At 40.9% G+C, this 72089-nt stretch overlaps 3 protein-coding genes across 3 annotated transcripts; 2 read left to right on the forward strand and 1 right to left on the reverse strand.

Annotated features, from left to right (window-relative positions):
• The first annotated feature begins 16779 nt into the window (after window positions 1–16779).
• On the forward strand, window positions 16780–41233 carry LOC103050008 (uncharacterized). Its single transcript, XM_015890287.3, has 12 exons — window positions 16780–16930; window positions 25295–29833; window positions 30125–30235; window positions 30850–30968; window positions 31280–31338; window positions 31982–32136; window positions 32805–32873; window positions 35570–35735; window positions 37360–37521; window positions 38809–38915; window positions 39136–39197; window positions 40684–41233. Exons 1-12 carry the CDS (start codon window positions 16879–16881, stop codon window positions 40720–40722), a joined length of 5640 nt encoding a protein of 1879 aa, XP_015745773.3. The 5' UTR covers window positions 16780–16878; the 3' UTR covers window positions 40723–41233.
• Window positions 41234–47916: 6683 nt separating this feature from the next.
• On the forward strand, window positions 47917–50851 carry LOC148215428 (uncharacterized protein F54H12.2-like). Its single transcript, XM_088143277.1, has 3 exons — window positions 47917–47980; window positions 48466–49368; window positions 50844–50851. The coding sequence occupies exons 1-3, from the start codon at window positions 47917–47919 to the stop codon at window positions 50849–50851; spliced, it is 975 nt and encodes a 324-aa protein (XP_087999403.1).
• Window positions 50852–50911: 60 nt separating this feature from the next.
• On the reverse strand, window positions 50912–57620 carry LOC148215429 (uncharacterized). The gene is made up of 4 exons (XM_088143278.1): window positions 57522–57620; window positions 54655–55286; window positions 51509–51530; window positions 50912–50992 (listed from the first exon to the last, which is right to left on the reverse strand). Exons 1-4 carry the CDS (start codon window positions 57618–57620, stop codon window positions 50912–50914), a joined length of 834 nt encoding a protein of 277 aa, XP_087999404.1.
• Window positions 57621–72089: the final 14469 nt, after the last annotated feature.

Here is a 72089-nt window from a genome sequence, read left to right on the forward strand (position 1 = left end):
GGTGGAAGCCTAATGAGGAGAATCTATAGCAGCAAATTTGAGACATCGACTGGTTGGTAGTGATGGAGGAGGAAATCCTGGAATATGGAGCTGTTGGCAGAATAGAAGAGGAGACAAAGAAGCTGTTGAGACCTGTGGCCCGGTTGCCCCTGGTGTCCAATAAGGAACAGCGATGGGGACAAGTGTGGAAGCTGACCCGAGAGTTGGGGAGATACCAGGAGGTGTCGTTCTTGGGGAAAGATCCGGAGGAGTGATGGTCCCTGGCTGTGGGCAGAGCAGAGTCCATGTGGGTTGATGCACTGGAGGGTTCCATGGGCCAGGTGCAAGCTGATGTCACCACCATTAAAGGCGAACTGCGGGTGTTGGGAGAGTTGGTGAGGAGATCGCTGACAATCTACGATCAAGATCCCGGCACTGGGAGTGCCCTTCCCATTGACGTGTATGGAGTGTGTGGGGAGCACATAGAAGAAGAGGGGCTGCTTGATGACGGCCCCCTCCGGTCCAACCAACTCGACCCCAGGCAGACCCACTCAAATGCTGGGGTCTTATGGTGAATTACAGCAGTGACCTGAAAAAGCTGGCGAGTTTCCTTGCACACATAACCATCTGCATGGAGAACTATGGCCAGCTGTTCCCAAATGATGCACAGAGAGTGGCGTATGTGTCTTGCGCTCTAGTGGGCCAAGAAGCAGAGTGGCTGATAGAGGTGCATGAAGCCTGAGCGCCGGAGCTCATCAACCTGAACCGATTCATGCAGGCTTTATGGAGGCGGTTTGAGGATCTGGGTGCCGGGTTAAAAGCGAGATCAACCCTGGAAACCCTAAAACAAGGCAACCACTTGGTATCCGATTATGCACTGGAGTTCCGAAGCCTCGCAGGGAAGCTCCGGGACTGGCCTGAGCAATTCAAGGTGCGCTGTTTCCAAAAGGGGTTGAGACCTGATCTGTGGCAGCTGGCGTATTCCAGGGCGAACCTGAGAATGATAGAGGAGTGGATCACACACACGACGGTGGTGGAAGCAGACTGGATGGCAGTGAACCCTCATTCCCAGAAGGTCGCCAGGACCTTAGCTGCATTACTTCATAGACCAAGTGGCAAGTGGAGGGAAAGTGGTCCCAAGCAGCAAGCTGGGGAGTGTGCTTGCTTCAAGTGTGGGGAACTGGGGCATTTTGCTGTGGGCTGTCCAGAAGCTAGTGCGTCCTGAGAACCTGCTAAAAGCAAGCCACTGGGAAAAACTCCAAAGGGTCTCAAGACTGAGAAGAAGGGAACTGCAGCTGCAGGAGCAGATGATGAATTCCAACACCCAGTGGTGTTCAAAGAGGGCTCCTCAGAGGAGGAATTTCAGCTGGCGGGAAACGCCACCACCTGTCATAAAGCACACCCAGGGGCAGGTGGGAGAAAAGTGGCGTGATGAGTCAGAACCTGAATTGGAGGAAGATGAGGATGGGGTGAGTGTCCTGACAGTTGGGGTGAAGTTAAGGGCTCTTGGAACTGCCCGCAAGTGTGATGGACTGGAATTGTGGAGGCCAGAATCGGGGAGTGAAGAATGTTCTTTCATCTCCTGAAGCACGGAGAAGAGATAAGAGGATGAGGCTGGCACCTCCCTGAGGAATGCAGGCTATGTTTACTGACTGACCCTGGGAACTGGTTCCAGTCTGGGAAGATTCTTGATAGAGGTTGTAGCTAATAAACCTTGCTGGATTGAATCTGCATGGTCTCCTGGAGTTCCCTGGGCTAAACCTGACATCAATCTTCCCAGACTCGAACCAGTTCCCAGGGTCAGTCAGTAAACATAGCCTGCATTCCTCAGGGAGGTGCCAGCCTCATCCTCTTATCTCTTCCCCACACTTTGGGAGATGAAAGAGCATTCTTCACTCCCTGATTCTGGCCTCCACAATTCCAGTCCATCACAGCAAGGCACACTTAACAGCATTGATAGACTTGGGGTGCACCCAGTGCCTAATTAATTCAGTTCTTGTAAATGGGTTTGGACTGAGGGTGCAGAAACTGAAAACCCCTATTTTATTTAACCAACTGGATGGGTCACCTACAGGTGGGGGTGCAGTACAATACTGCACCAAAAAGTTTGAACTGAGAGTGGGGACTCATTGACAGACTTTGAAATGCCTGGTGGCTCTGATTGCAGCTCATCCTTTGATCTTGGGACTGTCTTGGCTTAAGCGGTGGAACCCCAAAGGGGACTGGGGAATGGGGCGCCTGGTGTTTAAAGGTGGGGTTTATACGGCTCCATGGAGAGCGAGGAGGATGCTCAATTAGCAGCGATAGGAGTTGAGAACTCAAAGGCGCCCCCGCCTGGCCCTGCGGAGTCTAGGAAAGCAATCCCAGAGTAGTACAGAGACTTGGAGGCAATATTTAGTGAAACGGAGTCAGACCAGCTACCCCTCCATTGACCAACGGACTGTGCCATTGAAATTGAACCTGGGGTGAAATTCCCTAGACAGAAGACTATTCAATGACTCCAAAGGAACTGGAGACGCTGAGGCAATTCCTGGATAAAAATCTGGTGAGAGGGTTCATACAGCCGATGAAATCTTCAATGGCAGCTCCAGTGTTGTTTCAGGAGAAAAAAGATGGTTCGTTAAGACTCTGCACGGATTATAGGGGTCTAAATGCCATCTGCAAAGAGAACAAGTACCCCCTCCCTCTAATGAAGGACTTGTTGGCTAAATTGTGGAAGGGGAAAAATTTTACAAAATTGGATCTAAGAGATGCTTATTTCAGAGTGTGGATCAGGGAGGGGGATGAGTGGAAGACGGCATTCAGCTGCCCCCTAGGGCGCTTTCAATACCAGGTCATGCCCTTCGGGTTGTTGGGAACCCTGGGGTTGTTTATGCAATTGATAAATAAGGTGTTGCATGAATTTTTGTACCGGGTTTTTTTGGTATATTTAAATGATATCCTGATTTATTCTGAGATAATGGACGAGCATGTTGATTTAGTAAGAAAGGTATTACAGAAACCATTGGACACTCAGTTGTATGCCAAGCTTTCTAAATGTGAATTCCACAAAAGCCAGATTGACTATTTGGGGTACTGGGTCTCCCACAAGGGGATTGAAATGGACCCAGCCAAGGTTCAGGATGTGATCGGATGGGAGGCACCAAAGAACCGCTGGCAATTACAGAGCTTCCTGGGGTTTGCAAACTTTTACCAGCAATTTATCCCTAATTTTGCACAGGTGACTTTGCCCCTTACCGATCTATTAAAAACAAAAGGGAAAGACAAAGCAAAAGCGCAGAAACCCAGGGCGCCGCTAACTTGGACTGATGAATGCTAAGTGGTGTTTGAACTATTGAAAAAGTTATTCACAGCGGAGCTGATTCTTAAACATCCCAACCTGGGGAAGCCTTTTGTGATTCAAGCAGATGCTTCAGACGTGGCCATAGGAGCAGTTTTGTTACAAAAGACAGAAGAGGGCGCTTTAAAGGTGTGTGCTTACATTTCCAGGAAATTTACAAAGACTGAAAGACGCTGGCTAGTTTGGGAGAAGGAAGCCTTTGCTGTGCGATGGGCGCTTCTAACCTGGAGGCATTTGTTAGAAGGATCGCCGGCCCCATTTGAAGTTTAGACTGACCACAAAAACTTAGAGGCTCTAAAGGCGCCTAGGAAATTATCCCCAAAATAAGTGAGATGGGCTCAGTTTTTTAGCTGATTCAACTTCATGCTGAAATATATTCCAGGAGGCAAGAATTTCCTGGCAGATGCACTCTCCCGATTGCCTCAGCATAATAGCCAGCAAGAGGAAGTGATAGCCCCTGTCATCTCTGAGCAACAGACAGGGTTAGTGGCCATCACAAGATCCCAGTCCCAACAACAGAGAAGTGAACCTGAGGGAAATTTGCTAAGTCAATTAAACCGAGTCTTGGAGACAGATGAATGGTTCCAGAAAAATAAGGAATCTTTAACTTTTGAAAAAAAGGCTTGGTGGCTTGGAGACAAGTTATATGTACCTGATGGAGCAAGGAAGGAAATTTTAGAATGGGGACACGATGGCAAGGCAGCAGGTCATTTTGGGTTTGTGAAAATGTTGCATCTGTTGTGCAGGCAATTTTGGTGGCCATCTATGAGAAAGGACATAGCAGAATATGTCGCCACCTGCCCCACATGTGCTATGGTGAAAAAACGTGGGTGCAAGTCAATGGGGTTGTTGCAGCTGGTAGTGAACCCTGATCAACCCTGAAAGCAAATTGCCATGGACTTTATTGTTGATTTGCCCAAAAATAACAAGAAAACAGTAATCTGGGTAGTCACAGACTTGTTTTCCAAACAAGCGCATTTTGTGCCTTGCTCCTTGATTCCATCAGCAGGGAAGTTGGCTAAAATATTTATACAACATATCTATCGGCTCCATGGTGTCCCCAATCGAATAATCAGTGATAGAGGTGTCCAGTTCACCTCAAAATTCTGGAGTGTGTTTGTGAAGCTAAATGGGTCCACCAAGGCGCTGAGTTTGAGTCATCATCCAGAGACGGATGGATCTTGTGAACGTCTGAACAAAGTCTTAGAGCAATATTTAAGGTGCTTCATCAGTTACCAGCAAGATAATTAGACTGAACTGTTGCCTTTTGCAGAAGTGGCCTACAACAACTCTGTACACCACAGCATGGGTTTCTCCCCATTTACAGTGGCTACAGGACAGGATTTTGTGTCAATTCCAGAACTGCCTCAAAAACCTACTCAAGTGGCTTCAGCTGATGAATGGATGCAGCAAATGACAGAACTCTGGCCAATAATAAACACTGCCCTGCAAGAGGCAAGAGAGGATTACAAAAAATATGCAGATCGCACGTGTTCCCCTGAACAACCATGGAAAGTAGGAGACAAGATGTACTTATCTAGAAAACACCTCAGATCCACACAACCATCAAGAAAATTGGCACCTAAATATTTAGGACCCTACATAGAAAAAGTCATCAATAAAGTTTCTTTCCATTTGACATTGCCTAAGAATCTCAGAAAAGTGCATCCAGTGTTCCACTGCAATCTTTTGAAACAATGCAAAGAATCCACTAAGTGGCATCCTCCCTTACCAAAACCTGAACCTATCATGATAGAAGGAAAACAACACTTTGAAGTAAATGAAATTCTGGATGTTAGAAAGCACAAAGGAAAGCTATAGTATTTAGTGCATTAGAAACATTTCCACAAATCTTACTATGAGTGGGTAGATGAAAAACATGTCAAAGCTCCCAAATTAATTAAGCACTTTCATAGACTTTATCCAAACCTAACTGAGTTATGTATGTAAATCAATATAATGCATTACAAATGTGTGGTTTTTTCCTCTATGTTCTTTATCTTCCAGATATTCTACTCTAAGATACCAGCCTAGTCCTTTTTTCCAGAGGGCCAGCATGTCAGTAGCCTCGCAATTACTTAATCATGGCTGCTAGTTTGATTACTTTCGTTCTGCCATTTTAAGAAGGGGGGGGAGTAACAGACCGAGAAAATACCGTTAAGACAGATGCTGCGTTATCTGTTCCCAGGAATGCCAAAGTCATACCAGCAAGAGACCAGGAGGAATGGAACGAAAAGACTATGGGATGGAAAGGGGGGGAGTAAGGGAAAAAGGGTTAAGAAAAGGTTGCCACACGCAGGCTTTTTAGTTTCAGCAATGCGTTTGAGACTGTACACTTCTTTTCAATAAATGAACTTTGCTTTGGACTTGTTTGAGTTTCAAGGGAATAATCTTTATTGGGAATTGAGTATTGCAGGTTCTCACAACCATAAGAAAAAAAGCCCAATCCACATTGGGGTACTATATTTATTAGGCTGATTTAATGTCACAGAGTTGTGATGGGCTATTTTCTAGGACAGAGATTTTTGAACTTTTTCAGGCGGTAGAACCTGTGAGTTTTTTTAAAAAGAAAAGTTCCTTGAACCCCTGATTAAGAGGCAAAACTCTAGAGATAGAAAATTGGTTGAGTTTGACTGAACTCTTTTCTTTTAGTCTCAGCCTCTCACAGAATCCCATCAAGTTTTCACTGAATCCTAGGATTCTTAAATCATCAGCCTTAAACTGTTTAGCATTTTAAAGGTCAATATAAACCCTTGAAATTGTGCTCCGTAAGCAATTAGCAGCCATTGCAGTTCTTTCAGTAGAGGAGTGATATAATCTACAATGTCACACTGGTTAGTAGACCAACTGCACATTGGAAAATTGAACACAGAACTGTGGTCAAGACAAGATGTAACCAGGCATGGGTAACCATCACCAGTTCAGGAACAGATGGAGCTGGCTTCCTGGGTGGAAAGGAACTCCTTGCCACACAAAGTAGAAGGATGGGAATTTGACACCATTTGCAAAACTAGTAACAGCTAAGGATCAGGGAGTATTCTGCAAACCAGCTCATTGTTGAATATAGGCAAAAGTAGTGTATTGATTGGTTTCCTGGAAATTGGATGGTGAGGGGCAATAGAGATAGTTGTCCTCAGCATAGGGATGACCCCCCACTCCAACATTCTAGATGACCTCCCAGTAGATTCATACAGATGTTAAACAGCAAAGGGAATAAGATAAGATAGAACCCTGTGGACATCAGTGGTCTAGGTATCTAACAGTAGTCTCCCAATAAGACTAATTGCGCCCTTAGCACCTAGTCCTGCAAGACAGTCCAGAAGAATACTATGGTTTGCAGTATCTAAAGTTGTCAAGACATTTAGGAGAATTAGCAGGGCCACATTCCCTCCATCATCTAGTATCTGACATAGGTCATCCACCAGTGACCAAAGGAGTTCAGTACTATATCCTTGCCAAAAGCCTGAGTAGATCCAGAAAATTAGTATAATTCAGATGCTTCTGGAGCTTCAAGGCCACCATCTTCTAGATCACCTTACCTAGAAATGGAACTGACCTATCATTGTATAGATCTCCCAGTTCAAGTGAGGGTTTCTTCACCTGGCTCTGTCAGTTTGAATATCTAAGTCCCACATGCTCTACTTTGGGTCAGCTGGAGTTTTATCACAGCTGAAAGCAGAAAGTACTGGCAGGGAGAAACCACAATATGCCAAATCATTATTGATTTGTCTCCTTGTGATAGATCTAAACCTATCTAGGGAGGTGAGATAGACCAAGGAGATTTCCCAAAAGATTTGCTTCAGCCAGAATTTAAGCCAATAAAGGTCTTATTCAAGCCCCACAAGAGATGCAGCCTAGTTCTAATTCTATTAAAACATTAGAAGTTGAGTGAGGGACACTTGTTATAGTTCCTATGAATTTTGATTGAACAACTTCTACACTTGGGATCTCTTTATATAAATATTTACATAACAAAAATAATATGCATATGCTGAGGGGTACATATTTAGGATACATATGACAATTTAATATTGTGAAACTGAAAAATTATGCAGGAAAATCACCACTTGGGATATGATTTGGAATGAATTCCTAACTTAGAAATGCTGATGGCCTGATGTATATAAATATTACCCAGCATAATAATATAGACAGAAGTAATGGATTAGCATATAAAATTAAACTGGATTTTCTTCCACCGTGAATGCCTGGCTGAAACTACTTAAGTACCTATCTTTCACCTGCCTGCCTGCCTGCCTTTGCAAACATAACTGCAAACAAAATGTTTATTCTGGAGGAAGCCAAGCAGTGCAGTCCTAAATTTCTCTATTAATTCCCCCACAACTCAATGGGGCTTATTCCTAGGTAGATGCCACCTTGATTATTAAGCTGATCTCTTGAGGACACAGATATGCATAGACACAAATATGGTCTGCAAATGGGAAAGTAAAAGCAGGGGGCTCATCATGGTCACTCCTGCAGAGTTAGAAATGTTTGTTGGAATTTGAGGGTGGGCAAGGAGCTGGGTTTGGGGCAAGTGCATGTGGCAAAGGAAAGGTAGCCCTTGCTTCCTGTGCTGAGTGCTTGCAAATGCTGGTGACATACAACAAGTAAGAGTGGAAGAACAGTGTCAAGGTGGAAACAGCTGAATGTGTGTTTTTGTTGTTTTTTCTCTGACGAAACAGGTCAGTTTTGCCATTTCTGTGAATTCTGATATTTTCACAATCTATTCTTCCACTGTGGGTAGATAGCTAAATGTGTTGAGGCTTTCTTCCTCCCCTTGGTCCCTCATGGGGGTCCTCTCATAAAGTATGGGGTCCTCTCTCTGGATAGAGAAACTCCGTTGGAATTTTGTTTCAGATCCTTTATAGATTTTCCAGTTGCTGGCCTAATTGCCTTGCACAACATTTATTTTATAAGCTGTCACTTTAAATATTTATTTCTCCAGCCAGCTCTTTTGGGCTCTATTTTTCTAACCCTAGGAGGTTATTTTCCTGTTCTCAGGAGTTTAAAATGCCAACTATCTGACAAAATGTTAAGATGATAAGTTGTTAAGATAAGATGCTAAGATAAGAGTTTTATACGTCAACTATCTGATAAGATGTGGACGTGCCTCTCTTGCTTCCAGTTAATGGCAACCTGTAGAGGCCCCAGGGAATGGCCTTGAAGGACAGGAAGAAGAGCTACTACCAAGGCAACAGTTAAATAAGCAGAGCTTGAGCTTGTTCCAAGAAACTAGAGAAAACATCTCAGACAGATCCCTCCCTAGTTCACACAAAGATAGAGGGAAGGAAGGGGGAAGCACATTTGGACTTGCAAGATTCTGTTATAGCTGTTACAGTAATGGTGGTCTTATATGGCTTCGGGTTTTTTAGACTTGTCTACCTCACAGGGCTGACACAACCTGAGCATTCTTTCATTGGCTCTAACTCTTTTGTGGCCTTCTTTTGCATTTTGCTATGAGCTCTGTTACAGATAGCTCTCTTAATTATTAGTGTATCTTTTTCTTGGCTTTATTTTTCCTTTATTTGCTTTACTATTTTTCCTTTATTTGCTTTACTTTACTACAGTGTGTGTACTGAATAACAGGAGGTTATGACAGAACAGATTTAGAACAGAACAGATTTAGACTGCTACCTGTCATGACTTTAGGCTTGTCCTCCTGATTTTTCTGCCGTAACCGAAACCATACGTAGCTGCTCTAAGGCAGCCTTCCTGACACAGAAACCTTCATTCAGAATTGGGATAACAACTCACAGAATTTCCAATCAAACTGTCACTATTATTACTATTATTACTTTTTCACTAGCTACCTTAGTCACCACAGAAATTTTTATTATGCGCATTTAAGAATTTGGCAACCCAATGTTCAAAGGAAATGTTATGGCCAGAGCTGCATTTCTTCTCCTACTAAATGTCTAGGTGTTATGAGTTTAAGAGCTCTCCCCAGAGCAGAAAGACAAAAGGCAACAATTGTGTTTCACAAAACAAGAAGCAGAAGTACCTAGAAATGTCTCTTGGCTGCAGACCAGACAGGATGCCTTGCACTGTGGTCACTAGGCACACCCCATTTACCAGTGGCCTCGCCTTGTTTATCAGCGAATCATATCATTATATACTATGACGTAGTTTGAGATGCAATATAGGGCTAAATATAGTACTGTATCTGAGGTGCAGAGTACAATTTATTGCTGTTTCTGAAGATAAACAAGGAAGATGATATAACCTCTGAATCCTCATCCAAAGTTCTCATGCATACAAGAAGCTCATGCATGAGCTGTCTTCAGGGCACAAACATTTGGCCAGTTTTCAGGCCTAAATCCCTTGAACCATATCAGTAGTATGCATGATCCAAAGGGGAGATTTAGCTTTACCTGATTTGAAATTGTATTGTGCAGCTTGCTGCTTGGTTTGAATGAAAGAGTGGGTAACACTGAGAAACAGAAGGACTTAGAAGGACATGATTTGAGATTTGGATGGCATGGCTATTTATGGTATGACAAAGTTAAGGTTAATATAGATTTCAAAAATCATTTTATTAGACGTGCCATCTTGAGAATTTGGAATAGATGTAAATCTAGATTGTGTCCAAAAATACGTTTATGGCTATCATCACAAGAAGCATATTTCAGAAATGGTAATTAAGCAGAAATGGTTAACCTATAGTGACATTTTAGACTTTCTTAAGGGGGAATTAAAATAAAATCAAGAGAAGATTTGATATCTAAAGGATATATGTGCCAATGATTTTCACATGTACAATTAGTAGAAAGATTTAAAGTTGATAAAAAAACCTATGGTTTTAAATGTGACAAAACTACTTGAAAGTGAGTTATGTACTAATGATGAATATCTTATTGCTAAAATGTATAAACTTCTGATGAGATTTGAGATGGAGGATGAACAAGTTAAGGACTGTATGATAAAATGGGCAAAAATCTTTGGATATAATATACGGTTGGAACAATGGGAAATGGATGAAGAGGCTGAAATTTACATGACATTATAATCTTAAACAGAATTTTTATAAAATGATGTATCAGTGGTATTTGTCACTGGAAAATTTGTCAAAAACATATAAAGGGACTTCAAATATATGTTGGAAATGGGAACAACAAGAAGAGACTTTTTATCATCTTTGGTTGACATGTAATAAAGCTAAAAAATTTTGGACTCAAATACACATACTAATTCAGAAGATTTTGAAGATTAATATACAATCGAAAGCAGAGATACTGTATTTCTTTTGGTGCTATTGGACAAACAATTAGAAAAATCTTATGGAATTTTGTTTTTATATATAATAAGGGGAGTCAGGCTTTTATATGCTCAGAGATGGAAAGACTCAATAATACCTACAATGGAAGAATGGATTGTAAAGTTGATAGAGCCAGTTGAGATGAGGAAATTGACAGCTTTGATTAGAGAAAAGACATTGGTTAATTTTAAAGCTAATTGGAACCCCCTTTTGGACTTTTTGCAGGAAACAGAAAAAAAAAAGGAAATCATGATATATGGATCTGATGATTAGTAAAATTAATAGATTATTGAAAAAATGGATGTTAAATTGAAATCTTAGAGTAAGAGTTTAATGTATGTTTTACTTATATGTGCTGTAAAGGAAATTGGAAGTTATTCTTTTTCTGTATTTCTGTTTCCTTCCTTTTCTTTACTTTTCCTTTTTTTCCTCTTTACAGTATTCTTTTTTCTTTCCTATTCCTCTTCTTGATTTCTAGTTCTTCTTAGTTTTTATCTTTCTGTATTCAAAAATTTAATAAAGTTATTATAAAAAAATAGTATGCATGATCCAGAGTATTTATTTTATTTACAAGATTTAGAGGCTGCCTGACTCCAGAATAACTCTGGGCAACTTATACAAACATATCCCTATAACAGAAAGTACCTTAAAGTCTGGGAGAACAGCCAAATTTTTAAAGACTTCTGGAACATCACCAGGGTGGGAGCCAAATGGATCTCTGGAGAGGGGATATCATTCCACAGGGCTGGTACCATGGCAGAGAAGGCATGCTTCCTGGTTCCCGATAGATGGCATTGTTTATTCAATGGGGCCAAAGCGCACCAACTCTGCCCAATCTTACAAGACAGGTAGAAACCATGGATGATAGGCAGTTCCTCAGATAACCTGGCCTTATGCCATGAAGGGTTTTATATGTGATAACCAGCACCTTGAACTGTAACTGGAAGCTCACTGGTAACCAGTGCACCTGACTGAGCAATGGTGTCACATGGGCATACTGAGGCATGCCCAACTCTCCCTATCCAGATACGCACAGCTTCTGGACACTGAGACAGAATGTTGATGGCATCACTTGATTGGCCTAGGGTCAAGATATACAGTTGAATGCCATCTGCATACTGATGACACCCATCCCCAATGACGGATGACCTCCCCCAGCAATTTCATGTAGTGGATAAAGTGTGGAACCTTGGGGTACCATGCAGATGAGGGACTAAAGGTGCAACTCTCCCCTCCCCCATCACTGACTGGAACTGGCCACCAAAAAAGGAGAAGAAGCATCATAACACAATGCCCCCAACTCCCAAACCATGCAGCCAGTCCAGAAGGATATAGTGATCAATGTATCAGAAGCTGCTGAGAGATCAAAGAGCACAAGCATGGACACACCACCCTGTGGCTTCACCAGAGGTCATCAAAAAGTGTGACTAATACCATCTCTACACTGAATCCTGGTCTGAATCCTGACTGAAATGGGTCCAGGTAATGAGGTTCCTTCAGGATCCTCTGCAACTGATATTTGACCACCTTCTCAACAACCTAAAAAGGGAAGGTTGGAGATAGGTTGATAGCTATCCAAAATCATCAGGTCCAGGGATAGGATGACCACTGCTTCTTGAGGATAGGGTGACCACTGTCTTCTTCAATGTGAAAGAAACCAACCCCTCTTTGAAGGAAGCTAATACTACTGCATGGACCCAATGACAGGTCACCTTAACAACCTAGGAGGAACCTGCTTCTAATAGGTAGGTAGCCAAACTCACAGTTTGGAAGGCCCTGTCTCCCTCATCAGGAGTCACAGACTGAAATTCATTCCAGGTAACCTCACAAGATCCCGACCCAGGCATCTCAACTGGAATAGCCCAGCTGGAGTCCAACTCTGAGTGGAGCTGCATGATTTCACCTGCCAGTTAATTTTAATATTCTTCAGAGCAGCCCTGCAGATGTTCCTGTGACACATCCCTCCCCAGCAGGGACTGATTCATCTTACACAGGGCTGCTGCATGACTATTGGCAGACACAGTAAGGGCAGAGAAATATTGACATTTCACTGCCTTTACTGCCACGAGGTAATCCTGAATACAGGTTCCTACCCATGTTCAATCACACTCACTTTTTCTTTTCCTGCCTAAATGCAGAACCTTACATTTCTCACCCTATCCAACAAAATGTCGTTGGTGGTGAGTGGTGAGAAATGTAAAGTTCTGCACTTAGGCAGAAAAAAACAGAGGCACAGATACAAGATAGAAGGTACCTGGCTCAGCAGTAGTATTTGCTGGAAGGATCTGGGTGTCCTGGTAGACCACAAATTAAGCATTGCCAGCAGTGTACCACAGTTGCCAAAACAGCCAATTCAGTCTTGGGTTGCATTAACAGAGGTATTTATATTTATATTTTTTATTTATATTTCAAATTTGTCACTGCCCATCTCACTGTGGAGTGACTATGGAGTATAGCATCAAAACCATGGGAACAGATAGCACTGCCCTATACTGTAGTAGCCAGACTACCCTGGAATACTGTGTCCAGTTCTGGTTACCACAACACAAAAAGGACACAGAGAAACTGGAAAAAGTGCAGAGAGGAGCAATACAGATGATAAAGGGCTTGGAGGATAAATCTCACAAAGAGCGGTTAAAGGAACTAGATATGTTTAGCCTAAAAAGAAGAGAAGGCTAAGGGAAGACATGACAACGGTCTTCTAATATATGAAGTGATCTTCCAGGGCAGAGATTTATTCTTCACTGCACATGAGGCTAAGACAAGAAGCAATGCATGGAAGCCTTATAGAAAGTGATAGAAATTTGAAATAAGGAGGAATTTTCTGACTGAGATCTATGAAGCAGTGGGGCAGCCTGCCCCTAGAAGTTGGGGTGCTCCATCACTGGAGGTTTTCAAGCAAAGGTTGGACTGTCCTTTGTCCAGGATGCTATGAGAATTACTACACTGGGCAGGGGTTTGGATTGGGGGACCTCCAAGGTCCTTTCCAACCCTATGATTTTATAAGTCCTGCAATGGTTCTCTAGGTCTGTCTTCTGGTGCTTCATCTCCCAGTGCTCCATGGTAAACAAAGGTGCAACCTGGGATTGGTGTACAGGAAGAGGTTGCAGAGGGATAATGTGGTCCAAGGCCCCTGCCACCCATCCATTTCAGGCTGTGGCTCCAGAAATTTTTGTTCCAGAAATTTGAGTTCATCTTTGTCTTGATTCTTTTTGTGGCCTTGGACAAGTTCCTCATTCTCCTGTGGTAGATATGGGATAATCGAGGAGGGGAGAGTGAACTCCAATATGCAAAGTTATTTTATTTCATTTTTCATATATAGATAAGTCCTGTGTGACAGGAAACCCTTTGCCTTGTTATACATGTCAGCTTAAAACACTGGCCTGTGGTCCTTCATTCTTACTCTGTTGTGACTTTTGGTTCTGTATGAAAAGGGAGGAGGACCATCATTCTGAGTGAGGACTGATGTAGCTGGCATGTGAAAGGTAAATCAGAAACTCCCTACAGTTTAATTCTGTTTGGGAGTGATGAGAAAAGATACGCTGTACTATGGATGGATGGATGGATGGATGGATGGATGGATGGATGGAGGGAGGGAGGGAGGGAGGATCCTGTACTGCTTTTTCTGATTTGAGTGGGGAAAATTCAAATACAAAAATCCAAACATTAGAAGGGTGCTTTCCATAATTTTTTTCCTTCTACTGAGTGAATTTGACTTCTTTCCTGACTGGTCAGTTTGACATACAGTATGTACTTATCCATACTGTAACAAGCTAATTGAGCTGACTTGCTTCCCACGTTTCAGTGTAACAGCTTTTAAAAACTTTCTTACATTATCATATAATATGTTTATTTATATGGATATTCATTAGCTGCTTTATTACCTTTTTTATGAAGACAGATTAAACAGACAAGCCACTGCAGAGGTGAAATAGTAAAAAAGGTGGTTGGAGACTTTGCAGCTACCAGCCGATCTTCCTTGTGCATATACAACTTTCCAGGCATGCCCTATTAGGGTAAATGAAACATTGCCAAAAATGTGCTTCTTTGATCCCAAAGATTATATTCAGTGCTTGATTCCTAAGCAAAGCAGCTTGTTGTGCGCCTGTGAAGAAATCCTATCCTAACCTACACATGCATTTGTTTCCTTAGTAGGAAGATCATACTCTACATGTGATCAGTGGTACCATTTTCTTTACTATTATATTCCCATGTAACATTGCTGGATGGTGATGAAGATGATGTCACTGATTGATGCCAGGATGATCTCCTTTTTTTATCTCCTGATTACCTCAGAACATAAGAACAAAGTTGAACAAAATCTCCAGAGAAGGGTTTGCCCATTCTCTATTTGAGCTATGCGGAGCTAGGGGTTAAACCTCTACCTCATGTGACTGGAAAAAGAGTGAAGCAGTGGACTGCTGGACTTCTTAAAAAATAGCAGAGGGAAAGTAGACATCTCAGGGAAAACCAAGCAGGGTTGAAAAGTTTCTGCTGAGTTTCTATCTGCAAGGCAAGAGTTATAGTCTCTATGCTATTACAGCATTCATGCTAAAGATGGCTGTAAAAGGTATTATACACTATAATAACTATTGAATCCTGTTGAAAGGATGTCCCCACCCCTACAAAGTAGCTAATGAGCTGCTAGGGCTAGCCTGCAACAAACTGAAACATGCTATCCCAAATGAACAGGAGCACTTGAGATGATATAACATGGCAAAATGTACTTAGGAAGTGAAACAGGAAAACACTCCCCAAGGTCACTTTGAAAGTGCAAGTGGGGGATAAATGGATGGCAATGTCATATGTTTCTGCCTTCCAGAAACAGTTACCTGACTGTTCTGGTAACAGGGTAATCAGGCAGTGTGAATAAGCCAATTCTTCACAGATGGAAAAGCTGAGCACTGTACAGTTATTTACTTGGGTTTATAATATTCTGCCATCTGTCCTTTTTAGGGGAGGAAGATTGTTTTAAATTCAGGGTTGTATTCCTTTGGAGTAAAAGTGGTATTTATAGATAATGAAACAAGATGCATTTGCCCTTTCCATGTATGCTATTGTTTCTCTCTCACTTTGCTTATGATTCCACCAAGTTTTTTTATTTATTTCTGGTAAAGCTCAGGGTTCAAAAGCTACTCTGACAATCTTTGCCCAGGAAGACTCATGCCAAAGTCCCCAACGCACTGTGAAAAATTTCCTCACCTTGTATCTGAACTCTAAAAATAGTAACCAGGAAGGCACAATCACCTTTTAATCTAGGATTTTAATCACTTCAGATTGGACCCAACATATAGGAGCCAGCTGATTATTGATGCAATTACACATATTTATATGGGAGGAAGTCTTACGGGTATTCTGGATTGCATGGCCAGTACAGGCTGTTCCACCTGGAAAATGAACAAATCTACATTGTTGAAAAGTAAAGACTTTATTGAAAAATATTCAGTTTTATGTTACAAGTTTTACTCTTGGCAGAGTAAGTATACAGCAGTTATATAATTAAAGTGTAGTCTAGAGTCAGGGTCAAATCCACCTTCAGTCATGACTCTGGGCCAGATACCTTCTCTTAGCCCATACAGCATTGACGTTATTTAGGAAAATTAAAAGAAGGAGTGCTATGTATGCCATCTTGAGCACCTGGACAAAGAAGGAAAACAAATCTCATAATCACAAATAAAAGTGGAAAGAGTAGATGGCTTAATAGATGCCTTTCAAATATGATTTTTAAAGCATGTCCATATTCTTTCAGATAGATGTTTCATTGCTTTTAACCTTCCAGGAATCTAATGAGGTCAACAGTATCAACCTCTACATTCCAGATGGAAGAAAAGAAATGGAAGCAAACAAACATCATGCCAAAGACTATGAACAAAATGAATCTGGGGTTAAGACTACAACTGAAGCTGCTTTGGACTGGATTTATCAGGATATGAAAGGTAGGAAGACAAAAGTGGTTGTATGTGTGCGTGTGTTTTCTCTTGCACGATATTGGTTCATGAACCAAAAGGAAGAGTGGTCAAAGGCATCCAGGAGGTCAGGAACTCTTTTCTTCTCATCTACACTGACTGGCAAAGTTCCAGCCAAGCTTTATTGCCCTTCTTGTATTCGCAGTCTGTATGACAGAAGGAAGAAATATTATGGTTCAGTTGTGACACAATCAGCCTTCCCCTTCCACCTTTCAGGTGTCCAAGGTCCTCAGTTCTCTCTCTTTTTCTTCAAGAAACAGAGTGCATTCCTCAACAGTGGTTGAGTTCTATTCCAGTAGAAGCAATTTGGATTATCCCACCTTCAGGCATAACTGATGAGGAAGGTGCTGTTTCTCCTCTTCTTCCTCTTCCCTTGTGCTGAAACAGGTGAGTAGCGGTAAAGCTGTAAACAACTCTTTGGAGAGATAGCAGGATGGTTCTAGGAAAAATATATATTTCTGTATAAATGATGCATCTTCCAAAGAGAGATGAATGGCAATGGGGGATATAAATACATTTCACAATATTTTGGATCTGTATGTTATATGCTGGCTAATGACTGAAAAAAATACTATTACTAGATTATGTCTTGATAATTCAAGAATACATTGCTGGATATAACCAAAACTTTGTATATAGTCATAAAGGAGTTTTGAAATACAAGGAAAATACAAGGAAAAATGGAATAATTTCCAACTAGAAAACCACCTTATAAAATTGATAAATGTATGAAATTTTTGTGCATGTCATTGTGACAAATAATCAAATTTATATAAAGTATCAAATATAATCAAAATTAGTTAGAATTCCAATATTCTAAAGATTGTATCAGAGGGAACAGGAATCTTATATATGACTGCTACGTCTATAATTCATACATTTTTATAAAAGGAAATCAATACTCCAGATTTTAAAATAATTTTTTAAAGAGAAATGCTTAAAGATAAGAAAAACAGCTCAGCAGTAGCAAAAAAGGAGCTGCATCATCGCCTGGTTTCCTCTGGAATTGGCTGGTGAAGTAAGACCTGAGAGAGTTGTGACTTTCCCATATGGGGAATATGGCAGTTCAGCTGAACAGATACCTAATTCCTGTTTTATGGAATACCCAGCTTTTTATATGTTGAATGTTTTATTTGGGATGAGAAGGGATCTTGGAGGAAGGCATGTTAAGGATGGGACAAGCACTTGCATTGGACTAATGAAAAGTTGGGTTCAGACCCACTATTTTTAAAATTTCTACTGATGTTTATTCAGGCCATGTCTGATAGCAGCTTGCAAACTAACAGAGCTTTAGGCTTCATGCGGTTTCATAGGGCAAGATAGGGGTCACCTTCCTGGCATGCTATGGATGGATGTTATTGGGTAGCCCAAAGTATCTCGCACAATAGATAGGTCCAGTTCAACAAAAGGAACCCTGAAGAAGTGGCCCATCTCTAGCTTTTATTTAATTGGATCATAATTCTGGTAAAAATTCAAAATAGCAAAATAAAATGCAATCTAAAGCCATATATCTTTTTTGTCTAAAACTCATGAAACTGTTTTAAAAAAACATTCTGTAGACATGAAATTGAAAATAGGAAACAACAGCCCCCATTTAATCCTTCTTTGTAACAACTTCAGTTCTATTTACTTATTGTCAAAGGTGATCAATTTTATTTTTGATTTCTAAATTTGCTTTGAGATGGCTGCTGTCACAGAAGGAAGAAAGCCATCTAGGATGACCATCTTCTCAGGCAAGATGGGGTGGCTGCCTCAGGGGGTGTTATGAAAGAGTGTTATGCACTTATTTTTATAATTATAGTTTTATAGCCATAGTTAGGAAGAAGTACTTGGCGGATATTCTTCTTTTTATGCTGGCTTTGTATAATAAACTTCCTAATTTGTATAGGCAAGAGGTGTCTTTTGATGTTTCACTTTAGACAGCTAAATCCTAGGCATTCCAACTTTTCTTATCCTTTTTATGCCTTTCAGCAATACAGAGAATAAAGCAGAAAGCCAATCAAGGCAATTCTTTATTGGAGCTTTAAGCTAACCATGTCCCATCCTACTTGTTGCTGAAAGTGAAACTGGCTGGCTTAAGCCGGCTTCAAGTCCAGTTTACCATCCATTCCTCAGCAGTGGCCATGATGGTGGCCAGGTGTTCAGTCTAGACAGTAATTCCAGCAGGTTCTGAATAATAATTTTTCCTGACTATGCCCCCTCCTACTCTTGCTGGTACGGGTAGTGCCATCTGCTTTCCTCTGTGAGAGTAGAACAGGTATTTTCTCTTACTTTTGATGCACCCCCTGGCCTAATAACTATTTATTTCTTTATTTATCCAAATATATATCCTGCCACATCACAGACTCTTGGCAGCTCACAGAACAAACAGACATTGTAATACATTTTAAAAATGCAGTGCTTAGAGAGCTGGGTCCACTATGGAGAAACAGCACCTCCACACTTTGAGCCCCCAGATCTCCTGAAAACAGGGGACACAGACAGCCTCTTCTCCCAGCATGACTGGTCAGGCCAACTCCAGTGGACAGATGTGGTCTGACAGGTAACTCAGAGCCCATCTAGAAAGGGCTTTATAGATTAAAAACAGCACTTTAAATTTCACTGAGGAGTTAACGCAGGGCCTACAAAACAGCTGTAACATGTACCGCCTGGCAAGTACTAGTGAGCACCCGGACCACCATATTTTGCACCAACTGTAGCTTCTGGGTGGTCTTTAAAGGCAGCCCCACTTCATCCTGCACTCTCCAGTTTGGAATGTGGGCTCGGGCATCTGTCAAACACCACCTGGTGAATCTTTTCATTTCTGATTTTTTTCCCCTGCAGTTTTACTATCGGAACAGTGAAACAACTGCTGTTTCCACAAATGTTCCTTTGGGTTCTTCTTAGCTAGTCTCCATTGCAACCATGATCCTTCCATTGTTACATTTTTACACTGTTCAGCTGGTTGATAGCGATGCATCTGAAAGATGACATTGCAACAGAGAAAGGTTAGAAGCAACCACAGTTGCAGAAGCAACAGTTGCTTCGTCATTCTGATGCTGTGATTGGCAGAGAAAAAAAATTAGAAAAAGTCACTTCTTGGACAGTGTAAGAGGGGGCTGCCCCTCAAATGAATGGTAATTTCCAGATTCTTGGCTTTCATTAAAAACCAAAGAACAATTCTATATGCCTTCCAGAAGCTGAAATACAAGGTAAAATGTACAGTCACTATTCTGCCTATTTATTTTATAAGCGGCACCATTTCCTGCATTGTACTGCTTTAAGCCAATTGCTGTTCCCAGAAATGATGACACCAGCACAGTCTGGAGAAGGAAGTTCCTGGTTTATTTTTTCTCACAATGGATTCCTTTTTATAAAAACATCTTCCCAGTGGGAAGTTACTTCTGCCTCATAAAAAAAAAGTTCAGAAATGCAGGCTTTTGGAGTAGCTCTGGCTGGGCAATAGTATGGTTTCCTATTCCTCCTAACTGCAGGTCCAAAAACAGGAGTTTATATTTGTAGTGCACTTTTACCTCAAAAATGTAGTGATATTTTTCCGTATCTAAATATTGAAAATAAAATCCTGCCAATGCATGTGGATAAAGGGCTTTTTCCATTTGCACCACCAAGCCATGGGACAACACAGTCTGGGAACCTCTTTTTCCTTTGGGTACTATAATATTGCCTTAATCTCAACCCCAGTCCGTATCTGAGGCAGCCTTGAGTCCTCCTTAGCTGTTCTTGCAATAAAGTGGTGTTTTCTTCTTCAGATTACAGCAACCAGGTTGCATTTTTAAGATATGCAATGTCTAATGCATTTTGCTCTTGGTGGTGCAGTCAGGACAAATGTAGGGGTGGAATCATCCCGGCACCTATCGTTACTTCAGGATGGCCCAAGCCATTCATTTTGGGGAGCTGGAGAGTAACTCCTTCAGTCTGCAGATAAGCTGTTCGATGGTATCAGGGCGGGAAAGATGAGCGTGCATCTCAACTTTTTTGGCAACCACCACAGCCTGATGATCAGTTCTCTGGTGGGCTTGCCCTGAATACGGGTTTAGTGCTCAACATATATTCTAAACAACCCTGTGCAGCACCTGCTTGATCAGGTGAGGTGGCTGACTGGTCAGGTAGGAGATGCTCTCCTTCAGCCGTTCACCTAATAGATCAGCTGACCAGTTAGGGATAACACCTGAAAGACAATGTCATTCCTATAAAGTGACATTGTCCCCTAATGAGAAGTGTGGTGGGATGGAAAAGCAAGCAGACAGCACTAGTGCTACCATTTATTAATTATGGGAGAAATAATGATGTATATATGGACATGTTAAAGTAGTGCTGGAGTCCAGTGACTGTACTTTCTTATGTATTTGGGAGTGTTGTTTCAAGGTGCCTGGAGCTGGTTTTTGGACATTGGTTTTACTGTTTTTTTAAAATGTTTTTTATCACTGCTGATGTGGGCCTTCCAGTGTTATGGCAGATAAGATGGGTGGCCGTATATATCAAACAAACAAGCAAACCCTTAGGGTTCCCCTTAGCTAATCTCCATTATAAAAGTAAAAATAGAATTGTAATTAAATAAAAACAAATAATGAAAACAAGGAGAAGCATGGCAATGAGGAAGAACAAAAAGCACCAAATAAAACCCTCTGCCACAGACAAACAGCTTAACTGTCTTAAGCAACTGTCTCAGTAATAATTTCTTAGTAGAGCAGAGAGAAGTAAACCTGCTCTCTCTTGGTAGAGAGTTTCAAATGCCTACAATGGGAACTGTCTTTGAGAAGTTCCTTTTTCAGATTTGGACTTGGTGAGTCTTAGAGAGTAAAATCTTCTAAAGTTCTTAGAACCCAGGTGAGCTCCCAGGGGAAAATGGCATATGACATAGTCTGCCCTAAGTTGCATACAGGTAGTCCTCATTTAGCTACTGCCTCATTTAGTGACCATTCACAGTTACGATGGTGATGGAAAAAGTAACTTCACAACCAATCCTCACATTTATGACCTTCTCAGGTCTATAAAGCAAAGGAAAGCTGAAGTAAGATTATAAGTGCAGTTGCAGTTTCACTTAGAAACAGCTTCACTTAATGACCAACTTGGCAGTCCCAATTGTGGTCACTAAACAAGGACTACCTGTATAGCTTCATGGGTCATAATGCTGGCCTTGCAGACTGAACCAGATAGGAATTGCAACCAGATGAGCTAATTCTACTTTATGGTAATGCTACATTGACAGAATCATGCAAGTCTGAAAGTACAATTCTCCCCCCAACCCTGTTTTCTTTACTACTTGAGAATCTCTTCTGAGGGTCTTGCCTCACCCACTATCCAGGTGTGGGCTATGCTGTCTTTTATCTGACCATTCCTTTGGCACCGTCTCTTTGCCCAGTCTCCCAAGGTCTTTCCCAAGTTCCATTACAAATAACCTGCAGGATGCAGCTCTCTAGGCCCCAAGGAAAACCTCTCTTCTGGATTACCACTAGATGGCAGGAATGGGTTAAGATTTTCTTCATGTCTTTGCTGCCTTCTAGAAATCATCTGGGTTTTTGCAGCCAGATATTATATGCTTCTCCTCCCTCTCCTCATTCATTCACAATCAAGAAGGAGAACTGCGGAGGATACACCAGAGTCTTCAAGGCCATCCCTTCTGGTGCCCACTGTTGCTGAGGTGACACTGAGAAGTGGCAACAGATGAGATGATAACAGTGATGGCAGCATTTCTTCCCTCACTTGCTCCCTCCTTCCTCCTGAGCCACTCTTCTGTTGTGGCTACAGTTGGGCCCCAGTGCTATGGCTACCATATATGGGCTGCGAAGCTCCAGACAATCACAAGACATTCTGCAAAGAGATGCAGAAAAAGTTAACATGTTGCTGCCATTCAGGCTTTTGTAGTTCAGATATGGCAGCTGTTCCCACATGATCAGGTTTGTTGAAGGACAGGGCAAGTAGTAGATGGCCAGGAAGGGCCAGGAAGGGTGACTGGTGCCAATTGCCATCCCTACCTTCCGAGTATTTATATCATGGATAACCAAAATCTTGTCTGGAGACATACTGGCAAGTAGTCCTCTGTTTTAATGAGGAAATCATCTCTGTTCCTTATAACCAGCCTGTTTAACAGTGTAGATGCAGCATTCCAAATTTTGGGGGCACAGCTCCATATAGAGAGTGCATTATGGTAATCCACAGGAATGTGCCAAATCAGACATCTTACAGAAGTAAGCATTAACTAACTAGGATTAAAGCATGAATTTATTTTCTTTCATTTAGTCCATTACTGATTCTAGTCACAATTTTAGACCTTAAAGGCTATTTTGGATTTCCATTCTTATTTTGTGGTTTCAGATAAGGATGACCAAGATATTTTCTGGATCTCATTGATCAGAAGGGCAAATCCAGTATACTAATGTCTCAGAGTCATGTGGATTTATCGCAGTAGACTTGATGTCCCAGCTGTTTAGTAACCAGGTTTATAAGAAATGGAGACTGCTCTCTGGGTGTATCAGATTTTTTAATTAAATATGCAATTCTTTTTAGGATCTTAGACATAGTTGATTTCTTCCAGAATGTTATGAGAATAAAACATGGAAGCTCAAATGCTCAGTTATACAATGTAGTCTCTCTGGAGTCTGTTATCTTCTAAGACAAGTTTGGATATCTAACTCCCAGCTGCAAATAAACCTTTCCTGACAAGTTACTAAACAGGGTGGTGACCTCCTGACTAGAAACATGCTTAGAGGAAGTCAGTTAGCTAAAACCATTTCAGTCTGGTTCCAGGCCTGGCTTTAACACAGAAACAGCTTTGATTGCCTTGAGTAATGCCTTTTATTGAGAGAGAGATGACAGAGCCTTACTATATTGATTCACCCTGATGCACCTGGACCTCCCAACAGCTCTTGGCACCAGTGATAATGTGGTATTGCATGTGTGGTTCCATTGTTGGGAATTAGAAACATAGGCTTACTATGCTTCCATTTCTACCTGCAGTCTTGGCATCAGAGAATGGTAGCGAGAGATACCTGATCAGCCCCCTGATGATTTTGTTGTCAGGTCCCTTAGGGTCTTATCTTTCTCTGCTCTTCAGTGACTTCATAAGCCCTTGGAATGATTATCTAGAGGTGGATGCTGATGACACTGACTCTTTCCCTTTCATCTGAATTAGGAGAGTCTGAGCGAGGGTCTGCCTGTTGCCTGGAATCAGCAATAGGCTGTGTGAGGACAAACTGAATCCCAGCACCATGGAGATATTGTAGTTAGGTACTGTAGTTCTCAGGCCAAGGAATTAGGAAAGTGCCCATTGTGGATAAGTAGTACTCTCTCCAGAGGAACAGGCACATAGCTTGGGGCATCTCCTTGATTCCAATCTCATGATTAGAGGCACAGGTGGTCTATGCCCAACTTACACTGATGTACCAATTATGACCTCTCCTGGATCATTGTAGCCTAATAACTTCACGACTGGATGACTCATAATTCCAATTCTTTATTGCAGGTCAGCGACCCAGACTAAATAAAACTTACTAAACAAAATCAACAGAATATAGCTACAAAATAGAACATACAAAATAGAGTAAAGCATATAGAATAAAAAAAATGAATAATCATGCTTGCACTATTTTGTTGTCAGCAATATATGAATTTTACAAGCCACAAAAATAAACTTGGCAATGGCAACAGTTACCTTAGGATCCTTACCTGTTAGTAAAAATTGAATTTAAAATTCTTTAGTCCATCACAGAAATGCTGTTAGAAGAAGCGTTAACAGATACATGACTGCATTGCACTCTACATGGGGCCACTTCAAAGACCATCTGGAAGGTGCAACTGGTACAAATAGTGGCTGCCCAATGATTACATAAGATCCCTAAATGAGACCACAGAACACCAATTTAAATTCACTGACATTAATTTTAAAAGCTCAGAATGACTTAGATCCAAATACTTAAATATCACCTAAACCAATTCCATCTGATCTTGCACTAAAATCACCTGGAGAGGCCTTGCTTGCCTTCTTACCAGTTGCTTCAGCTCCCAGTGAGGTGGCCATTTGGTGGCAGTGCCCCAATTATGGATCTGTCTCCCAAGAGAAGTGTATCTGGTCGCAAGATCTTCTAGACACAACAGAAGTCATCTCTCCATTCAGGAATCTCTAGGATAGCAACTATTCCAGGACTTAGCTACCTCTTATTTTCTTTTTTAAATGAACTCTGGCTTAATCTTTCAATTTATTACTTTTAGATACTCTTGGCTTTATTACTTATGATTGCTTTTATTACTTGTAAACAACTCTAGGCTGCTCCAAGAGGCGCAGCTAGAAATAAAATAAAAAATAAGGACAATTCCATCAGGGAATCCCCTAAATGTTATAATAAGTAAGTGAGATTTATGTAACAAGACTTCCTGTTTCACTGTCTCCCAGGTCCAGCGATTAGGAACGATGGGACAGCTAGTTCAGGCAAGGCATGCTGCATTCAGAGACTAAGAAAGGTGGGAAAGGGGTGGAAGAAAGGTGCAGCCTGCTTTCTTTGCACCTATAAACCTAGGCAGCTTCCCCTTGAATGGATGTAGAAATAGCTGTTCTCTTATTGCTGCTCTTAGTCCAGCATTGTTCTGTGTAAAAGGAAGTGTAGAAAGCCACTTTTCCATTGCCCCAGTGAGACACTTTTATCTGGGAAAGAAAAATAAGGCTTCGAATGTAAAATATCCATAGCTGCCAATATAATTCCCATGATTATGCATCATGCTAACACTATCAGCATTGTCCTCCATATTTCTTTTTAGATGGCTTCAGGGATGACACTAGACACAGACTTCAATCTCATGAGCTGAAAAAAGTGGAACATCTTCAATGGGAAGTGATGGAAGCCGAAGATGAAAGAGACCAGGTAGCAGTCCTTGGCCCTGCACACTCCAGAGGTCTCGAGAGCAATGTACCTGCTGAGATTAACAGCGTGGATTCAATGGACAACAGGGTGATTGAAAAGAGGCCTCTGGGCAGAAACATCCTTAGCATCAGCAGTGAATCTGAGGGTTTATCAAAAGACTCAACTTTCAGTAACATCAGGGCTTCACCAGCTAAGACCATTACTAGAGTGAGCGATGACACTGCAGATACTGGTTCCCCACGTACCCCCTCTGGGGAAACGCAGAGCTATACAACAACAGTCAGCATGACAATGAGCGATGGGAGTATCGCCTCAGTTTCAACAAGTTCTTCTTCAAGTGTAACACAGAGCCACATACCAGGTACCAGCCCCACCGGGAATAAGTTCACTGCAACCACACCTTCCACAACTACTATCTCAGTCAAGACTTACAGTCCTGCAACTGCGCACAGCTCCCCACCAGATACAAATACCACTCTGGCTGACGTCACTACAAACATACCATCCGCAAGTGCTCCCTCAGAGGAACCACCCAGCTCCCAGATCACACTAAGTACCGCAGAGAGTACCGTTACCACAGACACAGCGCCAAGCACTCCCGTCTCTCATGAAACTCACACTTCCTCAGTAGGTACCACTAGCACATTAAGTGATGTCACTACGAGCACCCCTATTACAACCTCTCCCTCGGATGAAACTGCGCACAGCTCCCCACCAGATACAAATATCACTCCGGCTGACGTCATTACAAACGTACCATCCGCAAGTGCTCCCTCAGAGGAACCACCCAGCTCCCAGATCACACTAAGCACCGCAGAGAGTACCGTCACCACAGACACAGCATCAAGCACTGCCGTCTCTCATGAAACTCACACTTCCTCAGAAGGTACCACTAGCACATTAAGTGATGTCACTACGAGCACCCCTATTACAACCTCTGTTTCGGATGGAACACACAGTTCTGCAACTGCGCACAGCTCCCCACCAGATACAAATATCACTCCGGCTGACGTCATTACAAACGTACCATCCGCAAGTGCTCCCTCAGAGGAACCACCCAGCTCCCAGATCACACTAAGCACCGCAGAGAGTACCGTCACCACAGACACAGCGTCAAGCACTGCCGTCTCTCATGAAACTGACACTTCCTCAGTAGGTACCACTAGCACATTAAGTGATGTCACTACGAGCACCCCTATTACAACCTCTCTTTCGGATGGAACACACAGTCCTGCAACTGCGCACAGCTCCCCACCAGATACAAATACCACTCCGGCTGACGTCATTACAAAGGTACCATCCGCAAGTGCTCCCTCAGAGGAACCACACAGCTCCCAGATCACACTAAGCATCGCAGAGAGTACCGTCACCACAGACACAGCGTCAAGCACTGCTGTCTCTCATGAAACTGACACTTCCTCAGTAGGTACCACTAGCACATTAAGTGATGTCACTACGAGCACCCCTATTACAACCTCTGTTTCGGATGGAACACACAGTTCTGCAACTGCGCACAGCTCCCCACCAGATACAAATATCACTCCGGCTGACGTCATTACAAATGTACCAACCGCAAGTGCTCCCTCAGAGGAACCACCCAGCTCCCAGATCACACTAAGCACCGCAGAGAGTACCGTCACCACAGACACAGCGTCAAGCACTGCCGTCTCTCATGAAACTGACACTTCCTCAGTAGGTACCACTAGCACATTAAGTGATGTCACTACGAGCACCCCTATTACAACCCCTCTTTCGGATGGAACACACAGTTCTGCAACTGCGCACAGCTCCCCACCAGATACAAATATCACTCCGGCTGACGTCATTACAAACGTACCATCCGCAAGTGCTCCCTCAGAGGAACCACCCAGCTCCCAGATCACACTAAGCACCGCAGAGAGTACCGTCACCACAGACACAGCGTCAAGCACTGCCGTCTCTCATGAAACTGACACTTCCTCAGTAGGTACCACTAGCACATTAAGTGATGTCACTACGAGCACCCCTATTACAACCTCTGTTTCGGATGGAACACACAGTTCTGCAACTGCGCACAGCTCCCCACCAGATACAAATATCACTCCGGCTGACGTCATTACAAACGTACCATCCGCAAGTGCTCCCTCACAGGAACCACCCAGCTCCCAGATCACACTAAGCACCGCAGAGAGTACCGTCACCACAGACACAGCGTCAAGCACTGCCGTCTCTCATGAAACTGACACTTCCTCAGTAGGTACCACTAGCACATTAAGTGATGTCACTACGAGCACCCCTATTACAACCTCTGTTTCGGATGGAACACACAGTTCTGCAACTGCGCACAGCTCCCCACCAGATACAAATATCACTCCGGCTGACGTCATTACAAACGTACCATCCGCAAGTGCTCCCTCACAGGAACCACCCAGCTCCCAGATCACACTAAGCACCGCAGAGAGTACCGTCACCACAGACACAGCGCCAAGCACTGCCGTCTCTCATGAAACTGACACTTCCTCAGTAGGTACCACTAGCACATTAAGTGATGTCACTACGAGCGCCCCTATTACAACCTCTCTTTTGGATGGAACACACAGTTCTGCAACTGCACACAGCTCCCCACCAGATCCAAATATCACTCCGGCTGACGTCATTACAAACGTACCATCCGCAAGTGCTCCCTCAGAGGAACCATACAGCTCCCAGATCACACTAAGCACCGCAGAGAGTACCGTCACCACTGCCGTCTCTCATGAAACTCACACTTCCTCAGTAGGTACCACTAGCACATTAAGTGATGTCACTATGAGCACCCCTATTACAACCTCTCTTTCGGATGGAACACACAGTTCTGCAACTGTGCACAGCTCCCCACCAGATACAAATATCACTCCGGCTGACGGCATTACAAACGTACCATCCGCAAGTGCTCCCTCAGAGGAACCACCCAGCTCCCAGATCACACTAAGCACCGCAGAGAGTACCGTCACCACAGACACAGCGTCAAGCACTGCCGTCTCTCATGAAACTGACACTTCCTCAGTAGGTACCACTAGCACATTAAGTGATGTCACTACGAGCACCCCTATTACAACCTCTCTTTCGGATGGAACACACAGTTCTGCAACTGCGCACAGCTCCCCACCAGATACAAATATCACTCCGGCTGACGTCATTACAAACGTACCATCCGCAGGTACTCCCTCAGAGGAACCACCCAGCTCCCAGATCACACTAAGCACCGCAGAGAGTACCGTCACCACAGACGCAGCGCCAAGCACTCCCATCTCTCATGAAACTCACACTTCCTCAGTAGGTACCACTAGCACATTAATTGATGTCACTACGAGCACCCCTATTACAACCTCTCTTTCGGATGGAACACACAGTCCTGCAACTGCGCACAGCTCCCCACCAGATACAAATACCACTCCGGCTGATGCCATTACAAACGTACCATCCGCAGGTGCTCCCTCACAGGAACCACCCAGCTCCCAGGTCACACTAAGCACCGCAGAGAGTACCGTCACCACAGACACAGCGTCAAGCACTGCCGTCTCTCATGAAACTCACACTTCCTCAGTAGGTACCACTAGCACATTAAGTGATGTCACTACGAGCACCCCTATTACAACCTCTCTTTTGGATGGAACACACAGTTCTGCAACTGTGCACAGCTCCCCACCAGATACAAATATCACTCCGGCTGACGTCATTACAAACGTACCATCCGCAAGTGCTCCCTCAGAGGAACCACCCAGCTCCCAGATCACACTAAGCACCGCAGAGAGTACCGTCACCACAGACACAGCGTCAAGCACTGCCGTCTCTCATGAAACTGACACTTCCTCAGTAGGTACCACTAGCACATTAAGTGATGTCACTACGAGCACCCCTATTACAACCTCTGTTTCGGATGGAACACACAGTCCTGCAACTGCGCATAGCTCCCCACCAGATACAAATACCACTCCGGCTGACGTCATTACAAACGTACCATCCGCAAGTGCTCCCTCAGAGGAACCACCCAGCTCCCAGATCACACTAAGCACCACAGAGAGTACCACCACCATAGACACAGCATCAAGCACTTCTGTCTCTCATGAAACTCACACTTCCTCAGTAGGTACCACTAGCACATTAAGTGATGTCACTACGAGCACCCCTATTACAACCCCTCTTTCGGATGGAACACACAGTCCTGCAACTGCGCACAGCTCCCCACCAGATACAAATACCACTCCGGCTGACGTCACTACAAAGGTACCATCCGCAAGTGCTCCCTCAGAGGAACCACCCAGCTCCCAGATCACACTAAGGACCACAGAGAGTACCGTCACTGCTATTACAAGCTTTCCTTCATGTGAAACATCCAGCCTGGCAACAACACAGAGCCTCTCAGCACATGCCAGCACCTCACCGAGCATAGCATCAACAATAGTTACCACCACAGGTAAGCACCAGTTTTGATTTGATCCATGTCTTTATGCAATCCTCTTTTTAGCCTTCCAAAAATCACAAGGGGTTTTCCATCTATTCCTGTGATATGAAGCACAGTGTGATTTTTAGGAAATGGGTGGGATTTAGAGCAGTACATGTGAACTCACTGTATTTATCTGTTAGATTATTTTTTTATACATATCCCCCTGTGATAAAGAATAATGCTTCTGCTTAAATTGCTGTCTTATAAGAATAGATTTTAATTTCCAAATTAGATCTCTATGTGTGAGCTTCTCTCTTCCAGAGCTATGCTACAATGGTGGAACATTTGATGGGATCAAATGCATCTGTAATGAGGATTTATTCTATGGGCCCAAGTGTGAGTTCCCTGTGGATGAGATCCCTGTCAGAGAATGTAAGTACAATCAAGGAGATCTTGATCGTTCTTTCTAGATGACAGCCTAGTAGAGCTTTCTCAAATTGCTTGCCTTCCAGATATGTTGGATTATCATACTAGAATAAGGAGAATGTATTTGGAAGGAACTAGGTTTGGAAAATGTGGCCTAATAGAACCTCATTTGTACTGCGTGTAGACCAGGAACATGTAGGAAAATAGATAGCTCTCCATTCCCACTTATACCTATCTTGGAATGATGATTCACAGAAGCCTGTGTGTTTACCAGCTCCAACATAGAAAAGATTTGGAGCTATTTTTTTTTTCCACATGGCTACAGTGGCCTCGTGAATAGGTGAGAAGATACTGCCTGTTCTGTGCTGAGTAAAGTTTCTTCATCTAAGGAGAATCATGGAGACCGTCTCAAAAATACCTGATTGGTCATACACTGTTTCTTTTTACTTGTAAATAAAAAATTAGCTTTCAAGCAGCACAGGGGATCTTGGGATTTGGGCATTTGAAATGGTGTTGGAGAATGCCAACATATTCACCTCTTGCCCGTCACATTTTAGAATTCCTTTGCTGGGAAGTAATTTGTTGAGGCTCATGTGAACACCTCTTTTCCTCTCTTTTAGTATCTGTGACCATTATTGTTGAAGCCCAGGTGAGGGTTACTAACAGAGAGTACAACGAATCTCTGGAAGACTTAAGCTCTGCCTATTCTCTGGAAATTCAGGATCAGTTTAGAAAGCAGGTAAGATGTACTGGATCAAGGATATAGACTACATTTGGTCCATGTCACTCAGATACCATTTAAATGTAATGTATCTTGTACTCTTCCTTAATCAAGGCCAGCATTCCTAATTCTTATCAAGAATATGTCTCCTTCCCAGTTAGAATCTCGCCTTTTGGACTCTCAGCTTTCTGCAGCTGGAGAAATTAGAGAAGACATAGCTGTAGACCACATATTAAATGCTTTATGTGGTTTGCTCCTGAATAAATTTTCTTTCCTGGCATAGTTTTGCTTTGTTTATGAAGACATTTTGTATTTTTTGTATGTTGTAGATGAAAATTATTTATCATGCTGTCCCTGGATACCAAGGTGTGGAGATCTTACAAATGAGGTGGGTGTCTAAAAAAGAGACTAGCTTGAGATGCCATATAATGCCCCATAGGATTATATTCATGTCTTAGGGTTGGGGATGATGAGCCATCAAATGAATTTGTCTCATTCATTCATGCCAGCCTCAGTCCCATGTCCTTTGCCCACCTGAATACACATAGAACTTGTTCTCCCATTGTGGATCCTCCTTTATGATTTAACTAACCCCCCCTTCAGATCAGGGCAAGAGCAGGGGAGGGACGAAGTGTGCATGGAGAATTTGAAGATTGGGCCATTTTACATGTCTTATACATACTTTCAGTCATCATGTGCTCCAGAAAACTTCTGAAGAAGATGAAATGGCTCTCCAACAGAAGCACTAACAATGCTGATCTTGAGAGATAAAGCAGTTAAATTTGGACTACATTGAAATCTCACTCAGTCATGAAGCTTCCAGGGGAACTTTGAATCAGTATACAATTTGCAACCTAAGCTCTCTCTCTCATGGGGATTAAATGGAGTGGAAAGGAATAGAACCATCTAGTTCATCTTGAGCTTGAAGGACGAAAGGGGCAGGTCTATCACAGCCTTCATCATACCTTTATCAAGCAATAAAATGGTAGTTCAGCACTAGAGGAATTGCTTTTCCTTCATTGTTCTCTTAGGAACGGCAGCATTATTGTGGTGCATAAAGTCATCTCCCAAGTCCCAGTAAAGAACAGTTTGCAAATGATCCAGAAGCAGATGGAGAATATTACAGTGTCAGTGAATAACTCCTTGAAAGACATCCATACCGAAGGGAACTGTAGCATCCTTTCAGGTATGGGCTGGCTTGGTCAAACTCTTCCACTTGGATACGGTTTCCCTTGACTGAGAGATAAGCAAGATTCTTGGGCTATTTCTTCTTTCAGTCGAGAGTCTTTTTTCTTCAGAGTCTTATGTTTTGATAGAGACAGAAAGCTACAAATACTGATATTTGTATTTTGGGAGATGGGAGATAAATCATAAATCAGGTAGGAGATCTACCTATGTAAGCTTAATTAACAACATTCCTCAAGGCTGTAGCACAATATTCAATTAAAACCAGTGAGATTTGCCTTTAAATCAAAACTGAGGTGTTGAATAAAACAAGGTTTGAACTAAAGATACTAATTGTGTTGGCACTATGCTGGGTTGTCATTTAAAGAATTTCTACAAAATTCAAAATATGTTTTTTATAACATTCATTATGTTTAGATTTGGCTTGTTCCTGACATCTAAATGATCTGATATTTTCTAGTTCTGTTGAATTATCCTATTTAAATTTTAAATTTAGACACTGATGAATTTTTGACATCCCAGTTGCTGATTTATTCTATCCCAGACTGCTTCAAAAGGATGATTTTCCTTTGGGGATCAAAAGGACCTATTTAATAACAGAATGTTTTGGGTGTACAAGGATCTCGGAGGAAATATGTTAACCAACGCAACTATATTGTTTTCTTCCAGACCCAGAACTGTGCTTTGTTCCTTTACATAATTCAATTCGTGACACAACTGTACTTTTTTCACCAGAAGGTAAGTTCCAGTAAATGGATGGGTGGATAATGATAGTTCTGTCAAGATTATCAGGAGTAACGTTTACATTTTTAAATTACTTAATTTTCTATCCATATTTTAAATGTGTAATTGCTAACAGTACCATGGATGTTTGAACCATTGGCTTTTCATACATAAACAGAAGTCCCTGGAAGATTTGGTGATATACAGTTGCAGTTAACCAATCAATCAATCAATCCAGTCAGTCAATCTCATCTAATTCTTTTATGTCAACATGTAGTGTCAGCCCCATAACTCACTCATGAGGAACCTCTAGCAGGCCAAGGAGACCCACCAGACCAAATCCCTGGAAGATTTGGTAGTATATAGATGTAATCAATCAATCAATCAATCAGTCAGTCAGTCAGTCAGTCAGTCAGTCAGTCAGTCAGTCAGTCAGTCAGTCAATTAGTCTCCTCCAGCTCCTATATGTCCACTTGTAGTATCAGCAGTGAGGCAATGGCAGCAGAAGAAAGTGCAGAAAAAGATGTGCAGGTCATGCTAACAGATGTTGTCATTTATGCTCTTCTCTAGACAGCAACTAGACATCCATGTTAAAGTCCCAATCCTTGAGCCAGCAGAAAAACTTATGGGCGTAAATTGCCAGTCACGACACTGGCGTAGTTGTGAGGCCTGCCTATGGTGCTGTCATTTTTGTTAAATGTAAGACAAGTTAAGGAAAGTGATTGATGGATTCCCTGGCTTCATTTCACCTCCCATTAAGTTTCATCTCCTGACAGGAAAATAACCTTCAGTCATTCTTCCTAAAGAGGGGTATGTCTGGGGCAGGGAGAATGTAGGCAGGTATGTGGAGGTGGAGGCTAACCATTTATGGAATTGTCCTACTAACAGATCACAGGCATGCAAGTACTTTGTGCCCGTAGCCTGTCAACCATGCTATTTCTGAACATGCGTTTAGTGCTCTTCTGAAAGCACTAAGCCTGTGTTCCAAATAATCTGGCTAATAGGCCTCAGGTCTGTAGTAGAGGCATGAGGTGCAGCTCTCCCATGTGTCTTCTTGTTCTAGTCCCTCTTCCATCAAAATAATAAAAACAGTAAAAAGGGTGCCTACGTGAATCCCTTTGTTGCCAAAAGCTGCACAAAATCTCTAATGCACCCAAGGGTGACAAAAGCAGTAGCAACACAAAGTGGGCAGGATTTGGCTTTCTCTTCCACTTTAAATTGACTTTCTATGCAGCAGAAAACTTGCAGTCTCTCAAGAGAGCAGCAGATACACTTGGAAACATCAGTTCAGCATTCTATTTGGGGATGCAACACCCGCCTTTCTAAGAAGCCCCTTATCGGCTCTGGAAAGCGCCAGTGAGGCATCCTGTAGGCAGATTCCTCTTAGGTAGCCAGGGGTTCATCTCTCTCGCAGCCAAACTGAAATAACACGGAGGTGGTTCTCAGCCCCAGAGGGGAGGGGTCATGTGGGCAGCCACCTTGTTGGTGGAGTGTGTCAGACACTACCCATGGCAAAACTGTGCCAGGAGAAGAGGGAAAACATGATTTTAAAACTGGAACAGCTAAAGACAAGTTTAATCTGCCTCGGCAGTGGGCTGGGGATGAAAAAAAGGCAATATCACAAAGATACTGTTAAGAACATTTGCAGCACATACATCCAGGGCAAAGGCAATGGGGCTTTTATTTTAAAATTCCAGAATTCAGAGACCTCTCTTGCCTAGTTACACCCTTCTTTCTTTTTATAGCATTTTGTTACAAGTTTTAAATCCATCTCTTGTAAGCCTTAAATTCACCAAGAGAATGCAAACAAAGGAGAGGAAATTATACAAGCAATGGCAGAGGGGAGAACTTGATGGACTTTAATGATCAGGAGATTGAGCATTGCACAATGATTCACAGTCCTTATTGAGTTATAGCCAGTTATAGTAAATTTATAATATATTTATATTGAATAAATTAAATTAATTAAATTAATATATTATATTAAATATATATAAAGTTATAGTAAAGATCAGTCTTAGCTGTGCTCCATCTGAGACTTAATCTGTTAAGTATTTCTTAAGAATTGGGGGAAGAATTCAGTAATGTTGAGGATGTATTTGAATAATAATGGAAAAGCAGGGTGGGAAATTCAAGGTAGAGGAATCATAAAGGAGAAAATATTGAGTTAGTAAGCTTGTCTTTTTCTAAAACCCAAAATGGCTGTGAGTAAATATTACAATATAAATAGAATAACAACAAAAAGTTAAAAAGCAATTATTAGGGCATATTTATACTATAGTTGGGGGTCTATGAGGAAGAAACCAAAGAAAGATAGAAAAAATAATAAATCTCCAGTTCCTATATTTCTATTTGCATTTTAATACTTGTTTGCTGAGCTCTACTTGTACATTCTTCCAGCTTCTGCATTTGCTTGTTTCAGCTCTTAACCATCTTCTTGATTCTCTATTTCTGAAGTTGCAGTTCCATCCTAGTGACAACTCACTTCTGCTCAGATATCTTTTCTTTCCTACCATAGGAGGATATTTCTCAAAACTGGTGTTGCGCTTTGCATGGGGCAGATTAGTGGGGGAGAAGGATTATCTTGCAAAGTTTCGGCAAGCTTGCTGCATCTCTGTCATCAGATCATAATTTGGTACAATTCTTTCATTTGTCCTGTATGAAATGTCCACATTTCATTAGATGATGAGTACCTCTTTTTCTTTTTCCAGAAAATTGCAAAAGGTATGCAGGTAATTCAAGTTATGCAGACTACTATTATCCCCAGATAATAGAGGGCACTCTGCGCTGTGTCTCAAGATGTGTCAAGGGCACTCAAGTCTCCATGAACTGCTTCAATGGTGTTTGTCGTCTCTCTGAAATCGGCCCTCAGTGCACGTAAGTAGGCAAAGGGAGTAGGAGTACCAAAGGAGTCCTTAGATCCAGGTTCATCAGTCCACCAACTACTTAAATCTTGAAATAGTTACTAGTTCTAACAGGGATGTTCTTCCACCTTCCTAAACTTTTCTGCCTGCACAATCTCACATTTTCCTTAAATTTCATACAAAAGCTGTTATTAACATAGTTGTTATCAAAAATTATATTAAACCTGTAAAATTTTGAAATGTTGTCTTCCTCTGATCTATGCAAGGATTTGGGGCTTTATAATCCTGGGGGATTTCAGTCTCCATGCATTGGGGGCTAAGTTAGGAGATGCTCAGAATTTTATGGCTGTCATGACAATCATGGGACTCATACAGGTAGCCACAAGCTTGTTCTGGTTTTTACCTTGGAGCAGTTGTTTTATGATCCACATATGGAGAAAATTTCTGTCAGTCTTCGTTGTGCACAAATTACTTTCTCCAGGGATCTATGGGTTTCCAATAGAAACTTGGGAAATTTCCCAATAACCATGCAGTTAGTTCCACAATGACTCTCTGAGCTCTCTAAGAAGGATTTGGTGAGAGTGCTGGAAGAAATTGCTCCCAAATGGCTTCTTCCTATATGCAGACTTAAGAGCATTTCATGGTTCAACACAAGAGATTCCCAGAGCACTGAAGACATAACATTAACAACCAACATGGCCAAAGATGGGTATGAACCCAAAGTTCTGCTTCCACTGTGCAATAAGGATGATGTCACTACTTCTCTGATCTTAGTGTAGCAGCAGAGTGTCATTCAATGACATCGTTTAGGGCAACTCAGATTCTCTTGGGGGATGACAGATGAAAGATCTGCCTCACAGCTACTACAAAAACAACATGTGAAGTTTGTGTACCAAATGTTGTTTCTCGAACACTCATACCTGGATTACAGTAATGCCCTTTACTTGAGGATGCCTTTGGAGACTATTTGGTAACTAGAACTGGTCCAAAATCCAGTGGAATGCTTTCCAATATATCCAAGTTATTTCAGCAGATCTTTGCACATCTTCCAAATGTTGCTTTGATTCCCAGTACATTTCTGGGTATAATTCAAAATGCTAGTTGTTGCCTATAAAGCTCTTTATGGTTTTGTTCCTCAATTTCTACAAGATTGCTTCCTCCAAGCAGAATCTACCCAACCTATGCACTCCATCTGAGAAAGTATGCCTGTGACTTGCTCTCCCCAGATGGCTTGGGTGCTGACAGCACAGCAGGAAGCTTTTTCCATAGCTACCCCAAATCTGGAAATCTCTTTTTCTGTCCTAGGAAGTTAGGATGGCTCCCTCCTTACCAATGTTCCAAAACCAGGTGAAGGCCATCCTCTTTCATCAGACACCAGAAGATAGGTTGCAGGAATGGGACATCTATTCACTTCCTGATAGTTTTGGTTTGATGACTATTGGTATTAATGTATTGTGTTTTCATGTTTTCATGTTTAATATGTTTAATTATGTTTAATTATTTTAATTTTATGATTTTTCAATGAAGTTGTTCTATTGGGAGCTACCCAGAATCTTCTGAAGTGGGCCACATACAAATATTGTAAAATAAAAAAATAGGGAGAGCTTTCTTTATCAATTCCTCTCTCTTTCCCATAGTTGCAATCATTTGGACCTGTTCTGGTACCTGGACAGTTACTGCCAATTACGCGTCCAAAAGAGTGCTCTGGGCCTTGGTCTTGCCCTGGCTGTGCTCTTCGTAGTCAGCATCATCCTTATTATCATCCTCATCAGAGCCAAGCAAAAGAAGTATGGGACCAGGTAAGAGGCCTAGGAAGTCTACTGGTACAAAATAACAGAGGAGAACATGGATCCTTGTACCATCTGATTGAGAAGGATGCATACATGTGAGAAGACCCAGAAACCCAGAAACCTTTAATATATAGAAGAAATGGCTATTCCTGGTTATTTAAGGGCAGATCCATACATTCTGTTTGGCTCATCACCAGTATGCCCCATCTGGTGCTTCCTGAGTGCAGGAACAGATGATGACATCTTCCTCCAACTCCAGCCCATTGCAAATGTAACCCCTGCCCATATCTTCCAGCTTTCTGACCTGAGCCATATTATGCCTTTCAGAGAGGTCTCCAGCACTTTGTTCCATCCTAGTAGCAGCCCCAGCTCTGACTGGCTGCAGTACCTGGCATGTCCCCTCCCTTCCAACATCTGGTTGTTACCCTGTGCAACCATTTAGCCCTGGATTGCCAGGCTGCAATGTTCTCCACATTTTAAAATAATCATTCAGTTAATAAAACAATGGCCTATTGAATCAATGAACTAGCATCAACCCTAGAAGTTCAGGATCCTTGAAACCCTTGTCTCTCCCAGTAGCTGCCCTTTCAATTTTTGCCCAGGCTGGGTATAACATGCTCCCCTCGCATTCCAGTACCTGTCCAGGGTACTCCAAAGTTTCCTTCCCCCCCCCCCGCTTTTTTTTAATCTTTAAGTTGCAATGTAGGAATGTTATTATTTTATTTTTATGAAACTGACCTTTGTTTCTATGAAGCAGAGCAATGGTGCTACAGTAAGGGGAAAAAAGAAAACGAAATGGTCTACTTTAGTGTCCAATATGGGAAGGGTATGTGTGTGAAGGCATCCACGTGTGCAAGTATCTGGGAAAGCAAAGTAAAAGTGCAGGGACTAGTAAGGAGGGAACAATCTCTAAAAGGAAAATGCAGGCACTGATAGACCGATCCATATAGGAGCCAACGCAGTGAGGTTTGCCTTCTCTGCAAGGATGAGAAGGGCAAGCAGTAGGAAAATGACCACTCAGATCTTGCAGTGGTCGTTTTCTGGACTGAGCCCCAGCCCAACCCTGTTACCAACACATTATAGTCCAGAATTTCTGAAGTTGGCTTAAGAAACAGCTGGGAGCAGCATGGGAGAGAATTGGTTTTGGGCTGCCCCTAACAGGTGAAAGGCTACCATTATTAGAAAATGAAATATTTGGTCATCCATGGTGCAGGTGAGTAGTGAAGAGAACCATCTGTACAGTGAGAATAAGTTCTACCTTGGGTTTTTTACATTGATCTGTGTTTGTTCTTGCAGCAGTTCTGCTGATGCTGACATCTGGTATGGACAGGATGCAGATGAAGAGTGGATACCTTCAGGGGATCTGAACATTATGAATAAAGCAGCAGTCTCCTCCTGGGATAGTAAGTATTTGTTCTGCCATGAGCAAGATGACATCTGTGGCAAACACAGGCAGGGTAGAAGTTTGCTGTCTGAGGGTCAGGATTTTTTTCTCCAAAGCTTAGACCCAAAAGTCTGATGAAGTGTAAGGAGCTGCTGTTTTGTCCCTAGAAAGACTGTAGATGGGATGTTGGGTGGGGGGATGGCATGGTCATCCTAATACTATGGATTGTTTTTCTTTAGAGCATCAAGACAGAGATAAAATGTTCAACCTATCACTTGACTCAGTAGATACTTCAATGCAGGTATGTACAGCTGGATTTCGCTTCACCTCAAAGAGAAAATACATACTGTCTAAGTTGGAGAAGGGCATCACAGTCTGTATGATTATAAAACATGCTGGCTGGTAGGAATAGAATTTAGTTTCTCAGAGATTAATTAGTTAAGGTTGAAATTTGTGGATGAGCATCTAAATGAAGTCCTCTGGTATACTGGAACTGTAAAAAGATTTTGATTAGAAGTGGGGGTCCTTCAAGGATCTCTACTCAGACGTGCTCTTTTAAAATTGTTCATAAATGATCTGTCTTCAGGGATGACTAGTGGCCAACTTGCAGTTGATACCAAATTATTCAAGGTGGCAAAACATAAAATGGAGATTTATTTATTTATTACAATTGCTTTTATGCCACTTCTATCATGTGACTCTAAGTGGCTTAGAGCATAATGTAGAGTACATATGATACAGTAAAATGTGTCAAAGTTATATAGCAGCAATAGTAATAATATACACTATCAATGTAAATTCCATATAACAACAACATACTACTGTCATATACAGTAACATCGAACAACCAGATTCATCTCAGTTCAGGTACATTTCTCATACTTGCCCCAGTCTCCAAATGTAGATCTAAAAAGCCACATTTTAAAAATATTTTTCTGAATAGTAAGAGCAAGGATGCAGTTCTTATATTTGGTGGAAAGGCATTCCACACCTGGGAACTCACTTCCAAGACTCCTCTTGTTGCACCTCACATGGGGTGGGGACTCTCCATAGGCCTGGCTTGGGTAAGCACATTCTGGTTGGAGCAGGTGGTTTTGAAGGTAGCCAGGTCCCAAGCAGGGTAGGACTTTAAAGGTGATCACTAGCCCTTGAATTGCATCTGGAAACAAACCATCAACTAGTGCAGCTTCTGCAATATTGCTGTTATATGACAATATAGGGTAGTTTTGGTTAATGTGCAGGCCATTGGACTTTGTACTATTTGCAGTTTCTGAGTGATCTTCAAGGGCAGTCTCATGTTCATCAGATTACAGTAGGCCACTTGGGAGGGTAACAAGAACAGGAGTGACTGTTACCAACACATTTTGGGCAGGCTCTATCTTTGGAAGCTCTTTATATTCATTTTAATTTTTGTCACTTAGAGTGGTATAAAAAATCCTTCCTTTGTGTGTATGCTGAGAGGTCTGAATTGTGCTGCTGATCAGGAAAGAGATCCTGGGGTTGTAGTGGATGGCACAATGAAAGCCACAATCTAGTGTATGGCATTTTTCTGATTCACCTGATAGAACTTAGATTCCACCTTCTAAGCAGTCCTCCTGAGCAGCACGGAACTACAGGATCCTCTCATTTACTGCAGCCTGAGAAAAGAACATCTCAGAACCTCTGACCAGACTACTGGTCACATTTTAATTAATTTAAGTTGTACATTATTTTAAGAGTTAATATCCTAATGTCATACCTAGTCTTGAAGGAACATTAGATTGTCAATTTATACTTCTTTTTTGCAGTTGCATTTCCAGAAGCCAGTAATAACGACTGACTGTTGATCTCACCCTGGGATACATCCTGGATCTTCCTCTTGAGTAGCTGAGATGAACAGCTAAATTAACATCCTAACAGTTGTACCAAATAGCCACCAATGGGCTGGTGGGTCTGATGTGCGGCATTGATAACGTTTACCTTCCCAATTGTCTTATTCTTAAATCGTCAATTGTTTAATAAACCAAAGAAAGAATTAAAAAAGATATTGAGTACAGCAATCAATTAAGAACATTAAATTGTGGAGTCCTCTCTTCTATTGGTAACATTAAAATTGCTTGTAGAAACTATTTTATATGACATTTCATTGTAGAGGGAAGGAGTTTACAGTTGCTTCTTCAACATGATTTAGAGCCCTCTGATCTGGATATGTATGGTTTTCAAACTTGATGCTGCATGATAAAGTTCACTGATTTGCTTTTGCTGAAACACTGTACGGACCTTAATATAACTGGGGGAATTAGAATAATCCTTCTGAAAATGTTTTCTTCTATAGTTTGATAAAAAAAGACAAATTGAACCCACTTTTTCATACATCTTCTGTTGTTTTAATTAAATTAAAATTTAATTAATTAAATATTTGAATTTAAATTAAAAATAATTTACGCTATTTTATTTATTAATTTAAAATTAATTAATTCATTAAATTCATTAAAGAGCCAGTTTGGTGTAGTGGTCAAGGTGCTGGCCCAGAAATCAGGAGATTGGGAATACTAGGCCTCCCTTAGACATGAAAGCCGGCTGGATGATTTTAGGCCAGTCACTCTCTCTTAGCCCTACCCATTTCACAGGGTTGTTGTTGTGGGGAAAATAGGATGCTGGAGTATTATGTATATATCTGAGGGACTGCCTTTCCCTGCTTTCATCTGCGTGTCCTACCAGATCCAGCAGAGGGTATGTTGCGGGTTCCCTTGCCTAGGGAGCTACATTTGACAGGCCCCAGGCTATGGGCCTTTTCTGCTGTGGTGCCTGCACTATGGAATCTTCTCCCCCCTGAGGTGAGGCAGGCCTCCTCATTGTTGAGCTTCTGGAGGTCCCTTAAGACTTGGTTATGCCAGCAGGCCTGGGGACCCCGGGATGGGGGAATTAGTGAGGTGGCTCCCTTATTTTTAACATCCTTTTATTCTTTGTTTTATTTTGCTTTTTATATTTTTAATGTATTGATTTTTTTTTTAAGCTTTGTTGTATGCCGCCCAGAGTCACCTGTGGTGAGATGGGTGGCTATATAAATGGGTTTAATAAATAAATAAATATAATATATTTATTTATATATTATAAATATATAATATATTTATAATATATAAATAAATAATTCAGGGGGATGGTTGGGAGAAGAACTGATACCTTTAAAGAGATGAGTGAAATTGTCTTGATTCTAGCTCAGCTTTCCCAGCCTGGTGGTTTCCAGTTGGACTGGACCATAACTTTGATCTTAGCCAACCAGCATGGTTGTATCTGAATTTCAGAGCTAATAAAGCATTGTCTTGGCAAATCAACTGCAGCACTATCAGAAATCTGCTTGTTCAGAGTCCGGCTCTTAGCTAGGTATTTGGTAACTGAAGAATATGTAATATATAAATATAACACAGACAAAAATAACACATTAACTGTATATAACTAAGGCTTAATATTCCATAAAGGTTGGTTATATTAACTGGATATTGTTACTGTTAATAATATATGTTGTATGTACTATATTTGTTATTTGTGTCTATATATATATATATAAAATATATATATGTATACTTTATACAAGAATAAAACTTTAAAAATGAAATGTAGCAATGTTTGTGAAATAATACACATAAAAGAAAAGTGACACTGAACATGAGAGAAACCCAATTTTAAAAATAAATCATTTGGAGAGAAATTAATATATTGTATGACAGTTGTTGGTTCTATGGAAACTACAGCTTTTCTCCTTCTCTTCCTTCCAGCAGGAATTCAATAGACGATTTTGAGGAATTCAGTTTATTGTATATCAGTAAGACATGAGTAGTATAAGTACATACTTTTTTTAACGGGACTTGATCAGATAAGAAAGTGCCGAGTCATGATGACGTCACATGCGAAATCGTCAAGTTGGTGCCTGCGGGCATGCTTGGGCCATGTGGCCATATGGAAGTGACGTACGCGGAAGTCACTGGGGGGGTCGTCAAGGCTGTGCCTATGAGCACCTTGTGGCCAACAGGGCTAGCCGAACTCGGAAGCGTCGCACTGGAAGGGCTGCATAACATGTGGGCCACCGCCACCGCAGCCGCCCCGTAGATGAAGCCGGTGCCTTAACAACGGCCCGCGTCCCCCACGCCATTCCCGTCCCCGGGAAGCGTCGCACCAGAAGGGCTGCATAACATGTGCGCCACTGCCGCTGCCCCATACATGAAGCCGGTACTGTAACAACGGCCGGACTCCCCCACGCGCTGTTCCCGCCCCCCCGGAAGAGAGCGGCTTCTCCGAGTGTAAAGCCCCCCACCGGGCACTGCAGCAAGCAAGCAAATAAGGACGTAATAAAAAGCGTTACTCACACACTAAAGGCATCCAGCGCCCCGGGTTTTTCCTTCCCTTTCCTTAAATGCTGTTTCTGGGTGCAGCAAGCAAATAAGCACGTAATAAAGCATTACTCACACAATAAAAGCATCCAGCGCCCCGGGTTTATCTTTTCCTTAAAAGTGCAACAACCGATCCCCAGGATCTTGCCAGGGGCTTTTAAAGAGGTGCCCAGGGAGAAAAGAGGCTTTTAAAAAGCATAAGTCCTTAAAAATGCTGTTTCTGGCTGCAGGAGGTTTTTTAACCTTAAATCCCAAAAGCGACAGGGGCTTTTAAAGAAGCGGAAGGCTTTCCCTTTCGTTAAATGCTCAAATGCAAGAGGTCTTGCCAGGGGCTGTTTAAAGAAGTACAATGCGTTTATTCCTTTTAAAAGATGCTGTTTCTGCCCCATTCTTTTTTGCCAGGGGGGAGACATGTCCAGACATGTTCCAGGCACGCCAGGGGGCAGAGGCATGTTGTGGCCAATGGGATGTCATACGTAGCACACGTGTGGCGGTGGACGGTCCGTGGCTTCTGCAAGGGTTGGGAGGCTGAGCAGGTGTTTCAAAAATAAAAACTTGTATTTTTTAAGATGGAAAACACTACAGATTCTTTGTTTGATGGGATCCCAACACCAGAGCAGCCCAAAAGAAAATTTCGAGCCAGGAAAAGGGGTGGCAGGGCAGCCCCGTATGAAAACGGACAGGACAGACTGGTGATGGCATGTTATTGCAGATATTGTAAGCCTGCAGAGGGTAAGTAGCCACAGAACATTTAGCATATATAGTATTTTGAATAATGTCTAGCAGCGGTTCACGGGTTAGTTTAATTTCCTTTTTCCTTTTTCCTTTTTCCTTTTTTCTTTTCAAAGAAACGACATGGATTGAAGGTGTTAGCATGGTGCCTGTTCTGAAAGTGTGTGTCCTAAAATTTTTATACAGCGGGTTAATGGCCAGTCTGCAAGAAGGCTGTGAAACAGAGATCATCCAAACACTGTGTACTATCCTAACCAGATCTGAGGGGCTTTGGACCCTTATTAACATAGCCATCAGATTGGACAAAATACATTTTGCACAGGAAGCCATTGATCACCTTGATGATTTTACAGAATGTACTGAGGACTATGATTCACAGCCAGTAATGGACAAAATTAAAAATAATCTCTCCAGTAAACTAGGCACATTAAGTTTTACACGAGACAGCCTAGGCGACCTTTGGTCTTTTATAAAATGTATTGAGAGGTCCTTTGACCCGTGGGGCGTCATGGCAAGAATCGAGACTGAATTACCTGAATCTCTGAAAAAAATAATAAGATGGAAACGTGGTGGGGTTTAATTACAATAAACTGTTTAATAATAATAATAAAAAATTTCCTACATCTTGTGTTTGGCGATCAAACACAAGATCAAAAAATCTCCTAGGGCAGGGGTGGAGTTAGGGAACATGTAGAGACATGCACAGGAGCGTGGTGTGTGCGGGAGCTGAGTTGTGTTCAGACAAAGCTCTGCAGCAGTCGGTCTAGGTATATGGACTCTGTTTTTTGCACGTATTATATTTTTGAACATCTGCTACCAAAAGGGTCTGACAAGCCCCGAGAGAGAGAGGGAGAGAAAAGGTTTCTCTTTTGGAAAACATGGCTACGGAAGATTCTAAAGAGGCTTCTGCTACAGTAGGCAAACCTAGCTGCATATGGACTAACTCAAGGCCGTTGCCGGAAGAATGCACCAGCATCTGTTGCTGGGGTTTTGATAAAGAAGATTTTTTATTCAGATCCATTTTATTTGGTTGCCGTAAGACTTGTTGCTATTTTAACGGCAAAGCGCCAAGTAAAACAGGAGAAGAAGGGAGCGGCGATACTTACCGGGCAACGTGTGAAATGGTGAGCAATACAATAACACCCCACAAAGCGGCCGTAGATGGTAAGTAAATATGCTTTTATTTATGATCATGTAAATGCTGGGGCGGGGGGGGGCACGTATAGCTTTCTAATAGGTAATGTTTTATATTTTGCAGTATCTGAATTAGCACCAGCTAGGGGGCAAAGATGTCGAAGAATGCCCTTTTCAGAACTTAGCATCCGCCCGCCATCTTGCGACTTATCTGACTCAGACAACGACATGGCCTGTGAAATTTATAAAGGAGTATTCGGCGAAGGGCGCTGGAGCTGCTCGGAGGGCTCAGATCAATCAGAGGGGTACAGTACTTTACATACTGAAGATGATGAAGGGTATTTTTCCAATGACATAGATAAGCTATACTGAATTGAGTTATCAATAAAAAGTTGTAATAAAGACAAAGCGTTATCATTCTGTCCTAGGACCAGGCATCATGAAGTATGAAAATGTTCTAAGGGACATTTATTACACACCGGGGAGGCTAGGTAGTTATGCAGGGGTAAATTAGCTTTTTCAGGAGGGGAGAAAACATGATAAAAACCTGTCCATGAAACAGGTCAAGACATGGCTCTCAGGGCAAGAAGCTTATACGCTTCATAAACCGGCAAGAATTAATTTTCGTAGAAATAAAACAGTGGTGTCTGGCATAGATCAACAATGGCAGGCGGATCTCATAGATGTCTCCAAATTTTATAAGGAAAATGATGGAAAAAAAGTTTGTTTTAACAGTTATAGATGTATTGTCTATGTAAGGGTTGCCCCGTTCGACAGAGAAACTCCCATGACACGTGTGGTTCACAAAAGAGGTTTACTCATGAGTAACGTAGCGGTTACAAGCAAAGCCAGGACTGGCTTGGTATATTTACATTACTCCTTTATAGTTGCTAGGTTACATGTTACAAATTAGATTGCAGATTGCCCCCTGTAATCCCCCCCTTCTACTGGAATGGCAGGTTCAGCCCAGTTCTCTTGTTTCTTTGATTGTTGTTGCCTATGGCATGGTTGTTGCCTTCGTTGGGGCTTCTGTCGCACGCCCAGCCGGGAGCATCCCCTCGCGCGTTGATCTCTTCCTCAATTCCGCGGCTCTCTCCTTTGTCTATAGCGCCCGCGGCCCTCTGGCGTTAACACAACGCATCCGCTCCAGATTAGTGAAGTGGCACCAGGTGGCCCATTCATTAGCTTGCGGTTTCGCACTTCCTCTTTCCGCGCTAACACTCAAGCGGTGAAATTGACTAAAGCGCGGCTGGGCAAGTTCCTAGGCGTGCGGCGCCGGCTGAACCTGACAGTCTAAACATGCCTGGGCATGTCCGTTGGCTGATAAGCCGGGGAGTGAGGTTGCAGTGGCCTTCCAGAGAATCTTAGAAACAGGACACACACCCTGAAAAATACAGACAGATGCCGGTAAAGAGTTCTTAAATAGGCCTCTGAAGAAACTTTTAGAACGTTATGGTGTTCAACATTTTGTCACCCATAGTGACACTAAAGCCACTGTTATAGAGAGGTTCAACCACACCCTAAAGAATAAACTCTGGTGGTATTTTACAGCTAGAAACACCCATCAGCACGTGGACATTTTGCCAGCCGTTCTTCAGGGTTACAACGGTACTTACCACCATAGCATATGGACTGCTCCTAATGCTGTAAACTTGTCTAATGAAAGGGATGTGTGGTTAAGACTGTATGGGGATATGTTAAAAAGTAAAAGAAAGGAAAAACATCTTAAGGTGGGGGATCACATTTGGGTATCCAGAGTGAAAGGGAAATTTGAAAAAGGCTATCAGCAAACCTATACGGATGAAATATTCATCGTCAAAGAACTGGGGACAAGGGGTGAAAGAACGGTGTATAGATTAAAAGATTACGCCGATGAGACTGTAAAGGGATCTTTTTACCCAGAGGAGCTCCAAAAGGTACCTGATGACCAACAACGTGTGTACAGAATTGAAAAAGTGATCAGAAAAAGAGGGCGGGGAAAAAATAGAGAGATTCTCATCAAATGGGTGGGATGGCCAGAGAAATTCAACAGTTGGATTAAGGAGAGCGAAGCACACCGTCTTTGATATGGCAGGATTTTACATCACCCTTCCCAGCAATGTGTTGGCGGCTGCTTTTCCCAAAAACAAAAGTTCTAATTTTACTATTCAGTTAGCGAGGACATTGGATCTTCCAGGGCTGTGGGAAGTCGGGCTAGTAGAGACACAGTACCCGCACAGCTGGGACACATTAACTTCAGATGTACATTTTGAAATTCTTACCGAGGAAAAGAGGTGGTATTTTCCTTTGGAAGCCAGTCACTACGCCAGCATCGAGCAGATGGTAGAAATAATGAACAAGCATATGGCTGCCATCGAGAATGGTCCTGAGACAACCCTGCAGTATGACCCTGTGGTTTGAAAAATTAATCTTACAGGAAATGGAATGTCTGCCATTCTAACCGGTGACAAACTTGCACATATATTAGATTTGTTCCCAGGTTTCCGCGCCAAAAAATTCCTCTTTGCTGCTGATGTGACCGGAGGATTCAACACGTTATATATTTATACAGACATTGTGGAACCCCAGGTAGTTGGCAACTTTTATGTACCGTTACTGCGCTGTGTGCCTGTGAGGGGGCAAGACAAAGAATTCATCACAGTAACCTATGACAGCCCCCATTATGTTCCGGTCTGCAAACATTTCATCACTACCATTACAAATCAAAACAGATCAGAACAAATACGTCCATTTTAACCACGGGAAGGTTATCGTCAAGCTTCATTTCAGGCTGCAGAAAAGCAAAGGATGGTTGTGATCAAGGAGTACGGGAGACCTCAAGGCTACGTAGCCTACTACCGGGATCAAGCAGGTAGTGGTCTTGCAGGCTTCCGAGGAACACCTGTCATGTAAGGGACAAGTTTAAGAGGTTTGTTCTGGGGTCTTTTTTGAAAAGCTATGCCTCTTCTAAGGAAAGGGTTAGAAATCGTCAAGCCGCACATGAAATCTGCAGCCAAGAACATTGTCAAAGACGTGGCGGGACAGATTGTGTCCCATGTTGTAGGGAGAGTCAAGAGGGCTCGGAACTGCCTATCCCTTTTAAAAATAGAAGTGTTGTGAAAAAATGCAGTCATACAAAGAGGAAGCGTGCACAGAAAAGGAAGCGCTGTGACAGCCAAGATATATTCTAATACAAAATGTCTTTTATCCACGAGGCATTCCAGGAGTGTGTGATGTCAGAACTGGATCTTTTTCAACTGCCACCTACACAAACCAGTGTTGAAAACAGCATGTATGTCGAGATTCTGCCTTTATCCACACTAACACCCAATGCCCCCCTGGAATTTTTTATCACAGGACATGATGAGTATTACACGGATTTAAACAACACTTTGTTGCATGTAAATTGCAAGATTGTAAATGCAGACGGCACAGATATTGCTGAAGATGCCTGGCTAGCCCTGGTCAACTATCCTATAGCCTTGCTGTTTAACCAACTGGATGTTACCTTGGGAGATTACCTCATTACGCAGAGCCATCACTGCTGTCCTTATAGGGCCATGATCGAACTGATTCTGAATTTTGGCTCTCATACTCTAGGAACCCAATTTACAGCTGGGGGTTTTTACAAAGATGACTCAAACTGCATGGAGATCACTTTACTGACGGGTGTAGGCAACTACGGATTCAGAGCGAGAGCAAAACACGCTGCTGGTAGTCATAAATGGGACCTGGTCGGCACTTTGCATAGTGATCTTTTTTTTCAAGACAAGCTGCTAATTAACGGAGTTGATGTGAAAATCAAACTCACAAGAAGCAGAAATGAATTTTGTCTAATGAGGGACAGCAACCAGAATTACAAAGTGCAGCTAGTGTCGGCCTTTCTTTTTGTGAAACGTGTAAAAGTATCCGCCGGAGTGGGTTTGGGCCACGCGGAAGCTTTGCTGACCTCCAATGCCAAGTACCCCATTGATCGAGTGGGGATGAAGGTTTACAGCATTCCAGCAGGCAGCCTTGTGTGTAATCAGGAAAACCTTTTTCTGGGCCAGCTACCTAAACAATTAGTGATTGGTTTCGTGGACAATGCCTCTTTTAGTGGTGAATATGACAGAAATCCATTCAATTTTAAGAACTTCAATGTCAATTTTTGTGCTCTGTATTGCAACAGCGAACAGATCCCCGCCAAGCCTCTTCAGCCTGATTATGAACATGGCCTTTTTGTGAGAGAGTACATGCAGATGGTGCAGATGACCGGTAAAGGTATGAAAGACAGACCTCTCTTAATCAGCTGGGAGGAATTTAGGACAGGGTATAACTTATATTGTTTTGACCTAAGTCCCAATCATAGGTGTGCTGAGCACTATTCTTTGATCAGAAATGGTAACCTCAGAGCGGAAATTAGATTCGCACAACCCCTACTCAATACCATCAACATGATACTCTACGCCATCTTTGAAAACGTTATTGAAATAAGCCACACCAGGAATGTGCTTTTTGATTATATGTGAGAATGGACACCCTACAGATCCTACGGTTTTTCTCTGGAAACCCAGATTTTTTAGGGCTTTACCCCTGTGATCTGCTACTTGCGACACTAATCTCCAAAAGGCCTTTCGGATTAATTGTAAACACCCATCCTCAGACTTTACCTGGAGAACACTGGTTGGCCCTCTACTTCCCGGCTCCCGGATACGGGGAATTTTTTGATTCTTATGGAAGACCACCAGACAGTCTGGACTTTCCCAGATCCATAGTGAGGTTCTTAGAGCATCAGTCTAAGAAGTACATATTTCATCAGCGGTGGTTGCAACACCCCAGCGCCGTGACCTGCGGGCAACATTGTGTGTTTTTTCTACTGAATTGGTTTAAAGGCGTGGACTATGAAAATATTTTAAAGATGTACTCTGATGTTAATATTAAAAATGATCAAATGGTACAGCGGTATGTAAAAGCCATAAAGGGGAGAAGTGTGCTTGGAACCCGTATCCGTCACCAATGTATGCAATCGTGTGTGCCTTATTGTAAAATAAAGAAAAAGACTTAAACTTTTTTTACTGGTTTCACAGTGTTTTTATTTATATCACACAGCATACATCATTTTACAAATTGAGCCAGTCATCAAATCTAAGCCTACTTCTAGGATTTAGCAACCAAGATCTAAAGGGTGTATCAGTAAACAGAGGCTCTAAAGGAACCGTCATAACAGAATCAGGGCTAATAGCAGTTTCATCCTTAGTGGCTGGGGGGTCTTTCAGCCTTTCTAATTCTTCTTTAACTGCTGTAGACCCCAGCACAGAGGTTGGAACATTTGTCTCAGCCATAGTATTCATAAATTCACCCCAGGTTTGGTTTCTGCTTCTCAGTAAGGGAGCAGTGTTGTGCGGCCCCTTTCACCAGATCTAAAATGTTAGTACCGGGAATAGGGACACCCTTGTACAAAAATGTGCCGTGGTCATCCCAGGACGATATGTCCTGGTGCTGTTTCATTTTGTTAAGCAAAAATTCTGCATTTTTCCTGTAACGCGAGCTCACGCTGCTTAGGATGTCATGTAGCGTGGTGTCCTGGGGGGCCATCTGTGATAGTTGTTCTGTGAACGCGGGAGGCTGTCAACGCTCTTCTGAGGGGTAAATGAGATTCAGTCTGTCTTTTTCAGAATCGTTTTGTCTGTTCAGTCTTAGAAACCTCTGCAGCACAGAATTATAGAGTTTAATCTTTTCATCTTCCCGCAAATCAGATCTCTGAAGAATGGTATGCATCTCATCATCCAACCGGTTAGCAGCCATAGTCCCCATAGTGGGCGTTCTACCCTGTAGTTGCTCCATCTGACGGCGTGACACCAAAAACATTTTCTCCGCATGTTCCATGGATTAACGTCCGAACAGACTAGCCAGCAGCGGTATAGCCGCCCCCAGTAACAATCCAACGAAGCCTCCTGACTGGTGAATGAGCTGCCTCTTCTTTTTGAGCGACACCTTTCTATCACTCAATGTTTTGATGGCCCCTTTCTTTCTCTTTAAAACTCTGTATTGTGAAGGTTTCAATGGGAGTTTTAGGGAGGTTAGCCTTTTGAGGTGTTCAGCACTACTTTGGCTATTGGCCCTACTAGGTCATTATTTCCGTTGCACAAGATGGCCTTTCTCTGTTTTGGACCAGCCCTTACTAAGATTTTTAAGACTCCCCAATTTCTGCGCACCCTCTCCGACATCCTGTATATACTAACTCCAAGATGTTCAAGCTAATGCTTGTTTACTCTTCTTTTTCATAGTGTAAACAGCAGGCCAATCAGGTGGAAAGATACCTGTTCTCAGTCTGCAGTCCTCTGCAGTAGTGGCTGCCAAATCTACCAAAAGATAGCCGTAGGGGTTGCGCGTGGCATCTTGGAATACTTCTAAAAAGTACTGTTAGTGGGATACATCTGATGGGCCAACGTGACAATCTGCACCTGGTCACGGGGGCTGCGGAATAAAACCAGGTACAGTGGTACCTCGGGATACGAACGCCTCTACTAACAAACATTTCAGGTTACAACCAGCTTCGGCAGGGAAAATTTACCTCGGGTTACAAACTCGCCTCAACTTACGAACTGGATCCGCGGCCATTTTCCCTGCTGCCATGTGGTCGCGGCTTCCTGTGGGTGAGGTCGAGGTAGCAAGGAGACGTTAGGTGAGGCTTGTGGTATGTTTTGTGGTGTTTTGCGAAGATTTTTTGTGTGCGTGTTAGCATGGCTCCAAAGAAAATGCAGAGCAGGCTTGGCGGGAGTAAGGCTCTGAAGAGAAAATTGCCTCGGGTTGCAACCAAATTCGGGCGGAGGGTGGCACGGATTAACTGGATTTACATTGAACCCTATGGGGAAATTCACCTCGGGTTGCGACCAAATTCGGAGGGCGGAACAGATTAACCGGATTTACATTGAACCCTATGGGAACATTTGCTTCGGGTTACAACCAACTCGGGATACGTCCAGAGTCACGGAACAGATTAAGTTTGTATCCCGAGGTACCACTGTATTTGGAATTCAGGGCTATTGTTCTCATTTTTTTACTTTGAAAAAACAGATTTTGAAGTATGAGAATAATGCTCAGGTTCTTGTGATGAACGTACTACGTAAAAGCCTTCTGTATTTGGTCGCTCTCACTGGCTGAAGTCATGAGATCGTCTACCACGGCTAGATTGGTTTGGTTTGGTGGGAACAAATCATCATCTTCAAAGGAAGCTGGAAGACTCTCCATAAATTTAATATAGGGTATTTTATTAAGCAGTTCTTTGTAGAGAGGTTGCCAGCAGCTATAAAACCATACAATATTTTGCAGCATTTGAGACATCACAGTGGTACTGTTTTCTAACATTTGTTTGATAAAATAAGATTTGCCAGAATTGGATGGTTCACTTATAATACAAGAAAAAGGGTGTACAAACTGAGCAATATTTTCCATTATCCTTAATAACCGTACGGCAGCATGCAGTAATCCTCACTCTTTAGCACCCTTTTATTATAGACCATTTTTAGGGTTTTTCTGAGGACTCTTGTCTCTAGAGCCCACTGCTTCTTATTCCGGATAATACCAGGTTGTTCTACCCTGATCTCTTTTTTTCTCTCTGCACCAGCCAAGCAGTAATCATCTACCAATTCTTTTAAGCTGTCAAAATTAACCTTGTCACAATTGCCGCTGTTTAGCGTGATCCCCTTCACCTTCAGCACCATTTCCCCATTGGATAAGGAGTAGCCGTATGTTTTGGGACCCGCCGCCACAAACTCTGTGATCGTGGTGTTTGGAGGGATCTCGCTCGTCAACTGTCCTAAATAATTGCCCAAAGGAGGTGTCCACGCCCCATCTCTACTTATAAAAATGACTGAATCGGTGTCATGGTACAGGCACCTATCGCCTAGGCCATTCAGTAACTTGTATAATTCTAGCCATGCATAAGCCATTGTAAAACTCACGATGAACACGTTAGTACACGAGGCTTTGGTTGGGTGGTCCTTAGCTATTTTCCATGTCACAATAGCCGTCTTTGTGTCCACCAACTCACATGAGGATACTTCATAATAGGGTATAAAAAGATATTTGAATAATTCCTCAGGATTTGTGATCACAGAGGTGGTCAGATGGTTAGTACTTTGGCCAAAGAGAGTTTAAAAAGAGCTTGGCAATCTGCCTTTGAGCAGGGTTTACTTCAATATGCTCACGTCGTAAGCGGACCCCTTCCATCTTTTCATAATCGATCTTTATCCTGTTCTGTTCGGCACGATGCGGGGTAGCCGCTGGCCTCTTGCTTTTGTCTGAGATGCTTATTCATATAACCTGAAAATAGGGTGTCTGCTTTTCTTTCAAAATGCCAGATCTCATAGATCTCATCAATTCTGTAACCTTTCTCTAAAGCTACATTCAGTTCAATGGTACACCATGTCCCGGTCAGAGCTCTTTCTTCATCAGTATGGTTACATATGGTGGTTTGTTGTTTCTCTGTGCATGTTGCACACAAACTAAACATTAATTTACCCTGTGATTTGTAGGGTAGAACCGGAAAATAAAGGTTCCTTGGGGGGTACACCCTGACTTTGGTAAGCCCAAAATAATTTTTTATGTCCTCAAAGTTTTGACAGATGATTTGTGGATGTCCAATTGGGTACTCTTTGTTCTTGTTCACGAAGAGGTACAAACTGGTTAAACAGTAATATAAGATTTGTTCACCCGGCTTTGGTTTATAGTACAGGCATGTGGCGTTTGTTCTACCTCCAAAAAAAGCATCTCATGGATTCAAAGGGGTTGGGAGCTTGTTCTCAACTAGGAACTGTTTCAAAAAGGCATCGGTCTCCAACATACCCCTCCATTCGTGTTCCCAGATGGTGCGCACAACATAACCCTGTTCCTTGAGGTATTCTTCTTTAAACTTAGTACGGTTGTACAGGGTGCTATAGGTTGCATCAAGTAGTTTGTTGAAGTCTTTTTCACAGTAGCAGATGGGGCACCCGTGAAAAAAACAACCGTGAAATTCAAAGGCCATGGGTAACCCATTTATGACAGCAAAGCCATCCAAAAAATATCTGTCTACTTGCTTTTCGCCTCCATTCAGAGCATGCTGAATATGGATGTCCTCTGTGTGTGCTATATACATCAACCATTGAATGGCCGGTACTGAATATCTTTTCTGGGTACTTTGGTAAGAGTCCAAGGGCACTAAAGCGATGGTATTACTCTCCAAATACATAAACCGGTACTGCGCCATTCAAACAGAGGCCTGTGTAACATGTTGGAAGGAGTCAATGCACCGAATCACAACCTCCTCTGCTATATCACCCCCTCTGGGTCTGAGATACTCGCAGTTCTGTCGTTTTCATGACCTGTTCCCTAAACCGTTTACAGGCCTCCCTCAGTATCTCTACATCTTTTCGGCAGTAATAAGCCAGGGCCTTCTTTAGTTTAAAAACCTTGCCTGTATTAGCACCATGCCATTTCAAAAACTCTTCTCTCTCACCAGGCATCATGGTTTCGGGGCCATAATACTTAGCCTCAGGGGTCGGCCCCACATAGTCTTGATTATCCATTGTATTGAACAAATGGGGAAAATACCCCTTGCAGCCCTGAAACCCCATGGCTTTCGGAAGCTTGCTTAATTGAAAGGGCAAAAAGCAGAGACTCTCGATAAATTGAATCTTATAGCAGGGGATGTAAATGCACAGCAGTTTACCACCCCGACTTAAAAGTTCAACACGTATCTTTTCACGGATCAGTTGTCTCAGGACTAGGTAACCGTCATATCCTTTGGAGTTGCGTGCGATAAATGTGTAGCCTTTAAACTTATCATTTACAAATTCCTTCACAAACATCTCCAGACATTTTATACCGTAACTACTCCATCTCATGACATCTTCATCATCATCATCCTCCAACATATCCATGGCATACACATAATTTGGTATATGTTCCCCCGCCTCTTGACAGCATTCAAAATCATAAATGATGTACTGTGTGCCTATCTGAGGTTCCGACAATGGCTTCAGAAAACATAAATGACCTTCCAGACTTTCAACCCGTTCAGAACACTGGCCACACTTTTTTTTCTTGCATTTATTGTGCGGGGTAAAAACATAGAAACCACATCCGTCACAATACACCTTGTTCTCACACCTAACTTTTCCCTCTGTTGCCAATTCTGCGTGTCTTTCAAGACAGGCCTGAGAGCGGCAAGACACTTTGCACTTACTACATCTTGTCTTTTCCGCAGCCACCTCCTGACAGTCATTCTTCAGGCATGCTCGGCAGAGGTATTGGCATCCGTGTCTAAATTTGTGATGGTAGGCCGTGTGGCAGAATTCACAGAAATAGCGGGCCCCCAGGAACCTCTTGTTTTTGACGGCGTAGTAATGTTTGTTTTATAACAATATAAACACTAGTTTTTCTTGTTGCGGTCTATCGGTGACAAAAAAGCGCCACCCATCCTGACTATAAAACAAAATCTTTACGGTTATGCCCAGATGTTCTTCAGAGAGGTGTATCTGTGACATCTGAACATCATCATCTTCCCAGGCTTCACACTCCCTACCTTGTGGCCCTCCTGTGTAATTCTCACATTGCTCATTTTCCCAGTCTGTAATAAAGAAAGCACGTGTAAATAGGCTATGTTACATAGTTCTAAAGCCTGTGACTATTTAATTGGTGCAAACTGGAAAAATTTTTACCTAAAAGCATCTTCAGACACTGTGAGTCTGTTATATCCCCTTATAAAAGTAACCAACAGAAAAAAGGATATAAATACTAAATAGTATCTAACACCCCCCCAAATTCCTCTCAGAAATAACCCTTGAAATTACTTACATCAGGCTGCTCCATTCTGGCATCCGTGCTCTTCGCCGATCATGCGCTCTGCTGTAAGTTTACATAAGACATCCGCCAGATGCCAAAAGATGCATTGTTCCCCCCTCCCAAACCTACATGCCTTCTTCGATAACATCCTCTGTATTGGTAAACCATTGTTAGCAAAGGACTACACAGGCTTTGTTTTATTGGTTAAAACATTTTATTATAGCATTCAATGCCCATTTGTTAACAACTTATTGTAATTCATCTCTGATACATTCTGACATACCAGTCTTTTCAGTGCACAGGTAATTCTGATTCGATTCTATTCATAACGGATAGAGGTTCAGAGGCTCTCTCAATACACTGTATAAACATCTGTAACTCTCCTAACGTATCTCATGTAAAATATAATTTGTCTAGTTTACTGGCAATGTTGATAATGATCCAAACAGTCTCAGGCATTGCTAATTTAGTGCATAGTGTTTGTACAATCTCTTTTTCATTGCTTCCATCCGTTTGATCACCTTCCTGTAGGCATCCAGTTAAACAGGGCCTTAATATTTTGAGAACACACGCTTTCAGAATCTGTACAACGCTAACACCTTCAGTCCATGTCGTTTCTTTGGAAAAAAAAAAAAAGGAAATTAAACTAACCCGTGAACCGCTGCTAGACATTATTCAAAATACTATATATGCTAAATGTTCTGTGGCTACTTACCCTCTGCAGGCTTACAATATCTGCAATAACATGCCATCACCAGTCTGTCCTGTCCGTTTTCATATGGGGCTGCCCTGCCACCCCTTTTCCTGGCTCGAAATTTTCTTTTGGGCTGCTCTGGTGTTGGGATCCCATCAAACAAAGAATCTGCAGTGCTTTCCATCTTAAAAAATACAAGTTTTTATTTTTGAAACACCTGCTCAGCCTCCCAACCCTTGCAGAAGCCACGGACCGTCCACCGCCACACGTGTGCTACGTATGACATCCCATTGGCCACAACATGCCTCTGCCCCCTGGCGTGCCTGGAACATGTCTGGACATGTCTCCCCCCTGGCAAAAAAGAATGGGGCAGAAACAGCATCTTTTAAAAGGAATAAACGCATTGTACTTCTTTAAACAGCCCCTGGCAAGACCTCTTGCATTTGAGCATTTAACGAAAGGGAAAGCCTTCCGCTTCTTTAAAAGCCCCTGTCGCTTTTGGGATTTAAGGTTAAAAAACCTCCTGCAGCCAGAAACAGCATTTTTAAGGACTTATGCTTTTTAAAAGCCTCTTTTCTCCCTGGGCACCTCTTTAAAAGCCCCTGGCAAGATCCTGGGGATCGGTTGTTGCACTTTTAAGGAAAAGATAAACCCGGGGCGCTGGATGCTTTTATTGTGTGAGTAATGCTTTATTACGTGCTTATTTGCTTGCTGCACCCAGAAACAGCATTTAAGGAAAGGGAAGGAAAAACCCGGGGCGCTGGATGCCTTTAGTGTGTGAGTAACGCTTTTTATTACGTCCTTATTTGCTTGCTTGCTGCAGTGCCCGGTGGGGGGCTTTACACTCGGAGAAGCCGCTCTCTTCCGGGGGGCAGGAACGGCATGTGGGGGAGTCTGGCCGATGTTATGGTACCGGCTTCATGTACGGGGCGGCGGTGGCGCACATGTTATGCAGCCCTTCTGGCGCGATGCTTCCAGGGGGTGGGAACGGCGTGCGGGGGACGTGGGCCATTGTTACGGCACCGGTTTCATCTATGGGGCGGCTGCGGCGGTGGTGGTGCACACGTTATGCAGCCCTTCTGGCGCGACGCTTACGGGGGACGGGAATGGCGTGGGGGACGCGGGCCGTTGTTAAGGCACCAGCTTCATCTACGGGGCGGCTGCGGTGGCGGTGGCCCACATGTTATGCAGCCCTTCCAGTGCGACGCTTCCGAGTTCGGCTAGCCCTGTTGGCCACAAGGTGCTCACAGGCACAGCCTTGACGACCCCCCCAGTGACTTCCGCGTACGTCACTTCCACATGGCCGCATGGCCCAAGTGCGCCCGTGAGCGCCAACCTGACGATTCCGCATGTGACGTCATCATGACTCAGCACTTTCTTATCTGATCAAGCCCTGTTAAAAAAAGTATGTACTTATACTACTAACATGTCCTGGATTAGCACAGGTGACTGTATTAACAATAACATTTAAACATGTTTTCCTTTTACTGTAATGTTATACATCTTGATACATTGTATTATTTCAATGAAGATTTCAAAGCAGTAGCATTTATGTAATATGATTAAAAATTATGAACATTCTACTATTTAGAAAGCTTAATGTATTGAAGATAAAAAGAGAATAGTAAAATTCTATCAGTATTAATTACAGTTTAGGATATCAATACTACAATATTATTTGACTTTTCATCCAAAGTATAACATAAAAAAGAACTGCTGCAATTCACATCGAAGTATTAATTATATAATAATAGTTTCAGTCTTGAACTAATTGCCTAATATTAAGATCTCCTTTGTATTGTTACTTAGTGTGTTTGTGTGGGATGCATGTGTGTGTGTGTGTGTTTATATATTGATAAAAAGAAATAAGAGATAAATGAAGGAAATTTAACAAAAATTAAAATACCTAAAAGTAGGGAAAAAAGAAAGAAGTAAGTAATAATAATAGAAAAACTATTGATTTCTGACTCTCCCATTTTTGTGCATTTGCTGATTTGCAATATTTGTAAGCATTCAGACCCCCTTAAAAGCCATACTTTAAGTGGTTATATTTACCATACTGCATGATGTATTGTAGTTTCTCCCTCAAATGGTTTTTATGTTGGAAATAATTACAGCAAGAAAAATGTAATTACATATGCAGATATGGTTCACTCAGACTCTATGAGCAAATTAAAAACACAGCAAAACTATTTAGTGACGGCTGGGATATACCATGGTTGATGTATTTACAAATAGCTGGGAGGATAAAATCAGATCTCAAAAAGGAAGGAGGGATATTAAGGGGAAAAAAACCAGGATTTGAAACTGCCATACAAAATCAGTAACACCTTTTAGGGTGCATATATAAACTCTTACTTAGATATTATACAGAGACAGAACAAACAAAAAACTATGATGGATGCAAAATTTCAAAGAAAGAGTTACAATACACTAATGGGAAGAATTATGGACTAAATCTATAAAATTCACACCAAGTTATAACTTAAAGGAAAATTGGTACAAAATGTTTTATAGCTGGTATACAACTCCATCAATAATATCTAAGATGGGCAAATCATACAGTAATAAATGTTGGAAATGCCATGAAACAGAAACAATGGTTTATCATATGTGATGGACATGTAAAAGAACTCAAAAGTACTGGAATGACATACATAGTATAATGCAGAATATCTTGGAATTTAAATTTGAAATGAAATCACAACTGTTCTTATTAGGTATAATCTCAGAAAAAATTAACAAGAAATATAATAATTTAATGAAATATATGCTTACAGCAGCAAGAATAAACTTTGCTCAACATTGGAATTCCCAAACAGTCATTGCCAGGACACAATCCTGGCAATGACTGATTGGGAACTTAAACTTGGAGAATACTCAGTGATGGCAAAACTAACAGTTTACTTACACAATAGAAGTTTAACTAAATGTAAGCAAGAACAGTAACATTAACAATTTTATACAAATGAATATGATTGATAGAACATGGCATTTTTAAAATTGCACAACCTTTCTAGACAATATGCTAAACACTAGGAGTTGCTGGTGATGGTTTGTAGAGACCAGCAAAATAAAGGTTGCAGAGCTTCCCCTAGACTTGGGTGTGAAGTATAAGGTCTAGTATATTTAAGGCTAATCCTTAACCCACTTGCCCTGTGGATGGCGATATATAGTTGTCAGAGCACTCTGGATCTTTCCCTCTTGATGTAGCCTATTTGTTGTATCCACTAGGGAAAGCAAAGTGTCTTAGGATACTCATGATTCTGGTGGGTAAAGATTGGACATGGCAATGCAGGCTGATGCTGTGGTTCCAGACATTTACCAGTAAAAGCCATACTCTACCTTACCTTTATGGCCACAGCAGGGCTTCTTTCTTCATAGCATACACTTACTATTGTGTCTCTGTAAGCTAGCCCCCATTAGTAGCTATTAGTGAAGAGAAATTATTTAATTAATCTATTGTTTCAAAATAGAGTTTTCACATAGAGAAATGAGATGGCTAGAGAGAGATATAACAGCAGGACAGCAGCAATACTTTGCAGCCTAGACTCTCCATTCACTTGCTTACCTATTTATCTATCTATCTATCTATCTATCTATCTATCTATCTATCTATCTATCTATCTATTTAAGCCCAAAATCCCAAATAGCAAATTACAAATATAATCTAAAATTTGGCATTAGATACAACAGTTTGACAAATAAAATAATTGATATATATTATACAAAACATTCAAAATTCTAGCTTACTGACATATTACTAAAGACCATGTTTTTATAGCCATAGTTAAAAATCTCTCTGTTGCCTCTGTAATTTTAAGACATTTAGGAAATTTCATCTGTGAGTAAAATTTTAACACACTCAGAAATATCTCTTCCTGATCTTGATTTTAAAATAGACCAGATAATATCCTGCCAAAAACTCTTTTTTAAATACTAATGTTATTAAAGATTATTACAACAGTAAAAATTAATACAAACTAAAAAAAAGATAGAACACTAAAAAGAAAGAGTAGAAGGTGCAGAAAAGAAAGAAAAAAAGGAAAAAATAGAAAGAGAAATAGAAAAGAAAGAAAAGTAAGAATATGGTAAAGAAAAAGAAAAGAAATATATAAAGAAATGAATTCCTACCTTTATCACAAGTACAAACAATTTTAGTGACTTATCACGTTCTCTTAAAATACAACAAATAATCTATTTTTCCCTTATCTATAAACAAATCTATAAAGCATAATCATTTCAGTCCCAGTGTCAGCAAAAGTCCATTAAGGGTTACCAGAAATAACAACATATCTATTTTAACCTTGATCAAATAAATCAACTTTACATTCCTTCCTTTTACTTCTAACAATCTTAATCTTTACTCCATACAAATAATGTCTTAGAACTTGATTTCTTTTCATTTTTTCTTTGTTGCTTCTCACAAGATTCTTCAAAATTTTAACAAGCCTCTTTGTAAATCCAATATAGGAAAATTATCCAGGTCACTCTCTTGGTTTATTGTTTGTATATCCCTTTTAATTATTAAAACATCAGCTGTTTTCTTTTGTATGTCCCATGGAACATCTTTTTCCATGCCATTCTTGTAGCCTGCCATTTGTAAATCCACTTTCAACTCTGTCTTGATCTTGTCAGGTAAAATTTGTTCCTCTTCCATAACATCTTTTAGACATAGTCTCTCCATGGAGGAAGATGTCTCTGTTGACACTGTTAAAATTAATTTCTACATCAATTTTTCAAAAATATCCTTCAATATGTCCAATGTTAGAATATTTTGCTTCATTCTGTAATTGAAAGTCAAGTTTATGTGTTCTTCTCCTTTAACTGTAATCTTTAGTTACCTCTAGTGTCCAATTTTTAAAATCTTATTATTTTTTAAAAAAATTGAAAACAAAAGCATTTTCTCATGGGAAGGATTCTTTATAATTAATTCCAGAATTTTATTGCAAATTTATCTGGACCTTAGTCCATTTGTAACTTTCTAAAATCAAAGTTTTAATCACCCTTTTGCTGTTTATTCCCCCTCCCCCATTTTTTTTAATTTCTTAAACTTGTAGTTAAAACTTTCTTTCACTAAGGATTGAAAGAAATTCACCTAGTGCTATCGAACTTGTCAATCCAAAGATTTCTAATAGCTGAAAAGCATTTAACAAGCAATTTCTAAAAATGATTAGAAAAGGAAGTATGCAGACTTAGTGTCTTTTCAAAGGCACTGACCATGGTTTGAGCAAGATGGCTATTCCCTCGTCTTCCAGAGCTCTAAACCTGCCAGAAACCACTATCTTGTAGTCACCTTGTGAGGAACAGCTGTCTGGAGCACTTGTGGGTGATTTCAAGTCCTCTCCTTGTCCAGAGAAGTTTTGAAGAGCCAGTCTACTCATTGGCTCTTCATACTGCTGCAGTCATCAGTTCCACTTTTCGTGGAGCCATCTTCAGTCTACCATTTCTTTCTCTGGAAGTCCTCCTGCTAAAAACTCTTGTAAAATTCACACTGTGATAAAATATAGTTCACCATTTTGAAAGGCTACTGTGAGACTAGGCTGAAGCTGCCATAACTAGCAGGCATATAAGCAGAGAGGACAAAAAGCCAGGAATCTTATCTAAAGATCTTTTTGAGGAGGTAGATAAGAAGGAAACAAGCCATTAAGGAAACAAAGGAAAAAATGTCACCTGAACCAGACAAAGGAAGTTGAGCCTGAGCACATGGAACCCCGCCCATCCCATCAACAGCTACCAGTTTTGTAATTTAATAAGGCAAGAGTAGTTGCCAGTCTTGTAAATCAACAATGCAAGAACTTTGGGGGATAAAAGGGGTCCTGAAGCCCGCCTACTCCTTGAGTTGTCTTTAAGTCGTCTTTAATTCAGACTTGGTGGCTTCCATCCCTCTAGCTAGTATCTGGCAGCCTAGTTGAGAAGGATGTGGGTAAGTGTGGATGAGTGTGTGCGCACATGTGTGAAAGAGCAAATGTACATTGTAACCAGTAAAGTTTTGTTGTTACTTTAAATTCACTGGGTCTCTGTGTATTTCAAAAAACCTGTTGTGGCTCAGTGTCCGATTCAAAGTGATGTGTGCCTGTCCCTAATAACTTCCCTCCTATTGCCCGAGGCTGTGTTGTCTTTTCTGCTCTCTGGAAAACCCAGGTAGAAAGCAAGGGGGGGCTTATAAGATCTACAGGCTGTGACTGTGTGAGTGAGTGACCATAAGCCGAACCTAGGAGCCCTTGTAACACTATTCTGTATTTACTTAAATGTAAACTATTAAGATATATAGGGAGTTGAAAAGTATATTTGTAATTAATTCCAAAAATTACAGGTGACCATGAAACTTTGGCTTTTGCCATTAATTCCTGTACTGAATTATCCCATAAGCTTTGTTTAACACCATAATAATAATAATAATAATAATAATAATAATAATAATAAGTAGTAGTAGTAGTAGTAGAGAAAATCACAAAATTCAAAAACTATGGCAAAAGAAAACAAAGATAGTACCAATAGTTATAGGCATCTTGGTGCAATCCCAAAACATCTGGAGCACCACTTGAAGACCATCACCACTGACAAAAATCACCATCAGTCAATTGCAAAAAGCAGCTTTACTTGGAACAGCTTATATCCAGCACAATACCTTTAACACCATCAAACAACCTCTGCCTATCCCAGGTCCTTGGGAAGGACTCGATAAGTGGATAAAAATGCCAGATCCAGTCTAAACATCTGGCTGACTATGTGACCAACAATAATAATAAAATTTCTGATATCATACCCGTGGAAAACAAATAATCAGAATCAATGCCAATCTGGCTAGTCTTTTGGGTCATCTGTTTACACCACTTATCTACAAAAGAATCATTTGGGATTTCACAAAGCAATCCTTCCTTGTTTTTAAAAATATATATCTGCAACCAAAACTTAATACTACTTAACCAAGCCTTTGTTTTTAAGGAGAACAACAGAGTTTGGGACACAATTTAGAACATTTAAAAGAGACCTTAAAAATGTCATCTGCAGTTGCACTATGTTCTTATTGGCAAATGCAGTCCAAACTGGAGACCCATATAAACGTTGAGATGTAATTTTTGCATTAAAAACCTGTATTGCTGCAGGAACAAATTCCCCCCTTTTTGAATAAAAACATTGAAGCAAGGTCATCATAGTAGATTTGGCTTTCAGAAGTATTGCTTTGCAATGATGTTGCCAGGATAGAGCATGGTTAAATAAAATGGCCAGATAACTAAAAGGTTCTCCACTTGTATTATCATATGATCTTGAATTTTCCAGCTGTACTTTTTGTTTTGTTTTTTTCAAAAGCCAAAATTTTATTTTTATCACAGTTGATTTGTAACTGATTTTCTTGGCAATACTTAAATTGTGCCTCAAGTAACAAACCCAATCTAGTATGTGAAAGAACAGCATCATCTGCACATAACAAAGCACAGATTTTCCTTTGGGCTAATAATGGGCAGTGGCCATCAACCTGAAGTAATGTAGCCTCCAGATCATTGAGAGAGATATTTATTTATTTATTTATTTATTTATTATTTATTTCTTAAATTTTTCAACCGCCCATCTCCCCCCAATGGGGGAACGCTGGGCGATTCACAACAAACATTAAAAACATAAAATATATAAATACATAAAACATCCATTTAAAAACATTAGTAAAAAGAAGAAGGAGAGACCAAGAGGATGAAAAATCTGAGGCTGAAGGCAGAAGGCCTCTATGGGGCTAGCCATCCCCATGCTTGAGGTATTCCCACCCCACCCCAGGCCAGGTGGCAGAACCAAGTCTTCAAAGCCTTACGGAAGGCCACGAGTGTGGGGGCCAATCGCACCTCCGGGGGCAGAATGTTCCAAAGAGCAGGGGCTACTGCAGAGAATTACGTCCATTGGAGTTGGCCGGCTAATACATTTAAATAATAATCATAATTATTATAGTTATAATTATTATTATAGTCTCCAGATCATTGACACAGATAGTGTGGAGGCCAGAACACAACCTTGTCACATACCTTCGTTCATTATTATGTCACCTGTAAGTAATTTTTTTCTGTTACATCTAACCTGTATTATACTATCTTGATATAATGCCTGTATTAAATATGTGAGATGCCTGTTTGGAAACAAATTCTCTAATTTAGCCCAGAGTTTGGTTCTAATAACAGAATCAAAAGTGGCCTTAAAATCTATAAAGGCAGAAAATAATTTGCCTTTCAGGGAAAACAGAATATTTTCCTGCCAGGTAAGCTAATATAAAACCCTGATCAATTATTGATCTGCCTTTTCTAAAAGCATCTTGAGCATTTATTAAAACAAAGTGTTTCTCAAGGTAAGAGGTTAATTTTTCATTTAAATGTGTAGCATAGAGTTTCCCCAGGACTGATAACAAACTAAGTGGTCTATAATTGACAAGGTTTTCCATTTTTCCCTTCTTATATAGGGGAACTATTATAGCCCTATTCTAGCCAAAGGCGATTAGACCAGAATTATCTATTACAGTAAATAGGGCCACTAATAAAGGGCCCCACTAATCTAGGTTTTGTTTAAGGAGTTCAATGGGTATATTATCCTGGCCAGGAGCTTTTCACATTTTACATTTGAAATAAGGTCAACAACCTCTTCCTCTGACAGTGGTTGCCACTGTGGAAGGGTAACTAGTTTTGGACTGATGTTGTTTGTTATACTCACAGAAGACTGCCCCTACTCCATAAAAATTGATTTGAAATATTTTTCCCAGGTCTTAGATGGTATACACTACAGCAATCTGGGACTAAGGGAGCAGTGAAAATCCTGGAAATTAAATTCCAAAAGGTTTTAGAATCTTTGTACAGAGAAGCATTTATTAATAATGACCAGGACTCTCTCTCTGCTTTCTGATCTTTCTGGCATTGTGTCTTAGAGTTTTTCTTCAGTTCACAATAACTTAAAGGGGGCTGTTATAAATTAGACTTTCTGTATTTTAGGTATAAAGCTCTTAATTTCTTCTTAGTACTGGCACAATCCACATCAAACCAGCTGGAAGTAGTACTCAGATGAGTATTTCTTTGATATGATGCAGTAGATGCTCCAGATTCTAAAGTTTTATTGATTAAATTTGTTAGAATGTTAACAGAATTTCTTTTTTCTGTAAAACTCCCATCTTTTATTATACACAATCTAAAATTTGAAGCTTGAGTGCAGTTTAAAACTATAGCTAAATAATTATTTAAGTGTTCTGCCCCCAAAATTCTGCATGTGTAATTGCCTTAATGAAGAACATTGGGAGAATAATGTTGGGTAGGACAAACATCTTTATCATTGGTTAGCAAACTTAAAATTATAGGTTGGGGGTTACTATCTGATCTCAAGCTGATATTAAATGATCTGACCAAGGGAAATAATTTAGAAAATATTAAACAATAATCTATCACACTTGTTCCCCATCCTCAAGTAAACATGGATTCACCAGGATGACCATGGGCCATTGTACCATTTAAGATTATTAAGTTTAACTTATTACAAAGACTAGCTAAGCAAGAGCCTGCATAGTTGATGTTCTGATCTTTAGACTGACTGTCGTACAATCTATTTGTCCAGATTATGGCAGATAAGTAAAGGAACTTGGTTACCAGTGCTTTATTATTAAGGTCAATTCTGACATTTAAATCACTCAGAATCACAAAATGAATATGGGGGGATTTTAAAAGCAGATTGTATATATTGTTCCAATTCTATCCAAATATGTTTGATTTGGGATCTTGTTTTAACTGGTGGAAGTTAAATATTTAAGGTTATTAAAATGCTTTTGTTTTATGGGTGGTGTGGGTCTTCCGGGCTGTGTGGCCGTGTTCTGGAAGTTTTGTTTCCTAACGTTTTGCCAGCATCTGTGACCAGCATCTTCAGAGGGCAGGAGCACAGACAGGAGCAGTTCTCCCTGTGCCCTGTCTGTGCTCCTGTCTGCTCCTGTCTGTGCTCCTGCCCTCTGAAGATGCCGGTCACAGATGCTGGCGAAACGTTAGGAAACAAAAGTTCCAGAACATGGCCACACAGCCCAGAAGACCCACACCAACCATTGTATTCCGGCTGTGAAAGCTTTTGTTTTAATTGGTCTATAATAGTATGTTGTTCATAGTGCCCTACTAAGGATATCTTTGCCTTTAAAGCACTTGAGACAAGTATTGCTAAGCCTGCATTGTTGTGCCCTTTCTTGGAAGTTCTAATAGCCTTTACAATGAATGGGGTAAAACATGATTGTGTACCCAGATTTCCTGTAATAGAATAATATAAAATTTCCTTAAATATTGAATAAAAGAAATACCATTACCCTTATTAAACTAACCAGCAATATTCCAGGAAATTATTTTCAAAATGATGCTTGGGCTACTGTATATTCCAAAATAATCAAACTTCAATGCAATTTAATAATCCTTCTTTGCTGAAAATGGCACAGTGATACTTGCTTCTAGAATTATTCATCAGTGAGTTTTGGATAGACTTTGGATCTTGACTTGTAAAGGCCACTAGATTTTCTGAGTTACGCCTAGTTCATTAACCTTGAGGTATCTCATTTGTTGCCAATTTGAAGCAGACTCAAGATTAGATCTATTCTGCAATCTCTTTGTTTCTCTTGTTAGATAATTTACTTCTATGGCAGAAATAAGTGTAATATTTTCATGCTTGATTTGCTTGGTTAATTATTTTCCCTGATAGTTTGGCTACCTGGTCTTTAGGTTTGCAGGACTGGTGTACAGTTGGCTATATTTTGTAGAAACAGGATACTATGATAATTTTTTTATAAAATCCTTGAGTTCAAATATGCTATGTGCCATTTCTATTGAACATAACAGTTGTTCTCGCTTTAAAATAGTTAAAAATAAGTACTCAACCTTACTAATCATATTTACAGTAACTGATGGAATTAGATGTTGAATCAATTGAACAAAATGCAATTTCCATTCCAGTTGAGATAACATTCCTTTTGGCTTCAGTAATTTGTGAAAGCCAATTTATTGGGCACAGGTTTAGGGTTCCAGGATATATTAAACAACTTAGTAACAGTATTCTTACATTTACAACATTTGGAGATAACAGTAGTTGAATCTTCTGACATTAGAACAAGTATATTAGAGAAAAGGTTATTAAAGTTTTAGCAAAATTTTTGGATTGTGATGAGGAGGATACAGAGGGAGAAATTGATAAAGTATATAGAATAAATTCAAGATTTATAAGAACAAGGAATGTTCCAAGGGATGTTTTGGTGCACTTTGTCAGGAAGAAAACAAGGGATCAAATTTTGTAGTAGCATTTTAATACAAGACCGAAGATTGATAATACAGACGCAGTTGTTCTTAAAGAAATTCCTATGACTTCCAGTTTGGGAATGGCATTGTAGAGCACGTCTCTTGCTTCTCTTTTGATTAAAGGGCTTTCAAACTCCGGACTTTGTGGGTAAAGACTTTGTTTACTGAGTAATTAATTTTTTTTATTACATACTATCTTGCTTCAAATAAGCTATTGGCATGGCAACTGAATCTAAACAATCAACAGTTAGTTTAACTCCTACTGCGTCACTATCTGCTGAGCCAGGAAAGTGGCAGAGGAGGATTCTCCTACTATCTTGTTAAAAGAGATTCTGGCTCAGCTACAAGTTCTGAAGCCGATTCAACAAGATCTGGCTGAACTGAAGAATGATTTAGAGCAGATGCAAGAAAAAATGGCTAGTTATGAAGATCAATTACAAGGCCATGAGACCATAACGCAAGCCAGTCATAATATTTTGGATAAATGAATTACTTATCTAGAATCACAACTGCACAGGAAAAATTGTTAAGGGCAGACATTGCTTATTTACAGGAGACATATTTAATGGAACAAGATAAATCTCTATTAATGAAAGATTGGGTGGGACAGGTTTACCTCATAGATACTTCGACAAAAGCTGAAGGTGTGGCCATTTTAGTTTGAAAGGGATTTTCAATTGATGTACAACATGTTATTACTGATGTCAATGGCCATTATTTAATTTTATGTGCTAAAATAGAAGAGACTGTAATAGCTAGATTAATGTTTATGGACCTAATTTAGATTCTCCTATTATATTTCATGGATGTTTTCAACATTTGAATGAGTGTATCCATGATGAAGTGCTAATAGGAGGAGATTTTAATGAAAGACTGGATCCAGAACTTGATGGAAACACACCAGTTCAAAGAAAACAATCATTAGTGAGGGAAACAATTAAGACCTATATTGAAGAATTGAGTTTAATAGACCCCTGGCGTTTGAAGTATCTAACTAAAAGAGAATATACATTTTATTCAAATGTCCACCAGAATTTTTTTAGGCTTGATTACCTTTTAATATCATGGACTCTATATAATCACATTCAAGAATGTAACATAGACCTTTGTTATGTATCAGATTGTAGTGCAATTACTTTGAATTGTACGTTTCAGAAACTGGTTAAGGCATCAAGAAATTGATATTTTAATGTTTCTCTGTTGAATGAAAAAGAGCTTGTACAACAAATGAGGGTAGAGACTTTGCAATACTTTGATTTGAATTCAGGAACATCAAGTGCCCGAATTTTTGAATGGGAAGCATATAAATCTTATCTCTGAGGTTGAATTATTGCTTATGCATCATATAAAAATAAGATTAAAAATAAAAGGGAAAATAATTTGAAAGATGAATTGAAACATTTATGGGCACAGATGGTTAGAAACCCATCTACTATTTTGTATAGAGAAATACAGAAGAAGAAATATGAATTAAATACTATAATATCACAGCATACAGAATTTATGCTAATATGTTTATGACAAAGATATTGGGAGAATGGTGAAAGATCAGGTAAATTTTTGGCTAATCATTTAAAACAAAAGAAAGATAGGGCTATGATTCCAATTATTAGAGGTGAAAGAGATGAAATATATAAAACTTCAAAGGATATATAGTAAATTGTTAATTTTTAAAATTTTATGCAGAATTATATAACAAACCAGAGAATACATTGAATGAGGATATAGAGGCCTTCTTAGATAATATAAATCTATCACGATAGAAGAGAATATATGTAGCTCAGGGTTGAACTGTGGAGTCCTTGGAGTTTTCTGAGCTTGGTTGTTTTCTTGCAGACGTTTCATTATACCTGACTAGGTAACATCTTCGCTGCTAGAATGGAATGGGGTTTGCTCTCTGTTTATGTACAGTAGCTTGCCCTGTCAGTGTTGGTGGGGGTGGGGTTTTTTTTTTCTTGGTAGTTCCTTGATTAGGGTATTGTTTACTGCTTGATTGTTTGTCTGGTGTTAATCTTGGTGTTAATCTCTGCTTATCTGGGTGATGATTGCTGGTGAGGAGATGTTCTGGTCTTTTATTTCCTTTTGATTGTCTCTTTTGAATAGCATGGAGATGTTGTTTATCTCTATCTGGCTGTTGATGGCTGACTTGTTTGAATACCAAGCTTCCAGGAATTCCCTCACATTTTTGGATTTAGCTTGGTCTAAGATCCTGAGTTTCCCAGTTGAAACTATGGTTAAGTCTGTCCATGTGTTTGAGATTAAGGAGTTTTCATCACGTCTTCTGATTGCTAGTTGGTGTTCATGGATGCGCTCTGCTAGCCTTCTGCCTACCTGTCCTACATAGTGGTTGTTACAGTCCTTACACTGTATGTTGTAGATGACTCCTGTTTTTTCTTCTGGGTCTTAGACCAAGCTAAATCCAAAAATAGTAGTTGACGCAAATAATAGATGCCTTTAGTAAAATAGCAGGATATTCTATTAATTGATCCAAATCAGAACTGATGCTAGTAGGTGAAAATTCAGTTACCCATTCATTTAAGAAATATCAAATTTGTATTTGTACCGAATTTATTAAATATTTAGGTATGTGTATACCAAAAGATATAATTCACTTAGTAACATCTAATATAAATAAAATATTTATATTTTTAAAGAAGTTTCTTTAGATATGGATTGATGGGAGTCATTAAGCCTCACCCTTTGGGGAAAGGTGAATCCTCTCAAAATGAATATTATTCCCAGATTAATTTATATTCTGAGAGGAATTCCTGTTCAAATATCTGAAAAATATTTTCAGAAAGTAAATTCTTTGTTTAGAAATTTTTTATGGGGTTCTTCAATTCTGAGAATACCTTTACAGAAAATGCAATTACCAATCAATGAGGGAGGATTAGGTTTTCCAAATCTGGAGCTATATCATCAAGCTTTCCTATTGTCAAATATTAAATACTGGAAGCCAACAATTGGTGTTAATTTTCCAATTTGGGCAACATTGGAATACACATATATAACACCTTTGGTTAGATGGACAGTAATAGGATCTAAATACAACAGAACACTAATATCTCTGGAAACAGTTTCGTTAATAAGAAAGCTATGGAATGTACTGTCTAATAAAAAAAGATTTGACCCTTTTTCCCATGCCAAATTGACTTCATGGGGTAACCCAACTTTAAAAATTGGGAAAAAGATGATGATATGGAAAAATTGGATGGAAGTGGGGATATTGACATTGGACCAGCTGATAGATGATGAAGATGAATATGTAACGTATGGTGTGTTAAGAGATAAATATCATCTATCAGAAGTATCCCAGTGGCAATATTTAGAGCTGCAACATTTGTTAAGAACACTGTTTGGACCAGCAGCATTCTCAGCTTCCAAGACACCTGAGATACTAGAAGAACTTGTTAAATCATTTAGAACTAAAAAACCTGCTATTACTTTCTATAGATATTTGTTATCAATAAATCAATTTGATATGCAGATGTTAAGGAATGAGTGGAATAAAGAACTAGAAGTTTCTATATTGCCTAGACAATGGGAGAGTGTCTTAACTTCTATAACAAGAGTGTCAATGAACCTTAAACTACAACTTATACAACAAAAAATAATATTTAAAATTTACTGAACTCCATTACATTTCTATAAAAAAGGATTGTCAAAAACAGCATTTTGTTGGAGATGTAATAAGGACAATGCCTCTTTAAAACAAATGTTTTTACAATGTCCTACACTTACCAAGTTTTGGGAGAAAGTAGTGGACTATATAAACATGACTGTGCAACAAAAGCTAAAATTTTTAGAGGATAATATTCTTCCAAACTATATACCTAGTACAATGAATTTGACATCTGGACAATGTAAATGGATTCTCCATCCCCTTACAATGGCCAAAAGACTGATATTGCAGCACTAGAAAGATAAACGTATGCCCCATTCACTCAATGGACTGAAAACCTGACTGCACTTGCCATTTATGAGTGGATTGCTATAAATGTAGACTTTGTATGGACAAGTACAATGAAATATGGGACTCAAAAAATTCAGTAGGTTAAAAAAAAAAGACAGTTATACAAATGTATTGGAAATATATCTGCATTTGGATAATATTTGCATTAGATAAATATATATAGATACGTAACTATTTACTATATAATGGTATACTACAGGGGTTATTTTGTTCTTGTATTTCTGTC

Source organism: Python bivittatus, unplaced genomic scaffold, assembly GCF_059951505.1.
Source record: "Python bivittatus isolate LINGU-HERP-01145 unplaced genomic scaffold, Pbiv_v1 ctg000410_np1212, whole genome shotgun sequence".
Classification (NCBI taxonomy): Eukaryota; Metazoa; Chordata; class Lepidosauria; order Squamata; family Pythonidae; genus Python; species Python bivittatus.

What these genes read in the sequence shown, in the direction of transcription:
- LOC103050008 (XM_015890287.3), top strand. Translation starts at nt 16,879, where the DNA reads ATGAGGAAGGTGCTGTTTCTCCTCTTCTTCCTCTTCCCTTGTGCTGAA. An exon ending in AACAATAGTTACCACCACAG is followed by an intron (nt 29,834 to 30,124) that starts GTAAGCACCAGT and finishes TCTCTCTTCCAG; the next exon opens with AGCTATGCTACAATGGTGGA. An exon ending in TGTACTTTTTTCACCAGAAG is followed by an intron (nt 32,874 to 35,569) that starts GTAAGTTCCAGT and finishes TTCTTTTTCCAG; the next exon opens with AAAATTGCAAAAGGTATGCA.
- LOC148215428 (XM_088143277.1), top strand. Translation starts at nt 47,917, where the DNA reads ATGGTTGTGATCAAGGAGTACGGGAGACCTCAAGGCTACGTAGCCTAC. An exon ending in CTACTACCGGGATCAAGCAG is followed by an intron (nt 47,981 to 48,465) that starts GTAGTGGTCTTG and finishes TTTTTATCACAG; the next exon opens with GACATGATGAGTATTACACG.
- LOC148215429 (XM_088143278.1), bottom strand. Translation starts at nt 57,620, where the DNA reads ATGGCCCACGTCCCCCGCACGCCGTTCCCACCCCCTGGAAGCATCGCG. An exon ending in CCGCCCCGTACATGAAGCCG is followed by an intron (nt 55,287 to 57,521) that starts GTACCATAACAT and finishes TGCCGCTCTCAG; the next exon opens with GCCTGTCTTGAAAGACACGC. An exon ending in CCCCATTTGTTCAATACAAT is followed by an intron (nt 51,531 to 54,654) that starts GGATAATCAAGA and finishes GTCACGTTGGCC; the next exon opens with CATCAGATGTATCCCACTAA.